The sequence below is a fragment of the Bufo bufo genome, chromosome 4, assembly GCF_905171765.1.
Source record: "Bufo bufo chromosome 4, aBufBuf1.1, whole genome shotgun sequence".
NCBI lineage: Eukaryota > Metazoa > Chordata > Amphibia > Anura > Bufonidae > Bufo > Bufo bufo.
The window spans coordinates 223,085,053-223,146,000 of record NC_053392.1 but is presented as its reverse complement, the minus strand read 5'-3'; the positions used below and the strand labels follow the sequence as shown (position 1 = coordinate 223,146,000).

The window sequence follows — 60,948 nt, the reverse complement described above, 5'->3', positions numbered from 1 at the left end:
GTGAACTACACCTGATTCCTATGTACACAGGTGCATTTCAAGATTTCATTTCTTCTGTATTTTTTGCCCAAACAGAATCTGCTCTATTGTACAAAGTCCTACCAGAACTGAACTACCTGGAGTCCTACGAGTGCAGGGGAATCATGTCATGGAAGTGTAGCAGCTACCTATGAAAATTCTGGTGTCCTTCTCCTTCCATATGGATGACAACTGATGAAACCATCTGATATTAGAACACTATCAGACATGAGGCTCACTGTGCTGTCTAATGTTCTGTTTGTGAGTAGTTTTGCTAAATGGCTGACATCTTACAAATGTGTACAAGCCACTAACCATCGTCTTTGTGCCAACTTTAAACATTAAAAAATATTACAGTAGTAAATAATTATTTGGCCCCTGGAATGGTGGTCGAGTTTATTGCACACAGCAGTTACTGACATGACAGGATTGCACATCTGCAATTGGGGAATAGAATTTGGAATATTAAAAATCGGATTGTGTTCATATTTTTAAAATGTACAGCGCTGTTCTAGGTTTCAGCAGTCCTTGATTTCATATTCATGCATCCAAGTGCTTATTAAGTCTGCGCACTTTCTCTTTCTTATTCCGGTTTCCATGCTTTTTCCAGGGCTTTCCTGAAAGCGTCTCTGCGCTGGTTGTAGTTAATGGAACAGGACCGCTGCCAGGCTTGTAGCCCATTACAGACTGCACACCTTTGGTCAGAGCTCTGACGTTTTCCTAGAAAAAAAAAAAGAAAAGAAGTTAGCTAAAATTAAAATGAGGTAATATCGTCTTATAAGCACGTATATCACCTACAAAAAACCTCACCAACCTACATCATAGAACAATAGTTGTCCAACAGTCTATACTAATGTAAACAATGAGGAAACTCACAACAAAAGGTCATCATAGAAAATGACCAAGTTAATTGAAATTGCATAGTTGCCCTTAAAGGCCATGTACACCTTCGGAGGCAATTTTTGTTTATGATTGCATTTTACTCATTTTTGTCTAAAAATTGGCCTTTATTAAAAATAGAGTCTGTCTGCCAAAAAGGGTTAACTGTTTTTCTAAGGCCTCTTGCACACGACCGTATGCCTTCCGAGACATACGGTCCGTGAGTGGGCCATATGTCCTAGAGCGGCATACGTCGTGTGCACTGGAGTACACAGCCTCATAGGTTACTATGATGCTGTGCTCATCGGGCCGCCCGCAGGACTATGGTCCTGCACTGATATGATATTATGAGTGCGGGACAATAGCCCTGCAGGCAGCCCGATGCGCACAGAATCCTAGTAACCTATGATGCTGTGCGCTCCCATGCACACACAATGTATGCCGCTCCGGGACAAATGGCCCGCTTTCGGACCGTATGTCTTGGAGGGCATACGGTCGTGTGCAAGAGTCCTAACTGTGTGACTGGTACTTTCACTTTGTGCTGGTCTAATAACCCTCATCTCTAAACTACTGAGAGGTCATAAACACTTATTTAAGTCACAGTCTTATCAGTAAGATAAGAACTGAGCCCAACTGAAGGAAAAGAGAGAAAATCCAGAGGCTGCTACTAGAGCATCTCAGCTATGTACAGAAAAAAAGGACTCCGTATTTTTAATTAAAAAAAATGTAAAAATGATTTTTAGCTCAAAATGAGTACAATGCAATAATAAAAAAATTGCGAAGAAAGAAGAAGAAGAAGAAGAAGAATAGAAAATAGCTGGGGTCTGTACAGAACAATGATAATAAAAATATGCAGGTCAATACCCATTTCCTGTCACATCTCCACACCATGTTATACCAGTTACAACAAATCTGGTGAAAGGTCATGCAAATGTCAAGGGTGTTAAATACGTTGTAAAAGCAGATGTCTCTAAATCTTAAAGAGGACCTTTCACTTGTATACAAACTAAAAACCATCTATATCAGTGGGCAGAGCGGCGCCCAGGGGTCCCCCTGCACTTACTAGTATGTCTGGGCGCTGCTCCGTTCGCCCGGTATAGGCTCCGGTGTCTGCGCTCACTGGACTGATTTTTTGTATGAGGCGTGTCCCTTGCTGCAGCGCTGGCCAATCGCAGCGCACAGCTCAGCTATGAGCTGTGCACTCAGCTCAGCGATGAGATTGGCACTATTTTGGGGTGTGTATGACTTTTTTGCTATTACACTTTTTTTTTGTGTTCATCTGAGGGGTTAGGTCATGTGATATTTTTATAGAGCAGGTTATTACGGATGCAGCGATACCTAATATGTATAACTTTTTTTAATTTATTTAAGTTTTACACAATAACAGCTTTTTTAAAACAAAAAAAAAAATTGGATTTTTCGTACTCACCGTAAAATCCTTTTCTCGTAGTAGGCATTGGGGGACACAGCACCATGGGTATATGTCCAACTACCACTAGGAGGCGACACTAGACATAAAAAGTGTTGGCTCCTCCCCGTTGGGCTATACCCTCTCCACAGACACTAGGCAGCTCAGTTTGTACCAAAAGCAGTAGGAGAGAGAAGAAAGGCAAGGAACCAACAACTCCCGTACCGGGAAAGATCAAGAGACCAGCACGGAGAAGCTGAAATAAAACAACATAGGGAGGGATCTGTGTCCCCCAATGCCTACTACAAGAAAAGGATTTTACGGTGAGTACAAAAAATCCAATTTTCTCGTGCATGGCATTGGGGGACACAGCACCATGGGACGTCCCAAAGCAGTCCCCGAGGGTGGGAAGAACAACCATGCCACCTGTGGGCATACAGGTGCGGGAGAACCATGTGACCCAACAGGAGAAAAGCACGGAATAGGCAGGAAGCCTCATAACAAGGGAGAAACTCCAAGGAGGCCACAGTGACGACTGCCAGCACCCCAGGACAAATGCCTGGGAGAAGGTCCCAAATGCAAGAAGAAGGCAAAGGAACACCCAGCTCAGCCGAAGGCTGGAGGGAAAGTAGGACAGCGTCGCGTATCGGATCTACCCAACATCCCACAGACACCCTGAGGAGAACACCTGAGGGGCCAGGGGAGCAAGGGAAATTGGAATCACTGAAGGCCAAACGAGAGAGTGAAGCTATAGCAAGGCTCACATGTGAGTGGAGCGGGTCTCCTCTCACCGCAAAGCAGGTGAAAAAACTAAACGCCCTATTGAAAGGAAAAGATCCTAAAGGCGCTAAGGGAAACCGCCAACCCCTGGAAGGGGAGGGGGTTGTAAGAAAAAAACAGGAAAAGAGAAAAGACAAGACCTGCATCCCCAACCAGGAGACGAGGAACGAGCCTCTGAAAACAAAATATCGCTGAGAAGCGCAAGACCGGAGAAACTCTGGCGAAACTAATTATCAGGGAAGAAGGGAACCAGATGCAAGCCCAGAAATCTCAGCAGGGGCACACTGGAGTGAGGGAAGCCATAGCAAGGCTCACATATGAAGGGAGCAGGACTCCCCCCACTGCAAAGCAGGTGATGAAGTTAAACGTCCTATTGGAAAGTGAAAACCCCCAAAGGCGCTAAGGGAAACCGCCAACCCTAGGAAAGGGAGGGGGTAGGAAGTAAGGGCCAGGAAAAAAGAAAAAATTAAGAGAAGACCTGCATCCCAAAATCAGGAGATGAGGAACGAGCCTCTGAAAACAAAATATCGCTGAGAAGCGCAAGACCGGAGAAACTCCGGCCAAATGAAGTATCAGGGAGATGCAGGGCAAGGAAATCTCAGCAGGGACACACTGGACTGAGGGACATGGGAGGAGAAGGGGAGTACTCCCAACAATCTAAGGAGGAAGGTTTTACAAACAGGAGGAAGTCCCTTCTGAAGGAGACCATAAGGTGGAAATGCAAACCGTAGCACTAAACCACTCAATACCAGGTACTTGAAGTGGGAGGATGGGAAGACAGACATGAACCCCATGAGGTCCAAAAGGCTTTTGGAACCCGCAAGGGGAACAATCAACCCAGGCCCCTCCCAAACAACGATAATCCTACAGGATCTGTGTGGTCAAATGAATGGGGACAGGGACTCCAGAAAGGAGTACCCGCAATGGGCTCACAAGGAACCGAACCACCAGAGGACAACAAAAACCAGAATATCCAAGAAAAAATGAAAAGAACCACCCTATGGGAAGGAATTGGCCATGGACAACTAGCCATTCAAAGAATAGTGGCTAGCAATCAGCATACATTGTCCCGGGGAGGGCAAATACAGCGGCTTGGGTTGTACCACTAAAACAACAGACGCATAAGGAAAGGTGAAGTCGCTATGAAAGAAGCGGGAGTGACTACACGAAATGAAGAAACCAGCTGCGACCGACATACAGAAGGCTCCCAGGGAGAGAGAGTACCGGATGGGCGCAGACAATAGCAAGGTCCCGATGGACTGCACTCTGTTAGATAGTTCAACTAAGCAGAGAATATAAGGGAACACCCGGACCCAGAAGGAACTACGGAACCCTGTCCTATGTCAGAGCAATCAGCAGAAAATTCACCTACAAGGCAGGTGTGTGGCGCTCAGTGGTTCTGTCCCCGACTCATCAGGGAGGACGTCCAGCGAGGATAATGTCGCTGACCCCAGGAGGATTCCATGTGGCGGAGGACATCCAGTGATGGCCGAAAACTGCTGCAGCGGCCGGTGCTCAGCAAGCTACGTATCCCAACAAGGAGAAGATCCAGTGGAGATCACTGTACTCCACCAGGAATGGTCCGCCCTGTAATAGAAAACAACGCAGAACTCCTTTATAATATGGGGAACGCGGAGTGCAGCCGAAAGTAGTATTTGATAGGGATGGCAATAGCAACCCTAGCACAAAAACCAACAACCACCAGGCCATGGTGTAGGGAGCGTGGCTGTATGTGGACCACCCACCAGATCAGAACAGATCAGTCATATACTGGGTACACCAGAAGCAGTAATAGACCGACAAGGAGGAGGTTGGGCTGGCCCACCCCTGCCAGATATGGCTACCATGTTCGTGCTGAACCAGGATGGCCGAAAAGGGAAGTAATCAACATCCGCAGCACAGATTAGAGCCCGGGGAAGGAAGCACCCAGTAATACAGAAAACTGTATGGGCCACAGATTGCACCATAGGGTCCAGCACGTGGGCACTAAAAATACACACCCAAAACCGAGGTAAAGTGGCTGCATGTTGCACACTAAGGAGGGTGGAAACAAAGCCACAGCATCCAGGAATGCGACCGCATTTGGAGGGTACAGGTCCTCAACCTGTAAGGTAGAAAAAAGGCTGTGTAGTGAAGAGATACGACCAGCGAGGTGCAATGGGTACAGCATCTGGAGATGGCAGAGGTACTAGGTCTAAGATTAGAGCGATGTGGCCACATGTGGACCAGAGAAGTGCAACGGCTGCTACGTTAGCTATGGCACCTATATTTCGCTCGGGAAAAATAGGGCCGCACGGTACCACAAGGAACGACAGGTGCACACCACAACTAGGTAAGTGCAATGGCAACTGAAGAATGCCCTCTATTTCACCTAAAAGAGGGAAACAGGGCCGCATGTCACACCATAGAGCCCGACAGGTGTAACGGCTGCAGCATCAGAGGCGGTGCAGGAACTCACCTAAGAAGGGAGTAAGATGGCTGTTTGGTGCACACTAGATGAGGTTGCAGTGGCAACGGCACTACAAAGTGGCCTCAATATCTCGTCCAGTAAGGGAGAAATAGTGCCGCAAGGTACACCATAAGGCCAGACAGGAGCAACGGCAACAGCCCCTGGAGATAGAGAAGTTAAATAAAAATGAGGGGCACGAGGAGGCAGCCTGGTGCCCACTAGAACCAAACAGAGGCAATTGCACAGCAATTAAGAGTGGCCTCTAAATCTCGCCGGGAAGGGAGAAATAGTGCCGCACGGAACACAATAGAGCCCGCCAGGGATATTGGATACAGCATCAGGAGATGGTGTAGGGACTCTACCCATGAAGGGAGCAAGGTGGCTGGAAACAGACAGGTGCAATTGCTACGGCAATTGAAGGCGGCCTGTGTATTTCGCCCGGTAGGGGGAAATACTGCCGCATGGAACATCTAACCAGTCAGCAGGAACTCTACCTACGAAAGTAACAAGGCAGCTGAAAACAGACAGATGTAATCGCCACGGCATAGAAGCCGGCCTGTATTCTCTGGTACAGGCACTACAAAAGAACCTTTAGAGGCCGAGAAGGGGAGCCAACACTATAAGTGGCGTTTGCCTGAATTATCAGCTTGCCTAGAACATAGCCCCTGGATAGGGGAACCAGGAAGGTCTGTCGTGCACAGCCTACGAGGGCGTACATACCAGAGACACCGCGTAGGTGTCCCAGTTGCTAAGCACGGTGACGGCTGCCTTACCTGTGCGATAATTACCTGTGCAGGCAGGAGACCGCCTTCCGAAAGTCCACTAGAGGGGCACCAAACCTGGGTAGGGTAGGTACCACCATGCACGTTTGACTTGACCACGCAGAGGGATTCTGCACAGTGGAAGACCGCCTGATGCTCTGTTCCGAGGGAATCGGTGCAGAGGTGTCCCCAGAGGCAACTGACAGAGAAGGCTTCGTCATCAGCCTCCGGCCTGTCCTGGGGGACCAGAGGATGCCGAGGAGGGATGGAAGCTAGTTGAGACCACCCGAGGTTGGTCCATGGGCTACTCCTTGCGTGACCCTGTATCTGAGCGTGGCTCAGGGGGGGGGAGGAGACCGCAATTTGTAGGTAGCGCTCCAGTGACTCCGCCAGGGATTGGGCGAGTCAGGCAAGGTTCCCATGGAACAACATGGAGGGAGCCCACTCAGGGGGGACCTACACACAAAAGGGTGGGAGGGGGGACAAGGCGACCACGTGGAAACATCTGAAGACAACGGACGCACGTAAAATACGTGGCGATCCGATAGGGAGGCTGGGAGAGGAGGCCCCATAGAGCAGCAGGGCTGTCCTATCCTATCTCTGCCCCAGAGAAGCTGCGACGAACGGGGGCCAGGTGGGGGGGAGAACAGAAGAAGCGACCCCCAGAGAGAGAAAAACGGAAGGCCAGGGGGCTTCTGGGGCCAGGATACAGCAGAGAGTTAAAAGTGACTGTTGGGGCCTGAACCTACAACCTGCTGTATCAGAGGTAAGGCACTTAACAGAGGCAAGGCAGTGTCCCACACAGCAATGGAGCTGTATCAAATATGGGGGAAGGGGGGAGAGGAAGGAACGCACCCAGGCCTGGGAGGGAGACCCTAAACTAAAATACTCACCTTCAGACGTCTTCAGGCGCAGCAGTAACCACCCCCTCGGCGGACTCAACACGGGAACCGTGGGACTACCGGAATTCCACTGCGGAAGCAGATTTGGGGACTGGGTGGCTGCCAGGCACCCGAGTACGCGCCCGCAGGGGGGCAACTAAAGTGGAACACGATGGAGCCACCCCTGCCGCAGGCCGAAACCTGCAGAGAAAGAAAAAATGATTAAAGAAAAATTTAAATAAAAAAGTAGCAGGATGACCTGCACAAAAAAGCAGGTCAGGTCTGCCTCCTACGGACACTAGAACAAAACTGCCTAGTGTCTGTGGAGAGGGTATAGCCCAACGGGGAGGAGCCAACACTTTTTATGTCTAGTGTCGCCTCCTAGTGGTAGTTGGACATATACCCATGGTGCTGTGTCCCCCAATGCCATGCACGAGAAAAAGATGTTTTAGTGTCTCCATATTCTGAGCCATAGTTTTTTAATCTTTTGGGCGTTTGTCTTAGGTAGGGGCTCATTTTTAGTGGGATGAGGTGACGATTAGATTAGTACTATTTTGGTGGGCATATGCCTTTTTGATCGCTTGCTGTTGTACTTTACTGATGTAAGGTGACAAAAAAAATTGTTTATTTAGCACAGTTTTTATTTTTTACGGTGTTCATCTGAGGGGTTAGATCATGTGATATGTTTTTTAGAGCCGGTCGATACGGACGCAGCGAGACCTAATATGTCAACTTTTTTTTACTTTATTTGGGGGGAAATTACGTTTTTTTTAACTTGAAACTTTTAATTTTTTAGGGGGAAAACGTTATTTTTTCAACTTTTTTTTTTCCCCTTTATTTTTTTGTCCCACTTTGGGACTTCAACTTTTGGGGGTCTAATCCCCTTTACAACGCATTCCAATGCTTCTGTATTGGAATGCATTGGCTGTATGAGTAAAACAGGGGGCTGGATCTCACAGGCTCGTCACCGGAAGGCAGCGCCGATGCCTAAGGAAGGCATCGCGCTGCCTTCCATGCCATCGGGTCCCCATTACAGCCGCACGGGGACCCGATGGTACAGCCGATCTCTGCCGCAACCACCCGTAAACGCCGCAAACCGCAGATCTGCCTTGTCCCAGGGTGCCTGCTCAACGAGCAGGCACCTTGTTCCGATCACCGCCCGCCGGTGATCGGAACTACACATGACGTACCAGTACATCATATGTCCCCAACAGGTTAACAAAAACATGGCTGCTCTTTTCCAAAAAAAAAAACAGATACAAACCCGTCCATGGGATGTGCTTGATACTGCAGCTCAGCTCCATTGAAGTGAATGGTGCTGAGCTGTAATACAACACACAACCTGTGGACAGGTGTGGTCCTATTTCTGGAGGAAGGCAGCCATCTTTTTCTAGACCTGGAGAACCCCTTTACCAGTCTATGGGCTCTTTCACATGAGCGGATGCCGTGCAGGTAATCCGCTGCATGAAAGAGTGGGGCTTGGCTCTCTTTCACGCAGCGGATTACCCACACAGCATCCGCTCGTGTGAAAGAGTCCTATAACTTGTATTTTAAGACCGTATTTCATCATTACAAAACAATGTTTTTCCTGCACACCTGGATTTAATTCATTTTGATCTTCCACTGCTCCCTGCGCTCCTCCTATTCTAAAATAATCAGCTTCACTTGTGCTTTTCAAAAACTAATATCTATGAATAACACATACAGATATAACTAGAGATTTATCAGCAAAGATGAATTTATACTATATAGCAGGCAGATTTACCATAACAGATTTCCTGTTTTGAGATCCTATTGCAATATACCGTAACCATATATTCGGTAAGTGTATTTTACAAAGGGTTTTCTGCAGATAACACTATGCCCAATAGCACTTTGATTATGAACGGATTTTCTACATTTATTTTAAATGAGTGCAGACTAATGCTGCAGCAGCAATGATCAGTCAGGGCCCGCTCTGCTCAGCCGATTGTCCAAAATAAGACACTTATAAGGGTCCTATTAGACTGCCTGATGTTTGGGCAGGAAAACTGGCAGTAGACGATAAACTTCTCAACTGGGGCTCATTTGTATCAGCTTATTACACTGTCCAATGTAAAGTATATGGGGGAGGAACGATCACTAATGCAGTTGTTTCTCCCCTGTTCATGTGTACTTATTATCAGCAGCACATCCCTGATTACAAAAGGGAGATATACTGGCGATAAATGAGCACATAAAAGATGCAAAACGAGCTGCCAAACTAGCATTTGCCTTCTGATCTGCAGCACAATTACACTAGCTGGTTATCGGGGACAAGCATTTCTATGAAATCTTGTTCCCAATAATTGGCTGGAAAATCAGGCAGTGTAATTGGCCCTTTACAGTACATGAAAGGTTTAACACTACAATAGGTTACCATCTACATTTTGTAGCATTTTCTAATTCTCTGTTGCTTCCTAAATTTAAAGGGGTTTTCGAGATTTTTATAGGTCATCAGTATCTGATCGGTGGGGGTCCAACTCCCGGGACCCCCCACCAATCAGCTGTTTGAGAAGGCACTGACGCTTCTGTAAGCGCTGCAGCTTTCTCTCTGCTTACCAAGAATAGCGCAGTACATTGTATAGCTGCTATGCTTGGTATCACGCTCAGCCTCATTCACTTCAATGGGGCTCAGCTGCTCCTAGACCACGTGACGCATAAACGTGCCATCAGTGGCCTAGGAAAAGCTGTGAGAAGGCTGCTGCCTTCTTAAACAACTGATTTGCGTGGGTCTCAGCTCCATACAGTATTAGAATGTATTGGCTCCAATGAGCCGAAGTTATTACTTTGCGAAGTCACGCGAGACTTTGCGTAATAACTTCATAAATTGATTTCTACTGTAAAAAAATAAAAAGAAACATTTCCCGAACTCGGGTTCTGTTCCAAATGGAACCTTGGAATTGACTCCAAGTTCGGGAAATGTTTTTTTACAGTAGAAATCAATTTATGAAGTTATTACGCGAAGTCCCGCAAGACTTCGCAAAGTAATAACTTCGGCTCATCGGAGCCAATACATTCTAATACTGTACGGAGCGCTTGCTACGTACACTATTGAAACAAAGTTTTATGCAAATCCACCTGAGATGGTGTATCCAAAGCCGATTCGCTCATCCCTAGTCATCAGTATAAAAATTTCGGAAAATATGGACTTGAAAACTATACCTGATGAAAAAAGGTTTTGTCCACCACATTCTCGATATGTTTGACTTTCCTGCGGCCATGACCCTTTGCCTCTGCCATGCCATCTAACACATTTGTTTCGAGGGAATTTTGAGGCTGGAAGTCTGAAGGATCTATACCAGGTGGAGGATGACAATACAGCAGTTTACCCTAAAATATACAAAGCATTTCATTTAGATATTCTGCTTTGATTCCGATAAATTCAAACTATATATGTATAAAAAAATAAAAATAAAGAAAAACCAAACCCTGTTGACGCACATTGACATAGTCCTTCAATATATACCGTGCCGACCTTGGCTGATCAGGCTGCCCATGCGCAGTCATAAAACCTCTCATATCTGTAAAAACAAAACAATATGGGGTAGAAAGAGTAGGTAGAGAGTGAGATATATAGGAAGGGACAATGAGGAATTAGTAATAATAGGCATGGATTATTATGTAGTGTGCATAACAGAACCTTGGCTGGATGAGTCCCCAAATGTGGAGGGTTATACGGTGTTTAGAAAGGATAGAAAATCCATCTTAAAAGGGGTTTAAAGTTGAGATTCAAATCGAGAATCCATAGGGTTGGGGGAGAGGAAGGGGGCAAGAAATCGAGATTTTATTTTTTGGCTAAATCGCCCAGCACTACATCTGTGGTATGTACAATATTTGAAGGTATTCTAATTCTGCATCTACATGCTGCTCATTAGTGGAGGTGAAGCGCTGTATTTACATGTGGAGATCACCTTCACTCTAGGAGGCTACTGCTATCGCCCATCCCCATACAGATTTATTGAACATTATTATGGAGGCAGACATCTTGCCTGAGCTGTTCTTAACAGCATTTAGAAAGAATTAAGAAAACTGCCCCTTGGGAAATAGACACAATGGTCAGGAGGGGACCTCCTTGACTTCTATACATGCTCTGTGACCTGTGCAGAGGTAATTGTACAAGGGAAGAATCGATAAGCTTTGACAATTACCTATCATGAGTGGAGGATCATGTCTTATCTATACACAGAAGTGATATCATTACAGGCAGGATTAGAATGACAGATAAGCAGGTAACTGTTGTAAAGTGATCTGTACAGATCTAGAAGTGGCACCTATTATTAGGCAGGATTTTATGTTTTTTTTGCTTAAATATAGATAGGGGACATGAAAAATTAAAAATAGCATCATCAAAAATTCTTTAAAAATGTGTTAAAGAGGACCTTTCATTATGATAAAAAATCTAAACTAAGTATGCTGACATGGAGAGCGGTGCCCCAGGGATCTCCCTGCACTTACTATTATTCCTGATTTTCGGCTCAACCGGGAGGAGCCTGCTCTTGTTCTGGCCAATCGCAGCGTTCAGCTCATAGCCTGAGAGTTTTTTTTTCCCCAGGCTATGAGCTGAGTGCTGCGATTGGGAGAAGGAGACGCCCAGGAGAACAAGAGCAGGCTCCTCCCGGTTGAGCCGAAAATCTGAAGATACCGGAGCCTATAACGGGAGAACGTAGCGGCGCCCAGGGATAATAGTAAGTGCAGGGAGATCCCTGGGCGCCGCTCTCCATGTCAGCATACTTAGTTTAGATTTTTTTATTGTAATGAAAGGTCCTCTTTAAACATAAAAATGTGATTTAAACAATAGGTCATTTTCTGATGACAAATTCCCTTTAAGAGATGAGTTGCAGAAGTATACAACGATGAAAAGTTTATAACTGATAACCAGCATGGATTAATGCAAAACAGGGTGTGCCTAACCCACATGCAGGGTTTCCATCAGGAGGTAAGTGTAAATTTGGATGCTGGTCATGTGGCAGATGCGATATCCAGCATTTGATACAATGACACACAAGAGTCTTGTGCTGAAGCTACAAATGCAGGGACTTGGGGACAGAGGTAAAGAATTGGTTATGGGACAGAAAACAAAGAGTGATAGTAAATGGTACATACTCAAAATCGGCTAAAGTCAGAAATGGGGTACCACAAGGATCCGTGTTAGGCCCAGTTCACTTTAAACTCTATCACTGATCTTGTGGGAGATTGAGAGTATCAGATTTTGGTGATGACATAAAACTGTGTAGGATACTTAAAACCAGCTTGATTGTAAGATATTACAGAAAGACCTAGATAAACTGGCGGCACAGGCAAGAACATGGCGGATAAATTTAAATGTTGATAAGTATATAGTAATGCACATGGACCATAGTAATCGCATGGCTGCATACAGATTAAATGGAATAAAACTGAGAACAGGAAAAGGACTTGGGTATTCTGGCTACTAGTAAGGTAAGCAGAAGTACTCAATGTCAGGCAGCAGCTACAAAAGCAAATACAATTTTAAGAAATAAAAATCTGTGATCCCAATGTAATATTGCCCTCGTAAAGCCACATTTTGAATATGGGATTCAGTTTTGGACTCTATACACTACAAAGGATATAGAACAGGGATGCCTGGCCTGCGGCCCTCCAGCTGTTGAAAAACTACAACATACAGCTATCAGCCTACAGTAGGGCATGATGGGAGTTGTAGTCTTACAACAGCTGGCGGGCCACAGGCTGAGCATCCCTGATATAGAAATGGTTCAGAGGTGGGCAACTGCATTATCAAATAGGATGGAAGGCCTGTTCAGCTTTGATAAAAAGAAGCCTGAAAAGGTGATGTAATTTATATGTATACATACCGTACGTGTGTAGTCAATACAAAGAACTGGCACACGATTAATTCTTTCCAGGGTGTTTACAGAGGATCAGGGGACATTAATTACAAGCAGAGGAAAGGCAATTTAGATATCAATATAGGAAAGAGTTCTTTACAGTTAGAGTAGTCAAACTGTGAAATGCCATACCCCAAGAGAAAGTAACGGCAAATACTATGTCAGCCGGATGCTTACCTAATAGCAAACGACCTTGAGGTTTATAATTAATCTAACAAGTAATGTCGCACAATTGGTCTATAAAAAGGGTTGAATTTGGACCAATTTCTTTTTTCAACCTGAGTAACTATGTAAATAGTATAAAGAGACAGAACAGAGTATACCAATAAACTCATGTGTTGTACAATCCAGAAAGATGGTGATTAAGTAAATAACATACATCCATATGCAGCTAACAGTTCTTCTGATGTGGGTGCACGATCCTGATCCTCATCTTCCCGAGGCCTGATGATGTTTATACCATAAATGGATTCTACCACGTACCGCGGAATTCGCTGTGCGATGTGAGTACGTTAAGGAATATATAAGGTAATTTAACCAGTTAGTACAATCGATCAAGCTCTCCTGAAAGGTCTGCTTTAGGAAATACTTGATTCCCTACAAAATAACAATTCTACAGCAACTTTTCTGCATTGTACAATTTCTCTTTTAGGACCAGTTCCAAAACTGACAATTTTTCTGCAGGACACTTATTATCAAGACTGGGGAACTGTTAGGCCTCTGTCACAAGGGCGTCCCGGATTTGCTCCGGATACGTCGCGTGTGCATTGCGGAAAAACCACGCGAGTAGGCACGCAATTTCAGTCAGTTTTGTCTGCGATTGTGTTCTGATGTTCAGTTTTTTCCACGCAAGTGCAATGCGTTTTGCACACGCGGGAGAAAAAACTGAATGTGGTACCCAGACCCGAACTTCTTCACTGAAGTTCGGGTTTGGGTTAGCCGTTTTATTCATTTTATTATTTTCCCTTATAACATGGTTATAAGGGAAAATAATAGCATTCTTAATACAGAATGCTTAGTAAAATGTTGCCTGAAGTGTTAAAAAAACAAAAAAAATATTATCTTACCTCATCCACTTGTTCGCGCAGCCGGCATTGTCTTGTTTATTTATCTTTCAGAAACTGCAAAAGGACCTTTGATGAAGTAATAGTGCTCACCACGTGGTGAGCGCGGTGACGTCAGCGCAGGTCCTGCTGAATGAAGATAGAAGATCCTTCTATCTTCATTCAGCAGGACCTGCGCTGACGTCACAGCGCAAAGGTCCTTTCGCAGGTCCTGAAAGATTAATGAAAATAATACAGTAAATTGACTTATCAATTTACTAACATCATCTCTTAGCAACCATGCGTGAAAATCGCATTGCATCCGCACTTGCTTGTGATTTTCACACATCCCCATTCATTTCTATGGGGCCTGCATTGCGTAAAAAACGCAGAATATAGAACATGCTGCGATTTTCACGCAACGCACAAGTGATGCGTGAAAATCACCGCTCATCTGCACAGCCCCATTGAAGTGAATAGGTCCGGATGTAATGAGCTGACGTCACCGCGCTCACCACGATTACGCCATCAAAGGTCCTTTTGTAGGTCCTGAAAGAAGTAGAAAGACGATAATGCCGGCTGTGCGAACAAGAAGATGAGGCGAGTTAATTTTATTTTTTTAACCCCTCAAGCCACATTTAAGTAAGCATTCTGTATTAAGAATGTTATTATTTTCCTTTATAACCATGTTATAAGGGAAAGTAATAAAATGAATAGAACACCTAACCCAAACCCGAACTTCAGTGAAGTCCGGGTTCGGGTCTGGGTACCACGTTCAGTTTTTCTCACGTGCGTGCAAAATGCATTGCACTCGCGCGTAAAAAACTGAACATCGGAACGCAATCGCAGTCAAAACTGACTGCAATTGCAAGCCTACTCACGCGGGTTTCCCGCAATGCGTGCGCGACGCATCCGGAGCAAATCCGGGGTGCCCGTGTGAAAGAGGTCTTAGAGCTTTTGCACTGGATGTGGGAGAAATGGAGATGTACAGCCAAGGTCACATCTGTGTTGTGAACTCCAGCATTCAGATCCAGCTGTTTTTGTTTTTTTTTGCGATCCCATTCATTTCTTTGTGATCACCGATACTCTGCTATCCTGGCCGTGACACGACATGCAACCAGTGCCAATAGCTGCACCCTGAACATTCAGCATTTCTTTGAAGGATATGAGAGAGATTGGTGGTACATGGTCTCTCATCTGATCAATTGGTAGGATGCCGCTGCATATCATCTCTGCTTTTGTGGAAACAAATGAAGGCATCACAAGGCCAGGGCAATCACAGAGACACAGACCAGGCTCGACGAACAGTGTCTGCAGGGAAGGAGAGAATGTACTTTAGATAGGACGATGCAATATGCATACACATGGAACCGATTGCTATACTTGGTCTATCATTCTTAGGGGAAAAAGAACGAACATTACCAATAAAACATGCAGAGAGTTAAGAGTTAACTACAAATTTACTATACAGCAACACATGATAACCTATTGTTCCCAGAATATCCAGGCTAAGTCCTTCCAAATGCCTGGCTCTAGTCTGTCCAGACAGGTCTGCAGGAGACAATGGTGCTATTCACTAACCATAGCAACCAGAGCATTGTTTGCCTTTACGCTCTAATTTGCCATTGACTAGTGTAAGCACAATGTCAGACTGAACCCCAGTGAGTTTACAGACATTAGACAGTCCTGCTGGCCCTGGGAATAGAAGAGGGTAAATGGTAGTGATGTGGAAACAAATGGAGATAGAAATAACAGTGATAATAAAATAAAAGCCTTGGTACGGAGGGCTCTCTAAATGGTTAAAGGGGAGTTCCCATCTTATAACTTGATGTCATATCACTAGGAAATGCCACCATTTTCCTAATGTGTGTGGACACCTCTGGGACTCCCACCAATCCCGAATAAAGGGAGACTGAAGGGGCCGCAGCAATCATAAAGCGATGAGATATCCTAGCGATAGGTCATCACTTTGTAAGATGGGAATACCCCTTTAAATAAATACACTCCGAAGCAGACACAAAGACAGGGTCAGTAGTACCCTATCTTACAAAACAGTTTGGGTCTTGTATCACAAAGCAGGCAAGCGAGAAGTACCATCTCAGTACCAGCAGAGAGAAGGGGAGCACTGGGGAGACAGCCCAGCCTTGAGTGGTATGGAGTAGGAAGAAATGCAGCATGGTGGAGACGGAGAGTGGGTAGTATGTACTGCTATACCGCTATGCACATTTCACTCAAAGATAATACCCACTGGGCGCCAAAGCTGAATTTTTTTGGGAGGTCAAAAATAAAAAATATGTCTGAATGCTGTATAAAGATATCCAAAAATACAATTTATAAGTGTTAAGTTGAACCTTTACTTTAAAAATTACCTGAAAGTGCTTGGTGTGGCCAGGAGTTGCGGATACAGAAACCTTCTTGTTTCCCAGAATAGTGTTGATTGTTGAACTCTTACCGACATTGGGATAACCAACCTGAAGTAGATAGAGGATGAAAAAAAAAAGATCTGTAATGCAAATTACTTTATTGTAAAGTCAATTTTCATGACCACAAAGGGGAAGATTTGTAATGTGCTGTAAAAGGTCGGTAAAACTGAGATATTACCTTAAAAATGGTGTGGTCATTGGCCACCACATATCTGCAGCACGCAGACCATCTGTTCTTACCTAGAGGGCCAATAATCGCTCACAGAAGGAACTTTATTTATGACGGGGTAATTAATTTTCTGCTTCCAGGCTTGAGATAAAGGCAATGGGGCAGATTTATCAATTCCGTTCAAACTGCAGGCAGCGCAATAGAGTCTAAATATGCACCAAATTTATCAAAGTGGCTCAGGCTGGGTGATTACTTTGGCACACAGCTAGACACTTTTGTCTAACTTTATACCACCTTCTGGTTGGCTCACTTTGGGCTCCTGCTAAATCACATCTGCTTGGCAAACAAGGTTATGACAAGCTCTAGGCCAGGGATGGCCAACCTGCGGCTCTCCAGCTGTTGCAAAACTACAACTCCCAGCATGACCAGACTACCTACAGCTATCAGCCTACAGCAGGGCATGTTGGGAGTTGTAGTTTTACAACAGCTGGGAAGCCGCAGGCTGGACGTGCCTGATCTAGGCACAAACACCTTTACTAAATGTGGGCCAATATTTTCTGAATATTTTCAGTTTAACAGACATGGAGTACGGTGTGGTTTGATGCATAGAGTTTTTGGCGGTTCTCTTGTAATTTTTCATATGAGGCCAGATGTTATACTTTAAAGTCTATACTGCACTATAAAATTAACTATATGCAAACCATTTTGGATGTTTTTGTTTTGAGTTTGAGCATTTTTTTCCCATAACTCAGCATGTTCATGGTGTTTTTTTCTGGCATTTCCCCATAGGACTTGGAAAAAAAATGCATGTTTCAAGTGTTTCAAGACGGAAAAACCTGTGTTTGAAGAAGCCTAAACGCAAAGCACATTGGTTCCAGATCCAGGCCAAGGATTGGGACAATTACTGGGGATAAACATCTGGACAAACACCCTTTCTCAAAAGCTGCCCCCATGTAAAAGGTGCCACTGATCACCTGACAAATGAGCAAACCCTCATTCACTGGTTGAGTGCATCTTTCATGGAGCAACTGACAACATTGTTTGTCGGTAGTACATCGTCCTGCCGACAAACAATTAATGTGTATGGGAATGAACAACCGCAGTCGATGCATACAGAGGGGATGACTGCTGCATTTGAATGCAGCTAAACGAGCTGGCAAGGATAAGAATCTCTTTAAGGGCCCATGCACACGAACGTTTTTTGCGTTCAGTATACTGGCCGTTTTTTTTAGTTCAGTATGCATTACTTATACTGAACCATTCATTTCAATGGGTCAGCAAAAAAACTGAAGTGTCTCCGTGTGCATTTCATTTCCGTTCAAAGATAGAACATGTCCTATTATTGCCCGCAAATCACGTTCCTTGGCTCCATTCAAGTCAATGGGTCTACCAAAAAAAAAAGGGAACACATACAAAATGTACTCTGTATGTCTTCCGTATCCGTTTTTGCGGAACCATCTATTGGAAATTTTATGCCCAGCCCAATTTCTTCTATTTAATTACTGTATATTATATATGCCATACGGAAAAATGGAACAGAACAAAACCGGAAACACTACTGAAACAAAAAAGGGTTCCGTTAAAGACACTGAAAAAGCCATATGGTCGTGTGCATGAGCCCTAAGGCAGATATCCAGTTCATTAATGATGTTAGTGAGTAACCAATGAATACCTGCAATTCATGTTCTTCAGTGTGGTTTGCTTATTAGGGCAGAGCTGTGATTTCCGTAACGTTGACTAGGATGCATTGTCTAATAATGGGAGCCAGAGAAGGTCTAAATGTCTCCCTATGTTACGACCCACAGCTCTGACTGGTCAGATTGGCTCCAATGAATTAGCACAAGCCCTACAAAAGCACAGCTACATGGATGATCCATTACAGCAAGGACAGAGTAATTAAAGTACAAGCCAAAAAAAAAGAAAAAAAAAAAAAGGGGAGAAATGGGACAGTGTAAGGAAAAAGAACCACTGCAACATGCCCCTTCTTCTGTTTTATGTATCGGATACATCACATCTTTGAATTCAGAAAGTGGGAGGATATCGGAAAAATACAACCACTAACAGCTGTACAAAGGGCAATGTAAGGGAGCATGTGTTGTATCTATACGACCACCTGGAACCAGTGGACATACGTGCACACCAGTAGATGCAAGGCAGGACAACAAAAAACATCAATACCCCCACAAGCAGCCACTCACCAGACCAACAGTGATCTGTTCCTCTCTAATCCTGTTTCCTGTATGTATTGATTTGAAAATTTCCAGGAGTTCATCTCCTTGCACTAAGTGGCTTTCATTTCTGACAACTTTTTGTTCAGTCCTTTCAGAATCATGCTCTGGTATAACTCTTTCTTCCTCGGCATCTTCAGAGCATGTCTGCCAGCCTTCATCATCCTCACAATCTTCATATTCATCGCTTGTGTCGGAGTCGCTAGCCTCATGGTCTCCGTCAGGAGCAGTTTCTGCTTCGCTGAGATCCTCATCATTTTCACTGTTTTCTTCATCTGAAGTCGCAATTTCATTCTGTGCATCCACGTCCTCTTCATCACTTTGCTATTTAGAAAAGAAAGGAGAGAAATGAGACCATGTCAACAATTCTCTTACATGCAAAGTTCAATACATTTAGAGGCATTTTAAAAGCAGAAAAAAGAGCGTACATTATAAATAAAACACCAGTTATTACTACCAGTATCAAACAATGGGAGGAAGGATTTCCTTTGCATGATGAGATTTTTACATAAAAGCTAACCCCATGGTAGTTTTTATATTAGAGACTGTGGAATGGATGCTGACCTGGGTTCCCAGGAGGTGTTTTTGTCTGATTAGTGAGTCCAAACTGTAATGTTTGGTCTTTTAATTGTAATTTTTTACTATGAGTAAATAAAGGATATATTTTGATTATATGTGTCATTTCATATTGTTGGTGTTTGGCATAATCAGACCTAGGGTTGTTTTGGGTATCGAATTTTCGATACTTTTGTCCTGGTATCAATATAATACTGGGATTTGCCTTTTATTGATACTAGGCTGTGCTACTGCACAGTAACAGGGCCATGTTCCCTCAGCAGCACAGGGAGAAGGAGTCACTCTCTCCCTTCCCTCTGTGCTGCTGCCGCCACCAATGGGAACGAAGAGGAGGGGAGGGCGCACTGCGCCACCAATGTTTTTAATACTGAGGAGGGAGGGGGGCGCACTGCGTAACCAATGATAACTAACGTTTAATACATTACAAATGCAGGCGGCGGCAGAAACACATTGCCAGCGGCACCCGACCTCTGACAGGGGGGCGCTGCGAACCGCGGCAATTAAGCCCTCAGGTGCCGCACCTGAGGGGTTAACTGCCGCTGATCGCAGCTCCCTGTCAAGAGGTCGGGTGCCGGCAATGTGTTTCTGCCGCTGGCTGTATTTGTATTAAATGTTAACTATCATTGGTGGCGCAGTGCGCCCCCTCCCCCCCAGTATTAAAATCATTGGTGGCAAATGGCCACAGAGTCCCCTTAGCTCCTCTCATTGGCAGCAGTGGCAGCTTCTGATCGGAGCCCCAGAAGTGTAATCCTGGGGCTCCGATCGGTTACCATGGCAGCCAGGACGCTACTGAAGCCCTGGCTGCCATAGTCGGCTCCCTGCTGCTGTGTGTACTATGCACAGGGCAGCAGGTAGAGTGTAAGATCTATTAGGGTGAATAGGACAAGGGATTAAAAGATCCCAGGTTCTAGCCCCTAAGGGGGGAAATAGTTAATAAGTAAAAAAAAAAAAAAAAAAAAAACACACACACACACACACACACACACACACACACACACACACACACACACCAAAATATTAAAGGGCTTCTACCACCAGAAATACCGTTATGCAGCTGACTGATATAGCGATGCGCTAATGTCAGCACTACATAACAGTATGTTTTTTACCTTTCTCCCTGCAGCCGTTCTGATAAAAAAATTCACTTTTATAATATGCTAATGAGCCTCTAGGTGCTATGTGGGCGTAAAATCAGCACCTAGAGGCTCTGTCCACTCATCCTTTATCCCGCCCAGGTCCCCTGTTCTGCCCGCCCCACTCTTCTTGATTGATGCCACGGCCCACCGCATCGTTGACGAAATCCCGCGCCTGCGCAGTTCACTTCTGTCTTCGGCGCAGTGAGGAATCAGGCACCAGGAGTGCATCATTCACTCACTGCGCCTAATACAGAAGTGAACGGTGCAGGCGCGGGATTTCGTCTGCGATGCAGGGAACAGTTACATCAATCAAGAGGAGTGGGGCGGGCAGAACAGGGGACCTGGGCGGGATAATGGGTGAGTGGACGGAGCCTTTAGGTGCTGATTTTACGCCCACATAGCACCTAGAGGCTCATTAGCATATTATAAAAGTGCTTATTTTACAAAAACGGCTGCAGGGACTAATGTTAGAAACATACTGTTATGTAGTGCTGACATTAGCGCATCGCTATATCAGTCAGCTACATAACAGTATTTCTGGTGGTAGAAGCCCTTTAAGTATAAATCACTACCTTTCCCAATTTTACATATAAAATATATAAACAATAAATAAATAAACATATTACATATCGCCACGTCTGAAAAGTCCAAACTATTAAAATATTTAACCCTTTCGCTACCAGCACCGTACGCAGTCTCTGCTATTTCAAACAGCAGAGACTGCGGCTAATTACCGCAAACGGCAATAATGCCGATCGCAGTAATTAAATGCTTTAGATGCCGTGAGATCACAGCACCTGAATGCGCAAAAAACTCATGCTTCCGGGTTTAGTACTGAAGCCCCGTGTGGCCAATCGGGACTTCAGTACATGCGCTGAATGCTCTGAATCTCTATGAAGAAATTCAGAGCATTAATGCTGCAATTCTTAGTTTGGCCACCAGATGGTAGGCCAACATAAGAAATGGGCAAAATGCAAAGAAATTGTAAATCTTTTAATCGATTATAGGTCGAAATGAAAAATTCTAAATCATTTATAAGATCATTTATGAGCCTTAAAATGATGGTAAAATTTTTTTTTTTTTAAAGTTAAATACAGTTAAATATATATAGAAAAAAGGAAAATAATGGCGGCACTGGAGACAAACAGTATGGGTGCTACGTCCAAGGATATCGCTGCTTACCCCAGATGAACAAAAACGAAGAAAGGACAGCACTCCAAGTAAAAAAGTAGTGGTCTTTAATCACCCATGCAGATGGCAACGTTTCAGCTCAAACAAGAGCCTTTTTCAAGCAATGAACACAGTGTATGCTGGGGTATATATAGTCCAACCCCCATTACATCATAATACAATCAATCAACAATAAAGTTAAGAATTAAAGTGCAGAAGTGCATATACAATATCCAAATACAGATATACATGTGTAATACCCATAGGCGAAAAAATCGCTATAGTGATTCATCAAAAATATAATACATGGTGTACATATTATAACCTACAGAGAGGTAATTAGTGATTAGGGACAGGTGTACACAAAAGTGGGAGGAACAAGAATAATAATGCTGCAAAAGAGGAAGGAAAGTGTTGACATACCCAGCGCCGTTCATCGTATCAAACATGTCGCATACCGCTAGATCCGGCGTTCAAAAAAAGGCAATGCGCAGACGCCATGCCGTGACCGGATGCTTTTTGGCGTCTGCGCATTGCCTGTTTCTGAACGCCGGATCTAGCGGTATGCAACATGTTTGATACGATGAACGGCGCTGGGTATGTCAACACTTTCCTTCCTCTTTTGCAGCATTATTATTCTTGTTCCTCCCACTTTTGTGTATACCTGTCCCTAATCACCTCTCTGTAGGTTATAATATGTACACCATGTATTATATTTTTGATGAATCACTATAGCGATTTTTTATTCGCCTATGGGTATTACACATGTATATCTGTATTTGGATATTGTATATGCACTTCTGCACTTTAATTCTTAACTTTATTGTTGATTGATTGTATTATGATGTAATGGGGGTTGGACTATATATACCCCAGCATACACTGTGTTCATTGCTTGAAAAAGGCTGTCCTTTCTATCTATATATATATATATATATATATATATATATATATATATATATATATATATATATATATATATATATATATATAAAAAAGTTTAAATCACCCCCCTTTCCGTATAAGTAAAATAAAAATACCTAAATAACAATAAACAAACACCTTGGGTGTCACTGCGACCGAAAACGCCCATAATATTAAAATAAAATAAAAATAATCCAATACGGCGTATGGCGTAACGCAAAAAAAGAGAGTCAAAATGGCCGATTTGCCATTTTTTCATTGCTTCTCTTACCCAAAAAAATGAAATAAAATGTGATCCAAAAGTCACGCACACTCCAAAATGATATCAATAAAAACTATAAATTGTCCCGCAAAAAATGAGCCCCTAAACAGCTCAGTAGACATAAGTATAAAAAAGTTATGGGGGTCAGAATATGGTGATGTAAAAAAATAAATAAATATCTCAAAGTTGACTTTTTTTTTTACACTATTTACACATAAAAAACCTATACATAAGGGGTATCGTTGTAATTATACTGACCCAGAAAATGAAGGGCATGGGTCGGTTTTGCCGTAAACAAAACGCTGTGGGAACAAAACCCATAAAACGGTGGTGGGATTGTGTTTTTTTTTCCAATTCCACCCCATTTGGATTTCTTTTCCGCTTCCCACTACATTTTATGCCATAATTAGTGGTGTCATTAAAAAGTACAACTTGTCCCGCAAAAAATAAGCCCTCATACAGCTATGTGACTAGAAATATAAAAAAGTTATGGCTCACGGAAAATAGGGAAGAAAAATGAAAACGCAAAAATGAAAAAACCTATCCTAAAGGGTTAAAAAATCTCCTATACGGTGAACACCGTAAAAGAAAAAAGAAAAACCGTGCGATTCGCCATTTTTTTTTGCCACCATGTCCACCCAAAAAATAGGATAGGACTGTTCGATTATGGGCCGGACGTTCCATAAAATGCAGAATGCATGCGACTTTTTATTTTATTTTTTGCGTGGTATCGAATTGTATAGAGTGTATTGCAATACTTTTTTATGGTATCGAAACCGAATCAAAATTTTGGTATCGAAACAACCCTAATTAGACCACGCAGTGGATTTTTGTTAGTGACCCTTAATGCGATTTGGAGTTCCAGTGGGTACGGAGCCACAAGACTTGTAATCCAGGTCTGATCCACTGATGAATGTCAAATTTGCCTAGACAGACAGTAAGAAATCCCTCCTAGCTATATAGGCAAACTTGACATTCAGGCACCTGGGAAAGCCAGGCAGCACTTTCTGTAATCTCAGTGCCCTGGTACTGTATAGGATCCCTACACAGATACAGGAGAAGCTTAGTAAGAAATTGCTGAAGTTTTGCAGCTTCCAGCCTTTTCACAGAGCTGTGATAGTCTATTGAAGTGAATGCAATGTTAAGCCCCTTCTCAAACTTCCTGTCTGTCTGTGAGCTCAAGCTAGTTTACAAGCCATCTTGTCAGTCCCCTGTCGAAGATTGAGAGGCAGAAGGAAAACAGACGCTTCACTGACTGCAGGATAAGGCTACATGCACAGGACCGTATGTGTTTTGCGGTCCGCAAATTGCCATCCGCAAATTTGCCATCCGATTTTTTTTTGCGGATCCATTGTAACAATGCCTAAAACGGAGTAGAATAGGACATGTTATTTTTTTTTTGCGGGGCTACGGAACGGACATACAGATAGCACACGGTGTGCTGTCCGCATTTTTTGCGGACCCATTGAAATTAATGGGTCTGCATCCTATCCGCAAAAATAACGGATCGGACACGGAAACAAAATACGTTTGTGTGCATGAGGCCTAACTCTAACTGCTTTCTGCAGTGGTTTGAAGATGTCCATAAAGAAAGTACAGACAGACACACTAAGGCATGATGTGTGAAAAAATATATATATTATACCTCTACTATACACCAAATACTGTCCTTAAAAGTCATAAAATGTAAAACTTTCAATAAAGATTTGAGAGGGTTGTGCACGCAGTACATATTGATGGCCTATCTTCAGGATAGGTCATCAATATCTGATCTGCGGGGGTCCGACACCTGTTTGAGGAGGCAGTGCTGTATGCAAGTGATACTACCTCTTTGGTACACTGCAAGTTTCCTCCCTTGCTGCGCCAGAATAGTGTAATTACAAGTACTTGAACGGAGCGAGTATTTGTAATTACACTGCTCTTCCGAGAAGACGGGCAGTGTAATGAAGAGGAAGCAGCGCTCTATGGAGCACCACCTCCTCTTCAAACAGGTGATGGGTGTCGGACCCCCGCAGATCAGATATTGATGACTTATCATGAGGATAGGTCATCAATATATAAAGCCTGCACAATTCCTTTCAAAGAATAGAGGAAGCACTGATTTAGAAATTGATAAAAGCTAAAAAGAAACATACCCTGGCTTCTTCTGAAAGTCTTTGTGCCTCAGCTAGAGCGGACCAGAACACGACTTTAATACCTTCTTTCTCAAAGTAGGCTGCCCATGCCTGCCGCTGGCCTTCACTCAACAAGTCCGCCTTGTTTATTAGGATTATATTTTCTTTTTGTGAATTTACTTCTTTGACATATCTTTCCTTTGAAAAAAAATGAAATTGTGTAAGCGATAACTAATTTTGCCAATACAACTGTACTGTGGTCATATCACATCAGATAGGCTACTTTCACATCTGCATTTTTAATTCAGGTTTTGAGATCCGGCAGATGATCTCAAAACCTGAATAAGGGTGGGTTCAGACTAGCGGTTATAACCATGTTTTCAGCCGGATCCAGTTGTATTAAATCAAAACTGAACAAACCTGATCAGGCAACATTGACTTAGATTTTCATCAGATTTGCTCAGTTTTGCAAACCGGACCCAAAAACGCTGCTTGCAGAGGTTTTGTGTCCAGCCCCAAAACGCAACTGAACTGATGCATCCTGATCAGTTTTGTCCCCATTGACAAAAAATAGGGACAAAACTAATTAGTTTAAGGGTACTTTCACACTAGCGTTAGAAGATCCGGAAATCCGTATGCAAACAGATATCATTTGTTTCCGATCAGTCTGACAAATGCATTCAAATACCGGATTCGTCTCTCCGGTGTCATCCGGAAAAACGGATCAGATATATATTTTTTCACATTTATAAAAGGTCTGCGCATGCACAGACTGGAAAATCAGATCCGTCAATGCGGCAATTTCATGAACACTTGGTACCGGATCTGGCATTAATACATTTCAATGGAAATTAATGCCAGATCCGGCAAGCGTTCCGGAATTCTGGCCGGAGAATATACTGCAGCATGCTGCAGTATTTTCTCTGGCCGAATACCGTAAAGGAAGACATCCTGATGCATACTGAATTGATTGCTTTCCATTCAGAATGCATTAGGACAAAACCGATGCGTTTTTTTCCGGTATTGAGCCCCTGTGACGGAACTCAATACTGGAAAACTTTAACGCTACTGTGAAAGTACCCTAATTCAGGTTTTGCGATCCTCTGTCGGATCTCAAAACCTGAATTAAAAATGCAGATGTGAAAGTAGCCATAAAGTACAACCATGGACAGACCCCTGAATGCAACTGCTTGAATCTTTGTGATAAAGCAGGAAGTGTTTACATGGCAAAGGTATGAGATGTACAACTATTATTAAATATTAAAGAGGTTATCCTAGATAATTAAAAACTCAGATAAGGCTGCTTTCACATTAGCGTTTTCAATTCCGCTATTGAGATCTGTCACAGGATCTCAATAGCGGAAGAAAATGCTTCAGTTTTGTTCCCATTCATTGCCAATGGGTACAAAACTGAACTGAACAGAATGCACCAAAATTAATTCCGTTCCATTTGGTTGCGTCCCCATCGCGGACAGAAAAAACTCTGCAAGCAGCGTTTTTCTGTCCGCGATGTTGTGTGGTGTCAGAGAAAACAGATCCGTCCTCGTTGACTTACATTGTGTGTCAGGACGGATCCGTTTTCTCTGACACAATAGAAAACGGATTCATCCCCTATTGACTTTCAATGGTGTTCAAGACGGATCCGTCATGGCTATATAAGACATAATACAGCCAGATCAGTTCATGACGGATGCATGCGGTTGTATTATTGTAACAGAAGCGTTTTTTGTAGATCCATGACGGATCTGCAAAAACCACTAGTGTGAAAGTAGCCCAAGTCTCCCAATTGCCTAAACGAAAAAAAATATATTGTGCAAAGTGTGGAAACATAGTGGGGCACACCTACATCTGGATAGGACACAGAACACTAACTGGTGGTCTTCTATAACATTTATTGCATATAAACATAAAAATGATAGCGGAAGTCAAAAAGCATCAATAAGTATACAGCTATATAAATAACTTAAAAAATGGTATTGGTATGTGAAACAGTTTGTTAAACAAAGCATTAGAAGTTGTGAAGTGAATTTTTAGAAGACAGTGAATAACCACACAGTTAAGTGTAAACAGAAGTGCAGTATTTTAATCTGCAAATTATCGATGAATTGTATGAATTGTGTGGTTATTCACGGTCTTCTGAAAGTATGATAAGCCTTGTACCGAAATCTGGGAGAATAGTAAAATGAACACGATTCAAACAAACTATTCATAAATGACATAAATATATGCTTTGAAATTTGTTACACTAAAACACATAATATATAAAAGGAAATTTGAATAAACACCAATACATTTTTTTGATTTTTGTTTTGTTTTTAAAAAAAAAAACGCATTTAAAATGCACAAAAAAAACAAAACGCACTTTAAATAGCAGAAATTGTGGAAATTTAGAATTCACTTCACAACTTCTAATGCTTTGTTTAACAAACTATATCCAACGATATACAGCACGTTGTGAATGAAAAACCGCACTTTCCCTATGAATGATTATTCCAGGAAATAGCGTATATTGTATGTATGTTTTTTATGAACAAGTGTTTTTTATTGCATTTTCTTCAAAATACAAGAGTACATTAACATACAGAAAAGAAAAGAAATAAAACAAAGAAAAGCTGTTAAACAACAGTAAGCTGTTCTAAGAGAGTTCCAGCAGTGTGAGTATAAAGTAGGGGCATCAACTACTTGGGATGATTGCATGGCTCGAAGCTAACCAAAGTTTCCAATGGGTCACGTAAGAGCTATAAGAGCAGTTCATATATGCCATCATTTTTTCGTACGCACATGAAGTGTTCAGCAGTGTTACCACTTCCTGAGTGGGGGGGATAGCAGGGGATTTCCAATACCGCGTTAACACCAATTTGGAGATTGGGATATTAGAGATTAGGATATGTCCCATTAGATATCTATCTTGTAACGGATGATCCGTTATACCCAGAAAAAGTAACGCTAGTTCAGGGGAAGGTTTTACGCTTCTTCCCAAAACAGAGGTAATGAGAGCAAAGCTGTCACTCCAAAAACTTGAAATTTTGGGGCAGGACCATAGGACATGTAAAAGAGATCCCCTGCCTCCACACCCCCTCCAGCAGAGGTGAGACGTTCCTGGATAGATGTGACTCAGTCTATCCGGGGTTAAATACCATCTTAACATGGTTTTGATAGCTGCCTCGTAATGTGAAACACATATGAAAGTTTTGGAGATAAAAGAAAGTGAGGAGGACCAGTTTGGGGCGGTGAATTTCTGGCCTAATTCTTTTTCCCAGGATAGAAACGGAGCTGATTTCACAAATTCCTGTTTAGAATTAAATGCAGCGTATATAGGACGCAGGCCAGACGTGGCGTGGGATGGTGTGTTCCAAAGGTCAATAACCTCTTTACATGCATACACCCGAAACGGGTCCTTAGAGTTCAGCAGGTAGCGTATTCTAAGATATTTATAAAATTCTCTATGTGAAATGGAATACTGTGAAGTCAAGGAGGAGAATTGTTTCAAGTGGGGGCCATCAAAGAGAGACGATATGCAGGAAAGTCCGCTGAACTGCCATTTAGTTAAATTTAGGTCGGGGACGAAGAAGTCTAGTGTCTCTAAGGGAGCGAAGTTCTTAGTCGAGAATTCCACCTTGGCGGCTCTGGAGTGAAATGTCCTCCACGCAGATACCGAGGAGGATGGGAAACTTGGTAGAGATCCCAGAGAGAGTGAGGGGTCGAGAGCTGCTATAAGCAAAACTTTTAAATTACGTATCGGAGTCGTAACCGTCTCAATATGAATCCAGTGATGTGTTAGGTCTCCACGCCACCACTCCCTCAGGGAACCCACTTGTGAGGCTAAGTAATAATCGTATACATTGGGCAAGCCCAGACCACCAGCTTTCCTGAACTTGTTCAATAATTTGCCTGCAATACGTGGTCTTTTGGGTGACCAGAGGTAAGTATTAAGTAGTTTATTAATTCGATGAAAAAACGATGTTGGGAGAGAAATGGGCACCGTTCTAAATACGTACAGAAATTTTGGGAGGGTCACCATCTGGAAGGTCGCTATGCGGCCTACCCACGAAATTTTGTGTTTGCTAAACTGAAGCAGATCCTTTCCTACTGTATCTAGCAAGGGGAGGTAATTGAGTTTATATAAGAGCTTGGTGCTTCTGGCCACTTTAGTCCCCAAGTACTGCACCCCCTCAGCCTGCCAATCTAGTTGGAATGTAGACTGCAGATCTGATAGAGGACGGGCTCTAACGTTAATAGGTAGCGCTTGAGATTTCTTCTCATTGACTTTATAGTAGGAGTAGGTGCCGTATTGCCGAATTATATCCATAACTGCGGATAGAGAGGATGTCGGGGAGCTGAGTGTCAGTATGACATCGTCAGCATATAAGGATAGTTTATGTGCTCTACCTCCAATTTCAACCCCCTTCACCTCCTCCGCATTGCGAATAGCTTGTGCTAATGGTTCAATGGAGATAATAAATATGAGAGGGGAGAGGGGGCATCCTTGGCGGGTACCATTAGTTATCCTAAATGGTGATGATAAAGCGCTATTTACATATACCCTAGCAGAGGGATTGCTATAAAGAGCCTTAACAGCTCCAAGGAATGGGCCACACAGTCCCATAGTTTGTAACACCGAGAAGGCGAAGGACCAATTAATACGGTCAAACGCCTTCTCGGCATCCAGGGTAACCAGCAGCGCCTCCACGCCCGATCTCTCTATGTAGTCCACTATGTTCAGAACCCTTCTCGTGTTTCCGTTAATTTGTCGTCCTTTAATAAACCCAGATTGGTCACAGTTTATTAAGGAGGGAAGAACCGGGGCTAATCGAGCAGCTAAGGCCTTTGCGTAAATTTTTAGGTCTGTGTTTAACAGTGAAATGGGCCTAAAATTTTGCGGGACATCAGGCGTCTTGCCCGGTTTCGGAATGGTGACTATAATTGCTGAGAGCATCTCAGACGGAAAGGATCCATTTGAAAAACCTTCCTGCAGGGCATCTTTCATATATGGAAGGAGAATATCGTGAAACGTCTTATAATAAGTATTTGAGAGGCCATCAGGTCCCGGGGCTTTATGGTTGGGAAGGGAGGTTATGATTTTCTGAAGTTCAGTAGAGGAGAACGGACAGCACAACCCTTCTAGTTGGTCAGCTGCAATCCGCGGTAAATTGAGAATGTCTAAGTATGCTTTAATTTCCGCTTGAAAACCCTCTGAGTTCTCTTGGGAAGGGTTCAAATTATAAAGGGATGAATAGTACTCCATAAAATTATCGGCTATACCCTGGGGGTCCATTATCCTCGAGTTATCTTTAGAGGATCTCAAGTGAGGGATTCTAGATTTGACTCTTTGGGCCTTTATTCTCTGGGCTAATAATCTCCCTACCTTGTTATTTTGGGAATAGTACTTAGCCTTGACTCGCTTTAAATTATTTTCATATCTGTACAAAAGACAGTCTTTAAGCTGGAGTCTTAACTCTTTTAACCGGTCTGTGTAAACAGGAGTATGTATGTTTTTTAATATGTTTTTAATCTTGATGTAACCAACTATATATAATTATCAAATGGCCAGATGAGATTAATCCACGTTTTTGGGTTCACCCTAAAATGATGCAATAATCCTAATGAGAAGATTAACCCAGGACTAGAGATGAGCGAACTTCTGTTTTAAGTTCGGCGTCTAAAGTTCGGCTTCCGGTTAGCGGAGGATCCAGAATTCCGTTGTGGTCCGTGGTAGCGGAATCAATAATGGCCATTATTGATTCCGCTACCACGGACCACAACGGAATTCGGAATCCATATCGGGATCCTCCGCTAACCGGAAGCCGAACTTTAGACGCCGAACTTAAAACAGAAGTTCGCTCATCTCTACCCAGGACTATTTAAACCACCATATACCATATGAGACTTGACCACGGAGGAAGGAGTCTGTGTTAACTCCGAAACGCGTCTGGTGTATACAAGTCTCTAAAGAAAAAAAATCGCAGCACATATTCAGCGGATCACCCACGAACTGTTGGAGCACTCCCAAATGCCATATATGTGTGTAAGAAACAGTCTCGTTGTGTCTAGATCGAATAGACACGTGGAACGCCGACCACTAAAGAGGGCCTAACATCTATAGACCCCGGCGTCTAGCAAACTGTTTAAAGTCTAATAGCTTACCACTCGCCACAGAACAAGCCGGAGGTAAGACCTTCTGTGCCGCAACACGTGGGACGCCACGTCAGGCACGAAAACCCCGGACACAATGTTTCGAAACAGTGAGTAATACAGCCCTAACCAGTAACTGTGTAGTAGCTAATTGTATGTTCTAGCTACGATTACACACAAACAACTGATATCATCATCCTTATTGTACGGCATCATCTATACCGACACTATTTTACTAACAAATCTTTGCAAATATTGCCAGTATAAAGGGGAACACCGTATATAACAAGTGCATCTAAGCTGGAAATATAGAAAAACAACTTATTGACCATATTCCACCAGTGACATTCAAGACTTGCGACAGTAGGAATATTCAACTACAGAACTATTAGATGCACCTATACATTTCTTCATTCATTACCTACAGATTGGTTATATAAAAAAATTTTTTTTACTGTTTCAAATACCAATACCATTTTTTAAATTATTTATATAGCTGTATACTTATTGATGCTTTTTAACTTCCGCTATCATTTTTAGGTTTATATGCAATAAATGTTATAGAAGACCACCAGTTAGTGTTCTGTGTCCTATCCGGATGAAGGTGTGCCCCACTATCTTTCCACACTTTGCACTTTATTTTACAAGACTGGGGTATCTTTTTTTAGTGGAAGCACACTTTTTCCTTGTGAGTCGGAGGGTGAGCCATCCCAACCCACTTTATTGACTGCAGTGGTTACGTGCTGTACACCTGCATGCCATATTCATGGGATATCACCTCTGCAGTTTGTAAGTAAGTAGCACCAGGAAGACTGGACCCGCGCCACAAAGAATGATGCTGGAGAAAGGGGTGAGTATAACATGATTTTTCATTTTAGGCAACTAGGGGGCTTGTCCCAGATCACAGTAATCCAATCAATAGGTGGTGTAAAGTTAGACGAAGTTGGACCACATTTATCTTCCAGCATTAACCACTGTGATAAATTTGGTGCATCTAGAATCTGAAATATTAGACAGGTTTGGTAAATCTGCCCCATTACGTCTGCTCAGTAAATGTTAACAACAAAATATAAAACAGAATACGTTGTTTTTAAACCTTAGTGTAATTTAGTAACAAATCTTACACTTACCAAATCCTGGCATCTGAATAAGAGTGGGTTTCTGGCATCCACAATCTGCACGACTACATCACTGTGAAAAGTAATAAAAAATATATAAGCTCCTTACATGGAAAGTGACACTTTTTGTATGTGAATTCTAATGGTTAGTCATTTCTCTAACTGTCATAGTCCAGCGTTAGAATTTCAGCACTTTATAGGTCTGTGACCCATAAGGAAGGCTAAAATGCATATGTAAGCCTTAATATTAAAAAAGGTATTGCAATTTTAACAAATAATGTTATTTTTATCTAATGAAAGTTTTTGTGTTTTATGTACAAATTCCTCATAATTTTCAAGATCCCTTCTTGTTGTCAATGAGAGGAAACCTTCATTGTTCACTTCCTGTGGGTTAAAATCTATCCTGGTCCTGTGAAACACAGGAGCAAGACCGATTACAGTCACAGCACAGTTATCAGACCTGCGTCTTGTGACAAGCTGAGCTAAGTGCTCATTCAGATGAACAATTTTTCCATCCGCGGGCGCTGTCCAAGTGCAGAACGGATAGCACCTGGACTCGACATTGACAAATTATAGTCAGTGGGTCATCTTACATGAACAATTTTCTGCATGGGCACTTGTTCTGCGCTGAGAAAATTGCAGCATGCACCACCCATCTCCTATTTTACAACATGTGAATGTGTCTGCAAGAAAAACGGACCGCGCATTGATGTCAAAACTTCCAGAACACGGAAGAGTTTTTCATATAGTTCATTTGAATAGGGCTCTTAGGCTGGGTTCACAGGTCACGGATGTTGAGGTGCATTCACCATACGGCTAAAACCACACGGCTATGTCGACTGAAGCAGTTTTCAAGTTGATTGTGGCTACAAGCAATTTCATTGGTAATGGCTGCGTGGTAAACTGCCATTTATCTGCATAACCACATGGCCATTCACGATGAAACTGACTGTAGATGCAGTCAATTCAAATATTGCATACCCAGCCAAAGTGATCCTTCATCAGGACAGATTTGTAGCCAGTAGAACAGGGATCAATAACATTTGGCACTCCCGCTGAAGCTACGACTCCCAGCATGCACACTTGCTTGGCTATTCTCAGAACTCCCATAGAGGTGAGTGGAGCCTACTGGGAGTTGCGGTTTCACCACAGCTCGAGAGACGGAGTTTGCTGACCCACTGCACTTGAACAAAGAAGAACTAAACAACTACGTGCAGAGATTGTGAAACATTGAGGTATTCATACAGAAAGTACATTGGAAAACTGTATAACTGTTCACTATACAATAAATAAGCTTTACCTGATGAAATCAGAACTCGGAAGTTATCTGAATTCATTTTTTTTTTTTTATGAAATAATGTCAAAACAGGCACATCTACATAAAAAGAAGAAACCTCTCCCAATGTAGGTAAATACTGTAGATGTGATGCCCATGATCTGCTCCTGGAGACCAAATATTGCTACAGATAATATATACTAAATCTAAGCAAAGTGCAATCAAAGTGGTCGAATTAAGAAACTTGTCCATAGCAACCAATCAGATTCCACCTTTCATTTTACAGAGCTCCTATGGAAAATGAAACGTGGACTGAACCAGTTTTCCTTTACACCAATGTAATATTTACCTCCTTTCTATGACTCTCCAGAGCTGACGCCAGAAATCTAGATTACGTTCAAATGGTGTAAGAATTAGTTTCTTTTCTTCTTCAAGTCTGATAAAAAAAAAAGACAGTTGGATTATCGTTGTCCCATTATACTATTATCCAAAATAATGCAGTGCATTTTGTAAGAACTTACGTAGCGAGCTGGCGTCTCCACTCCAAAAAGTTATCCCGCTCAGACTGCTTCAGGACTTCAGCACTGGTACCTCTATCCCAGTGTGGTCTGCAAAGAAAGAGCAAAATACGATGACGTGGATAAGGAGCTTGTATGAGCCCACAATATAAAAGAACCTGAAGAAGCATACAAGGATGGACAGCAATAAGTACGGTAGTAAGACAATCCCCACGTCTGTACCTTCTTGGGATACACAAAAACTGCTTATTTTCTTCGTGAAGTTTATGGATTCTGCTAGATTCCTCCAATGTTAGCAATCCAGTCCTGGCTTCAGCGGGAACAAACTTAATATTGAGTTTTTCTGCAAAAAGAAATGAAGACCAAAGTCTTATAAACAGTTGAAAATAAACTCAAAAGGATCAGTTTCCACAATCTGTTTTTCCTTTACAGTAAGCAGGGCGCATTTTAAGAATAACACGCAGTAGGTCGCTAAAGATGAAGAAAAACATTGCACAAAGGTTTAAAAAAAAAAACAAAAAACGTATTCAGTAGCACCTCTGAGCACATACCACAGGTTCATCTTCTATCCTCTGCTCTCATTTTGATAAGGAGTGCTACAGAACACAACAGTCACACATCAGCCCCATTCCCTATTGCCATCTGCTACAAAACTATGCTCCGGGGTGAAAGAAATGCAACAATCATACTAGAAAAGTGTTCCAGTGTGTGACATCTGCTAAAATTGGGTCGCAATTTTTCGTTTTACTTGTGAAAACATTTAAAAAATTCAAAATGTGTGTGTACTTGTTAAGCTATGCTAAAAGGGTTATCCAAAACTGGGGGGGGGGGGGGAGTGTCAATGCGTCTTATAAAGCAAATGCTAGTGAGCGCTTCCATTATGAAAGCGCTCACTAGTATGCAGGAGGCGTGGGGAGCGGTGACAATAGCCTGTACTCACCGCTCCCTGGTCTTCCTCCGGGCGCCGAGCTGCACGTGTCCTGACTGAGTACAGCTCGGCGCCTGGAGGAAGACCAGGGAGCGGTGACTGCAGGAGAGACAACCAGACAAGCAGAGTGGTGGCGGAGCAGGAGAGGCAAGTTCATTTATTTATTTTATCTCTGATTGGGGTCTAATCTGAGGTCTGATCTGATCATAGGAAGCAAGACCCCCAACTTTATCATGTATCTTCTATTTTATTTCCTAACGCATGCATACTGTAACTGCTGGCAGGGTGGAGATTGCAGGAGATGAAGAAAACAAAGAGGATGGTAGGACTTGTCATATTCAGAGCTCGCTGAAACTACAGGTCTATCCCAATATCCAGAAGGCAACAACGCTTGTGGGTCCAGATATCCCCTTTAACAATAATATATTGAAACAAAGGGGTTCATTTTGTGCATCTTGACTAAGGATGAGCGAATTTCAAATTTTTTAATTTGTTTTCGGTTTGTGTTGTGGTATAATGTGAAGTGCGTTATGGATTCTGTTACCACGGACCATAACGCAATTCCATGATGGAATGCATAACGGAATGCCTTTAGAGGCATTCCGTTATTCATTCCGTCATAATAGAAGTCTATGGGCTGCATAACGGGTCCGTCCGGTTTATGTTATGCAGGAGAGGACTCCAGCATAACGTAAACCGGACGGATCCGTTATGCAGCCCATAGACTTCTATTATGACGGAATGAATAACGGAATGCTTCTAAGGGCATTCCGTCATGGAATTGCGTTATGGTCCGTGGTAACGGAATCCATAACGCACTTCACATTATACCACAACACGAACCGAAAACGAATTTCAAAATATGAAATTCGCTCATCCCTAATCTTGACCTTTCAAGACAGAGATGGGAATAACCTGTATAAGTGTCGGCTGGGAAACATCCAAGTAAGCTGCACTCCACTATTTCCATAACTCACACAGTGATTGAGAGCCAGGCAAATGGAGTAGCAAGAAACTCGAGCGCTGCGGAAACAGCATAACTCGCTGTGCTACTTTATTTGCGTAGCTCCCACTCACTATGAATTTTGGGCACAGCAAAGCACAGTCAACCCGGGTGTTTCCGTAACTCCACCTGCCCCAGCTGGAGCTTACTCTGGGTATTCTCTACCACTGTCAGGTCATAATAGGCCAGGATGGGAATACACCTTTAAACTTAAAGGGGCTCTGCAGTTTTAATTCTAGTACGCTGTACATATGAAATACCAAAGGTTTAAAATATGTAACAGTATAAAGAACGAATACAGTAATCGTGAGCTTGCTGAGTAAATTAAAGGGGTTCTGCAGTTTGTTTAAACTGACGATCTAACCTCTGGATAGATCATCAGCATCTGAACGGCGGGGGTCCCGGGTGTTGGACCCAGTGACGTCACGATTAGTATCCAATAGCCTGGGCGGGGCTAAGCTCCATTCAAGTGAACAGAGCTTAGCCGCGCCCAGGCCAGTGATACTAGTCGTGACGTCAAGTCGTGAAGTCGCTGCCTTCGCAAACAGCTGATCGGCGGGGGTCCCGGGTATCGGACCCCCGCCGATCAGATGCTGATGATCTATCCAGAGGACAGATCATCAGTTTAAACAAACTGCAGAACCCCTTTAATTTACTCAGCAAGCTCACGATTACTGTACTCGTTCTTCATACTGTCACATATTTAAAACATTTTGTATTTCATATGTACAGCGTACTAGAATTAAAGCTGCTCTAAAATCTATAAATTATGTTTTACGATTTTATATAGTACCTGGTTTTTGCTACATTTGCTGTAAAGTAGTTCTACTGCTATTACAGTTGCCCTGTGCATGCACATCACATTTAGCTATAGTTATATCCACTAAAAAGTGGCATTTATCCTCCTTACCTGCAACAAACTCTGTTCCTGCCAACTCTGCTGTGGCAAGAAAGTCATCGATAGAGCTTTGTTCTGTCACAGACTGGAGATTCAGTCTGCCCCAATCATACCCATCATTTAGTTCACTAGTGTGGAGCTGCAAGACAAAAATGAAACCAGAAGTTTAAAAGGTTTTGCTGTGCTGCCATATTACTTTCTTGGCTTGTAAAAAACACCATGAAATTCATATGTATTTTTGCAGGCATTTTTCAGGGGTGGCATTTTTTTAGTCGCACAACATTGTCATTTTTTTCTTATAGACTATGGAAAATAAAGTCTACAGCCAGGGCATGCTATGCTCTAAAAAAAAAAAAAAAAAAACACAATAAAAAAAAATGCCAAGGGAGCAAAAAACACAAGAAAACGGTCTTAAAATGCCCCTATAAAAAACCGCAATGTTTCCGGAATGTTTTTTTTAGTTCCTATTGGCCAGAACGTAACATATGGCTGCAGGGTTTTGAAAAAGGAAAAAAAAAAAAAAGACAATGTAAAACCACCCTGAGGCCAGTTCACACAAGCACGTTCAGTGCAGGAAATACGCTGCGCATAGGAGCAGGATTTTCCAGAACGAACACCGCTTCTCTGACACAAACTCGCAGCATCAGAATGATTTTATTTCTACTGAACTTTACTCCCATAATGCCGTGACTACAGTTCAGTAAGTAGGCCCGTGGGGAATGGGAATTCACAGCATCATAAATCATTATAATGCTGCGAGTTCACATCTCAGGAGTAGTGTTTATTCCAAGAAATCTTGCTCCCACATGGAACATGCTGTGACACTAGCCTAAAAGAAGAATGAATGTTTCCTAAGGTAGAACACTGGCTCCTGTGAATGTTAAAGGGGTTCTGCACTTTGTTTTAACTGATGATCTATCCTCTGGATAGATCATCAGCTTCTGATCGGCGGGGATCCAACACCCGGGACCCCCGCCGATCAGCTGTTTGAGAAGGCAGCGGCGCTCCAGTAGCGCCGTGGCCTTCTCACTGTTTACCACCGGCCGAGTGACGTCACGACTTATAGCAACTAGCGTGGGCGGGGCTAAGCTCCATTCAAGTGAACAGAGCTTAGCCGCGCCCACGCTAGTTGATACTAGTCGTGACGTCAGTGGGCCGGCGGTAAACAGTGAGAAGGCCGCGGCGCTACTGGAGCGCCGCTACCTTCTCAAACAGCTGATCGGCGGGGGTCCCAGGTGTCGGGACCCCCGCCGATCAGAAGCTGATGATCTATCCAGAGGATAGATCATCAGTTAAAACAAAGTGCAGAACCCCTTTAAGGTAAGCTTGGCTTTGACATTTGGGCTGCATTCATATGTTTAGCCAGTGCTACCACTAAAAAATACCCCCAAAAATTATTGAAAAAAAAAAAACAAAAAACATCCAGGCAAAACAGTTAGTCCTCTTTCACACATCAATGAATCGCAGACATGTGCTGTACATGTTCTCCACGAAATGTCCACGTACCCATTCACTTGAATGCGTGTATCCACTCATCAGTGGATTTGACAGCACAGAAGAATGTATTTTCTGGCAGCAATTATGGATCCCTCACGCACATCATAGTCTACATGTCCATGAAAACCATGGACGCAACATGGATACAATGTGTTTGGTCCGTGGTTTACACAGATCGTTGCTATAATATGCACTGGAAATGAATTTTCCGCCTAGCAGTAGTTTTATGTTTAGTGCAGTGCCTAAGATGGCGGCACATAACTCAGATTCAAAAACAGCAAATTGAGAACTTCTGTGTCATACACTGGTCTCTCTTCTTTAAAGAGGACCTGTCACCCCTCCTGACGTCCCTGTTTTATTATCTCCATGCATTCCCCATGTAATAACAATTCTGGAACATCTCTTCTTATGGCTCTATGTTGTGCCGTTCCTTTATTATTTCTATTAGAAGTTATGAATGAATAGCCAGCAGTCTGCAGTAAGGGTACAGAGGGGAGGTAACCAGTTGGGGGGGGGGGGGGGGGGGGGGTGTACCTGCACAGTCTGACTCTATCCAATCAGTGCTGCCATTTTCAGACTGTGCAGGTACACCCCCCCCAACTGGTTACCTCCCCTCTGTACCCTTACTGCAGACTGCTGGCTATTCATTCATAACTTCTAATAGAAATAATAAAGGAACGGCACAACATAGAGCCATAAGAAGAGATGTTCCAGAATTGTTATTACATGGAGAATGCATGGAGCTATTAAAACAGACATGAGAAGTTATATACGTACCATTCAGTTTTATCGCAAAGCCTACATCTGTGAACCTGGCGAACGATTACTCATTGACATTGCCCACATGAACTGTAACTAAGCAGCAGTGTGTAGACTGTTACAGGGGAGAATCTGACAAAACGGCTCTGGAACCTCAGCCGGAGAAGAAACATCTGCTCATCCGAATAGTCTGATCTATGGACAGGGCCCTGTACATTACAGTTTTATTTCTGGATCTACCAACAGTCTAAAGTTTATGAAGACAGAGAACTGATGAAAATTGCAGCCTTTCCTCTCATTTCATCCCTGATGTTTTTTCCCAGGAAGGATGTATATGGCACCAGCAATGTCTGGACCGTCACCTATCTCCCTCTCCATGTGAAATCATATTGATCAGGGGTGATATATTCCGTCTGAATGATCAGGGTGGTGCCAGGAGATGAGATCCACTACATACCTGACAGAGATGACATACAGATGTGTTTGAAGATACTGTATAACCAATCTGAAAAAGCTGCCCCCCTAGTAACCGGGAGAAGTACAGGGGAGGGCTGTGGGAGCAACACAGATACAGTGGACCAATGATTTTAAAAAGGGGTTAGTTTGGTAAGGCTACATTCACACGACAGTAAAAAACAGACGTTTGATGGATGTTTTTAATTTTTTTACGTCTGTTATACGTAAGATTTAAAGGGAACCCGTCATCAACTTCATGCTGACCTCACTGAGGGCAGTATAAAATAGTGACAGAAGTGCTGATCTCAGCGGTGTGTCACTCATGAGCTAAAAGTAAGTGGTTGCTGAGAACCAGCATCATAATCATTACAGCACAGGCCTTGAAAAGAGTCATGGCCACCTGAGAAGAGTCATGGCCACCTGAGAAGAGTCATGGCCACCTGAGAAGAGTCCGGGTTAGGCCTCTTTCACACTACAGTATTTTGCGTTCAGTATACTGGACGTTTTTTGAGTTCAGTATACGGAACAGATACTGAACCATTCATTTCAATGGTTCAGCAAAAAATACTGAAGTGTCTCCGTGTGCATTCCGTTTTAGTATTTCAGTATTTCCGTGCCGTGGAAAGATAGAACATGTCCTATGTTTGTCCGCAAATCACGGTCCGTGGCTCCATTAAAGTCAATGGGTCCGCAAAAAAACGGAATGCATACGGAAGGCATCCGTATGTCATCCGTTTTTTGCGGATCCGTCATTAACAAATGCTAGGCCCAGCCCACTGTGGCCATGTGTTTCTTGTTGCCAAACTTTGGCTGAGCACAAATACAGGTGGCTTCCGTTTTTGATCCGTGAAAAACGTACCGTATACGGGAACCATACGGAAACCATACTGAAAGGTTTTTGCGGACATACTGAACGGAAACGGAGACACAACGGAACCCAAAAACGGGACAACGGATCCGTGAAAAACGGAACGCAAAACACTGAAATGGACATACTGTAGTGTGAAAGAGGCCTTATTCATAATCTCCTGATCTCCCGTCCATCTGCTGATGGTTTATTCACGCAGCAGTTTTTTTGATAAAAAATAAAACATGTTCTATTTTGTCCGTTTTCACAGACCCCATACACTTGAAGGGGACCGTTTTTACTCAGAAAGGATTCAGTGGACCGTTTTGTTGACTGCTGTGTGAACGCAGCCTAACAGTGCAGTATACGGGTTCTTGGTGCTCTGCGGTGAGGACACACATATAGCTATACTGTCACGATTTGGGCATCTCACTAAAAGCTATAATTAGGCGCTCGGCGGCAAATACCCATTACGTTTGGTAACAGTGTGCGTCCAGAATTTAGGGAACTATCCTGTTTCCTTCCATCAGAAAGGGTGTCAGTGTCCTCCCTGCACCCAGTGTGACAAGCTGTTGTCAGGGCACAGGACGAGAGGTGGGTGCTGCTCCTGGCGTGCCCACAGGTGGCAGTGGAAGGACAGGCGATGGCACTCACCCAGGAGTCTTTACCTCGCAGCCCCCTCTGGCTCTGGGCTCGTTCTTTAATCAGGGCTCTCCCCAGTCCACTCGATGCCTTCTTTTTCCCCATTACCTCCACAGGCGCTCGACACAGGAAACTACGGAAGGAGAATGTGTTCACACAGGAAGCAGAGGTGGTGCCGCGTCTAAACCTCTCCCCCAGCGGCGCACAAAGGTTCCGCTTACCTCAGTAGATATGGCGCCCGGGGCGCTCGGTAGTACAGTGTTTACTGGGCGCCTACAGAACCGATAATCATATGTCTGAATGAAAAAGCCCAGTGTACTATGCCTTTGCCTTTCTATCCCTTTTCTTTCCAATGTATACGTTAAACGTAGGGAAAAAATGTAGGCGCTCCCAGCCTAATTATCACCATGAGGTCCGTACAGTTATGAGCCGAATCCGTTCTTTCCGTTCTCCTGCTCCTATAACGGAAAGGCTTAACGCTTGTGTGAGCACACGATTTTCTTTCCCGTGTACGTTCCGTTTTTTTTGCGATCCATATACGGAACCATTAATTTCAACGGGTCCGCAAAAAAAAACCTGTATGCCTTCCGTTTCCCTTTTTCTGTTCCGTTCAAAGATAGAACATGTCCTATTATTGTCCGCGAAACGGACGAGGATAGTACTGTTCTGTCAGGGGTCAGCTGTTCCGTTCCGCAAAAAAACGGAATGCACACGGACGTCATCCGTATTTTATGCAGACCGCAAAATACTGAAAAAGCCATACGGTCGTGTGCAAGAGGCCTTACAGGTCATGTAAAAGTGTGGAAAAAAAGACAGAAATGAACGTCAAGCTGGTCAGACAGAAACATGGACTTGTTCGCACCTGCGTTGGAAGCTCCGTTCAGTGTTTCCGTTGCAGATTCTGTCAAAAAGACCAGCAAATAAACCCAGTATCCTGAACGGACTCCATTGTAGTCAATAAGGTCAGTTCAGCTCCTTTAGGGCTCATGCACATGAACATATTTTTATTTAGTTCCATTTTTATACAGGTCCGTATGTGGAACCATTCACTTCAACGGGGCTTGAAAAAACGGAAATGACTCAGTTTCCATTCTGTGTCTGCATGTCCGTTCCGCCCAAAAATTGAAAATGACCTATTCTTGTCTGTTTTGTGGACAAGGACAGGCATTGTTACAATGGATCCGCAAAAAATGCAATACGGATGTCATTCTTTTTTTTTGTGGACCACAAAATACATACGGTCGTGTGCATGAGATCTTAGCCGACTGTGTGCACCCCGCATTCACTTGAATGGGTCCGCGCCAGAACGGCGCCACGGAGTGCATCCGTAGGGTTTCACTCTGTGCCTCTACACCATAAAAAATAGTGCACACGTTTTGCGGTGCGGACGGTTCATGGGTCTGAATCCATCTGCAGAATCCGCACGGATGTTGCCCGTGCATTGTGGTCCCCAATGCACGGAACGGCCGTGCGCAGGAGCCCTTAGTCTCAGTTCTGTTATTTTTGGAAATCCAGAACGGTGGTGTGAAAGAGCTGTTGGAACATACCACCGATGGAGGCCTCGCTGAGAGCAACTTGTGGGGAAGAACCTGTGCAAGACTGGGCCATCCCCCCCCCCCCTTTCCTGACCAGCTTTTTAGTAGATGTGTCTCTGAGAGACATAACTTTTTTCAGTTCAGTTATGTGAATAATTTTTGCGCCTCAGTTGCGGGAAAATGTGCGGGTGCGTTACGGGAACAGCCGCGATTTTTCCGCGCGAGTGCAAAACATTGTAATGCGTTTTGCACCCGCGTGAGAAAAATCACGCATGTTTGGTACCCAAAACCGAACTTCTTCACAGAAGTTCGGGCTTGGGATCGGTGTTCTGTAGTTTGTATTATTTTCCCTTATAACATAGTTATAAGGGAAAATAATAGCATTCTGAATACAGAATGCATAGTAAAATAGCGCTGAAGGGGTTAAAAAAAATAAAAATTTAACTCACCTTAATCCACTTGCTCGCGTAGGCCGGCATCTCTTCTGTCTCCTTTGTTGAACAGGACCTGTGGTGATCATGTTATAAGGGAAAATAATAATGATCGGGTCTCCATCCCGATCGTCTCCTAGCAACCGTGCGTGAAAATCGCACCGCATCTGCACTTGCTTGCGGATGCTTGCGATTTTCACGCAACCCCATTCACTTTTATGGGGCCTGCGTTGCGTGAAAAACGCAGAATATAGAGCATGCTGCGATTTTCACGCAATGCACAAGTGATGCGTGAAAATCAGCGCTCATGTGAACAGCCCCATAGAACTTAATGGGTCGGTATTCAGTGCGGGTCAATGCGTTCAACTCACGCATCACATCCGCGCGGAAAACTCGCTTGTGTGAAAGGGGCCTAAGGGCTGTTTCACACGAGCGAGTCCATTGCGGGAATCACGCTCCGTGTGATCCTCTGCTCTGGACTTGCAGGAGCGCACGGCATTATCATGATTTATAATGCTATGTGTCTCTGCATGGCCTTTTTTCCACAGAATCAAAGTGACATAAAGCTGTCAGTATGATTCTGTAGCGATAAGGTCAAGCAGAGGATCACCATGATTCACCATGGTAAAAGATCATGTGACGTACCATGTGATGACCAGAGTGACGCATCGCGAGCAAGTGGATTAAGGTGAGTTAAATGATTTTTTATTTTTTTTAACCCCCTCCAGCCCTGTTTTACTTAGCATTCTGTATTCAGAATGCTATTATTTTCCCTTATAACCATGTTATAAGGGAAAATAATACTATTTACAGAACACCGATCCCAAGCCCGAACTTCTGTGAAGAAGTTCAGGTTTGGGTACCAAACATGCGCGATCTTTCTCACGCGAGTGCAAAACGCATTACAAGGTTTTGCACTCGCGCGGAAAAATCGCGGGTGTTCCCGCAACGCACCCGGACATTTTTCCGCAACGCCCGTGTGAAAGAGGCCTTACATTTTCACACGCATGATAAACGCATCAAAAACTGATTGGACTCATGTGGAAAAAATTGAAACACTGAATGCAAGTGCAGACAAGTCTGACTGAACTTGCGTGAAAAACCATCAGTTTTTTCCTGAACAGATCCTGACACAATCTGTGTTGTTTGTGTCAAAAACACCTAAGGGTATGGCGACACTGGTCATGGCCAGGATCGCAGAGTAGCTGTGATCCCATGGAAATTATTATGCCTCTTTCACACGGGAGTCATGTTTAAGGGCCGGATAAGATGCGGGTGCGTCGCGGGAAAATGCGCAATTTTTTTTTTTCGCGCGAGTGCGAAACATTTTAATGCGTTTTGCACGCGCGTGAGAAAAATCGGCATGTTTGGTACCCAAACCCGAACCAGAACTTCTTCACAGAAGTTCAGGTTTGGGGATCGGTGTTCTGTAGATTGTATTATTTTCCCTTATAACATGGTTATAAGGAAAAATAATAGCATTCTGAATACAGAATACATAGTAAAATAGCGCTGGAGGGGTTAAAAAAAAAATATATTTAACTTGCCTTATTCCACTTGTTCGTGCAACCCGGCTTCTCTTCTGTCTTCTTTCTTCAGGACCTAGGTAAAGGACCTGTGGTGACGTCACTGCGCTCATCACATGGTCCATCACATGATCCATCACCTTGGTGGGTTTAGGTGTAGAAAATGGTCTAAATGTAAGCCAGCTAGGAAGCAGTCTTACACTTAGAAGTGGCGCTGGATGTCTGAAGTTATGGAGAGACTTGCGCCTCTTTATAACTTCAGTGATCCACTGCCGGCGATGGGACTTTATTAAGACCGGCGTCTAAAATGTCTTAATAAATGACCCCCTATATGTATTTGGTATCGGTGTAGTTGTACTGACCCAGAGAGTAAAGATCATGTTATTTATGCAAAAAAAATTCAGGCCTCAAAATTTATAAAGATATTGCTGTTTTTTTTCTCATCGCCCCCAAAAAGAGGACCAGGTTATCTCTCCGTGTTTTTGTTTTTTTTCTCCCTGCCTTCCCAGAGCCATAGCTTTTTTTATTTTTCCATTCACCCCAAAAATCCAAATGAGGTGGAACTGGAAAAAAAACACAACTCTGCGACAGTTTTGTGGGTTTTGTTTTTATGATGTCTCGGTCAATACGATTACAACAATACCACATTTGTATAGTTTTTTTTTTGTGTTTTAATGGGAAAAATTTTTGGTAAAAATGTTTTTTTTAAATCTTTTTATGTTTTTGTATGGAGGTGAAGTGACGAAAAAATTGCGAATTAGCCATTTTGATATTTTTTTTCCGTTAAGCTGTTTGCCTTATGGGATATATATTTTTATATTTTAATAGTACAAGCGTTTTCAGACGCGACGATGCCTATGATGTTTTTTTTAATTGCTTATTTAATTTTACTGTAATTTTGGAGATCCAGTGCAAATGCCGGGTGTCATCCAGACAAAAAAACGTATGCAACGGTGTTTGTCCAGCCAAAACCCAGCATTTATGCCGGAAATCTAACGGATCACTGCTGGACCTCATTGCAGGCAATGGGGATCTGGCGGTGAAGTAGAGAATTTGGCAGGCTGCTCTGTGCCGGAACAGCCAGACGGAGATGTGAACATACTGTAACCTAATACAGTCCTAAAATCAGATACCCGGGGCCATTTTTACTGGAGATATTGCAGCATAGTCATGTCAGACTCCCATATTATCAATAAAGTCTAAAGCCTCATTCACACATCAATGTTCCATGGACGTGTGCTGTACGTGTTCTCCGCGGACAGCACGCATCCCCATTCATTTTAATGTGTGTATTCACACATCAGTGTTTTAGCACTGTCCGTTGATTCGTGTTTTTAGCACGGATGCATGCTCTATTTTGTCCATGTTCACGGATCCATCACACCCATTATAGTCTATGGGTCTGTGAAAACCACGGATGCCATCCGTGTTTAACGGATCATTAAGAAGAGATTCTTTGAAAATTATTTTTCAGCTGATCAGTGTCAGTGAAACACGGATGCAAAACGGACAGCAAAAAACGGAAACACGGATCCTTCACAGACAGCTTCACGGATACATCACTAACCACCTGCTCACGGATTTGAGCACGGACGTGTGAATGAGGCTTAATAGATTTTGATTCAAAGAAATAGACCCTAGTGACAATTTAATGTCTCCAAAGGCCAGTGGGGGGGGGGGGGATACATTGTGAGCTTTACTACTGTGAAACGGGCACACAGAGGGCATTACTACTGTGAGGTGGGCACAGAGAGGGCATTACTACTGTGAGGAGGGCACAGAGAGGGCATTAATACAGTGAAGATGGCACAAAGAGGGCATTTCTGCTGTGATGGGGAAACAGAGGGCATTACTACTGTGATGAGGCATAATTGTTATGGGGGCACAGAGAGTAGACAATGTGAAAAAAAAACTGTGAAACTCACTGGTCAGCGCTGCCAGCAATATGGATGGAGTAGTAGTGTTCTTTAAATGTTCTTCTTTAAAAAAAATAAAAAATATACACTGCTCAAAAAAATAAAGGGAACACTTAAACAACACAATGTATCTCCAAGTCAATCACACTTCTGTGAAATCAAACTGTCCACTTAGGAAGCAACACTGAGTGACAATCAATTTCACATGCTGTTGTGCAAATGGGATAGACAACAGGTGGAAATTATAGGCAATTAGCAAGACACCCCCAATAAAGCAGTGGTTCTGCAGGTGGTGACCACAGACCACTTCTCAGTTCCTATGCTTCCTGGCTGATGTTTTGGTCACTTTTGAATGCTGCCGGTGCTTTCACTCTAGTGGTAGCATGAGACGGAGTCTACAACCCACACAAGTGGCTCAGGTAGTGCAGCTTATCCAGGATGGCACATCAATGCGAGCTGTGGCAAGAAGGTTTGCTGTGTCTGTCAGCGTAGTGTCCAGAGCATGGAGGCGCTACCAGGAGACAGGCCAGTACATCAGGAGACGTGGAGGAGGCCGTAGGAGGGCAACAACCCAGCAGCAGGACCGCTACCTCCGCCTTTGTGCAAGGAGGAACAGGAGGAGCACTGCCAGAGCCCTGCAAAATGACCTCCAGCAGGCCACAAATGTGCATGTGTCTGCTCAAACGGTCAGAAACAGACTCCATGAGGGCCCGACGTCCACAGGTGGGGGTTGTGCTTACAGCCCAACACCGTGCAGGATGTTTGGCATTTGCCAGAAAACACCAAGATTGGCAAATTCGCCACTGGCGCCCTGTGCTCTTCACAGATAAAAGCAGGTTCACACTGAGCACATGTGACAGAGTCTTGAGACGCCGTGGAGAACGTTCTGCTGCCTGCAACATCCTCCAGCATGACCGGTTTGGCATTGGGTCAGTAATGGTGTGGGGTGGCATTTCTTTGGAGGGCCGCACAGCCCTCCATGTGCTCGCCAGAGGTAGCCTGACTGCCATTAGGTACCGAGATGAGATCCTCAGACCCCTTGTGAGACCATATGCTGGTGCGGTTGGCCCTGGGTTCCTCCTAATGCAAGACAATGCTAGACCCAGGGGCGTAACTAGAGGTGACTGGGCCCCACAGCAAATTTTTGTATAGCCCCCCCCCCGTGTAAACCCTGCTCCTTTGGCACGATCTAGACCAGACCAGGCTGCCACGCCATCCTTTTCCTATTATATATATTATATACACACACACACACTCTATCTGTCATCTAGTGTCATTCTATCATACTGTTGTGGGGGCCGTGTCAAAGTCTTAGGCCCCTTTGACACGGGCGACTTTTCCGCACGGGTGCAATGCGTGATGTGAACGCATTGCACCCACACTGAATCCGGACACATTCACTTCAATGGGGCTGTGTACATGATCAGTGATTTTCACGCATCAGTTGTGCGTAAAAATCGCAGCAAGCTCTATATTCTGCGTTTTTCACGTAGCGCAGGCCCCACAGAAGTGAATGGGGCTGCTTGAAAATCTCATTGCATCCGCTAGCATTGCGGATGCAATGCGATTTTCACGGATGGTTGCTAGGAGATGATAGGGACCCGAACTTTATTATTTTCCCTTATAACATGGTTATAAGGGAAAATAATAGCATTCTTAATACAGAATGCATAGTAACATTTGGCTTGAGGGGTTAAAAAATAATAAAATATTTAATTATTCACCTCATCCACTTGATCGCGCAGCCCGGCTCGTCTTCTTTCAGGACCTGGCAGGAAAAGTACCTTTGGTGACGTCACCGCGCTCACAACGTCTATCTATCTTCATTCAGCAGGACCACGCTCACCACCAGGTTGCTAGGAGATGTTTGTAAACTTAGTTTTTTATCACGTGCATGAAAAACGCATCAAAACGCATTGCACCTGCGCAGAAAAAACTGAACGCAATCGTAGACAAAACTGACTTAACTTGCTTGAAAAAAGGTGCGAGTTTCACTGAATGCACCCTGAACGCATCTGGAGCCAACCCGTATCGTTCGTGTGAAAGGGGCCAGCCATTCCCGTATTGCGGACTGCATATGCGGATCAGCAATAAATGGGCACCCTTCCGTGTGCATTCCGGATCACGGATGTGGACCCATTCACTTCAATGGGTCCGCAAATCCGGAGATGCGGAAGGGTGCGAAACGGAATCACGGAACGGAACACTACATAAGCACTACGCAGTGCTTCCGTGGGGTTCCATTCCGCACTTCTGTTCCACCAAAAGGAACATGTCCTTTTTGCAGAATTGTGCTTTCCTGGGTAATATACCCGGAGAGGTGAACATGACATCACACTACACTGTATGTACAGCACAGTATGACCCCTGCTGTAGGAGAGGCGCCCATTCTATGTATTGCTGCAGGGCTGACACCGAATGTAGTCTATCCCCATGGTCTGAGCCCCTGGTAATCAGTGGAGTAGCTAGAAATGACTGGGCCCCACAGCAAATTTTTAGACGGGCAGGCAGGCGTCATACAGTGGCATTTGATTCTTTAACATACATGTGTTTTTACTGGACTATGACGTACACGATACAAAAATGCAGTACTCCACGTTCTTGTATCCTGCACAATACGGTAAAAAAAAATGGATACTTTTTTTTTTTTTTGCAATGAAACTCTATGGTGAACGGATGTCACTGTCATGGCATCAGTATGAGGCATCCGAATACGTTTTTTTGTATATATTAAACGGATGGGAAAAACGTGATGTGAACCCAGCCTTAAAGGGAACCTGTCACCATGATTTTGCGCATAGAGCTGGGGACATGGGCTGCTAGATGGCCACTAGCACATGTGCAGTACCCAGGTCCCATAGCTCTCCGCGCTTTTATTGTGTTAAAAAACCGTTTTGAGTGATATGCAAATGACCTGATATGAGTCCTGTGTCCGGAGATGAGTCAAGCGGAAAGGAGCCCAGCACCGCCCCGCGTCCTCCGAATCTCCTCCTTGCCGGCTGATGTCACAGTGCTGGAGCGCCGAAATCTTGCGATGCGCGAGCTAGCGCATGCGTAGTTCGTTCCCTGTGCTGATGCCAGCACAGGGAATGAACATGATGCCGACACTGTGCATGCGCTAGCTCGCGCATCGCGAGATTTCGGCGCTCCAGCTCTGTGACGTCAGCTGGCAAGGAGGAGATTCGGAGGACGCGGGGCGGTGCTGGGCTCCTTGACGCTTGACTCATCTCCGGCTACAGGACTCATATCAGCTAATTTGCATATCACTGAAAACGTTTTTTTAACACAATAAAAGCGCAGAGAGCTGTGGGGACTGGGTATTGCGGATGTGCTAGGTTCCCTTTAAATGTGGGACAAAAATGTGATGTGAACTAGCTGTGCATTGTACAGTTGTTGAAAAAAACGTACTCGCCTGCTCCCCGCCGCTCCGTGATCTCCCAGTCCCCATTCTGGCCTCATACTGGTGTCCCCAAGCTGCACATGGGCGCCCAGAGGAGTGTGGCATCAGATGGATAGGGGGCCTAGAGGGCAGGGCATCAGATAAGTAGGGGGCCCAGGACTGGGGGGGGCTTCTGAAAGGACAGCAGATGAATGCAGCTGGGGGGGGGGGCTACATGAGATGCAGGACAGCTAGGGTTGGCAGGGATAAGCCTGGAATGTATGGGCTCCTGATAGTGACAGGCACAGCATCTTCTTTCTGCAGCACTTCCTGTCTCCCCTCTCCCTCCTGTTACTGCCGACTACAGAGCAGTCTCTGTAGCAGAAGCTGGGCTGTACTAATAGGAGAGGGAGGGGAGACAGGATCTCCCTGTAGCACACTGTACTGAGCCCTGGCTGCACTATTAAGCAGCCAGGCTCCTCTATTAATGGTCCGTGCTGATGGGCGGGGCTTAGCTCCCTGCTCTGCTCCGAGGACATTCTAAAGAAGCAGTGAAGTGAGTGTAGAGGGGGGCGTGGCCAGTCTAACTGTTTACTACTGCTCCGGGCCCCTTGTCAGCCCGGGCCCCGAAGCAGCTGCTTCCCCTGCTTCCCTGGTAGTTACGCCACTGGCTAGACCTCATGTGGCTGGAGTGTGTCAGCAGTTCCTGCAAGACGAAGGAATTGATGCTATGGACTGGCCCGCCTGTTCCCCAGACCTGAATCCAATTGAGCACATCTGGGGCATCATGTCTTGCTCTATCCACCAACGTCACGTTGCACCACAGACTGTCCAGGAGTTGGCAGATGCTTTAGTCCAGGTCTGGGAGGAGATCCCTCAGGAGACCGTCCGCCACCTCATCAGGAGCATGCACAGGCGTTGTAGGGAGGTCATACAGGCCCGTGGAGGCCACACACTACTGAGCCTAATTTTGACTTGTTTTAAGGACATTACATCAAAGTTGGATCAGCCTGTAGTGTGTTTTTCCACTTTAATTTTGAGTGTGACTCCAAATCCAGACCTCCATGGGTTAAAAAATTTGATTTCCATTTTTTTTTTTGTGTGATTTTGTTGTGAGCACATTCAACTATGTAAAGAACAAAGTATTTCAGAAGAATATTTAATTAATTCAGATCTAGGATGTGTTATTTTTGTGTTCCCTTTATTTTTTTGAGCAGTGTAATAAATGGTCAACTCGTTTCTGTGACGGAGGGTCCCCTTTATCAGGACAATAACAGAGTGACATACATAAGGCAATTTAAAAGCACTTTTGGCGGGCTGGCCAGGGGGCAGGAAAAGGAGGGGGAGCAACAGAGGCGTGTTCTGCATAATTAACTAAGTCCATAATACATGGTATATAGTCCATAGTATAAGGTTCCTTTGTAGTAATCTATACATCATGCTTGTTTTATTAGTCTACAGTCTTAGGCTACTTTCACACTAGCGGCAAGGAACTCCAGCAGGCTGTTCCGGCGGGTGAACAGCCAAACATGCCTAGAGGGGGCCGGAATAAAAGTACGACATGTCGTAGATTTATTCCGGCCTCCTCTCGGCATGTTTGCCGTGCTGCCACAGAAACTCTGGCCTGTCCCCATTATAGTCAATGGGGCCGGAGCGGTAGTCCGGGGCCACGCATGTACTAGCGGCAGCACATATCTGACAGGCTGTTCACCCGCTGAAACAGCCTGACGGATTTCCTTGCCGCTAGTGTGAAAGTAGCCTTAAAAAAAGCACTTGCAGGGAGCAGCTGTAGCGATCGCGTCCAGCGCTTGTTCTACAGGAGGCTCCGCGATCCCTTACAATTATGCGCTCTATGTTTGTTACAATGTTAATGGTCATTGTATCTAAAAGATATATATATATATATACACCTAGCTGTTACTTGATTAGGGAAAGGTAAAAGTGATGGAATATCCTTAGTTCCTCAGTGTAGGTAGTCAGACGGTTCACTGTGTAGCAGGGTGGAGCAGTCTCAGGCGGTGCCAAGTCTCGATCCCACTAAAAATGAAAACGGCCCTTTGGATGGCTATTCGCACCATTTCTTAACCTCTTAAGGACATAGGGCGTACAGGTACACCCTTGTGTCCTGGTACTTAAGGACACAGGGCGTACATGTACGCCCTGTGTATTTTCGATCACTGCCGTGTGGCTGGCAGTGATCGGAACCCGGTGCCTGCTCAAATCTTTAAGAAAGCACCTAGGCTAAATGCGCGGGCGGGTCTCGTGACCCCCCCATGTCGGCGATCACGGCAAACCGCAGGTCAATTCAGACCTGCGGTTTGCTGCGATTTCTGCAGTTTCTGATCCCTGCGGTCCCTGACCGCGGGGATCAGAAACTTTAGTATTCCTAAAATATTTCTGTATCTCCCCCCCCCCCTGCACCCCTGAGTGATTTTAGCCTGGTGGGAGGTGCAGGGGGAGGGTTGCGGGCGGTGCGGGAGGCGGGCGGTGCGGCAGGCGGGATCGCGATCCCCCGCCCGCCTCCCCTTGAATAATCGTTAGTGGGTATACCAGGGTGCCAAGACATTGCTGACACCCTGGTATAAACGGCTGACATCTGCGATGCGATGTCAGCCGTTTAACCCTTTCCATACCGCGGTCCGTACGGACCGCTGTATGGAAAAGGTTAACAGCTCAGGGAGCTCCCTCCCTCTCCGATCCAGTGGCGGATCCAGGGGGGGGGCAACGGGGCAATTGCCCCCCCCCCGAGCTGGCGGCGGCGGAGCACAGGGAGATGAGCGCTTCCATTGTGGAAGCGTTCATCTCCAGTCATCTGTATCGCCGTCCTCAGGACAGCGATACAGTCTCAGATGCCTGTGCTGCGGCAGGGGAGGGAGAGGCGTGTCCCTTTCCCTTCCTCTGATAGGCTGCAGGCACTAGGCCGGCAGCCTATCAGAGGCCGGCGCAGGTGGCGCGATGACGTCATCGCGCCACCTGACCCATACAGCGCAGGACACAGGCCAGAAGAGGCCTGCATCGCATCGCTGACATGGAGGTAAGTATGTGTTTTTTTTATTTTTTATATATATATATATACAGTACAATGCTGTTATTACTGGCGGGGGGGGGGCCTGTTATTACTGGCGGGGGGGCCTGTTATTACTGGGGCGGGGGGGCCTGTTATTACTGGGGGGGGGGCTGTTATTACTGGCAGGGGGGCTGTTATTACTGGCGGGGGGGGCCTGTTATTACTGGCGGGGGGGCCTGTTATTACTGGGGCGGGGTGGCCTGTTATTACTGGGGGGGGCCTGTTATTACTGGCGGGGGGGCTGTTATTACTGGCGGGGGGGGCTGTTATTACTGGCGGGGGCTGTTATTACTGGCGGGGGGGGGGCTGTTATTACTGGCGGGGGGGCTGTTATTACTGGCGGGGGGGGGTCTGTTATTACTGGCGGGGGGGTCTGTTATTACTGGCGGGGGGGGCTGTTATTACTGGCAGGGGGGCTGTTATTACTGGCGGGGGGGCTGTTATTACTGGCGGGGGGGGCTGTTATTACTGGAGGGGGGCTGTTATTGCTGTCACAGGGGGGCTGTTATTGCTGGCACATGGGGGGCTGTTATTGCTGGCACATGGGGGGCTGTTATTGCTGGCACATGGGGGGCTGTTATTGCTGGCACATGGGGTGCTGTTAATACTGGCACATGGGGGGCTGTTAATACTGGCACATGGAGGGCTGCTATTAATACTGGCACATGGGGGGCTGCTATTAATACTGGCACATGGGGGGCTGCTATTAATACTGGCACATGATTGGGGGCACTATAGGGGCATCTACTGAGGCCACAAAGAAGGGGTATTTTATATGGGCGCTCTGTACAGTACAATTTTATACTGGGACACATTATGGTGGGTACTATGGGGAAGGGGGGAGAGGAGTACTATGGGGTCATCTTTGGGGGGCACTAAGAAGGGGTATTTTATACTTGCAAATTATGGGGGACACTGAGGGCATCTACTGGAGCATTTTATACTGGTACATTATGGGGGACACTAGGAGGAAGGAGGGTGTGGAGCACTATGGGGGCATTTACTGGGGGCACTATATAGGGGTATTTTATACTGGGACATTATGGGGACATTAGCTCAACTGGGGGCATTACAAGGGGGTATTTTTTGCACTGTCACATTATAAGGAGAATTGTTACTACTGGGGGGGCATTATGGTGGGCTTTATTACTCCCCCATGGTATGACCCCCTAGTAGCAGCACCAGCCTCTCCCTGCTCTGCTATCCCTCTGCCCCTTCTCCAAATCCTTATTATGAAATCTTTCTCATTAGGATAAAACACAACATCAGCTCCGCCGAGCCCCCGGCCAAAGTGTTGAAGTGGTGTCCGAGATCCCCAAGGGCCAAGCCAAGTAATTGTAAGTTTTCATGTGAAATATGTTTGTTATACACATATAGCCTACACTGTGCCCCACAATATACAGTATACCGCTACACTGTGCCACACAGTATACAGTATACCCCTACACTGTGTAGTCTGAGTCTATAAGCACCATTGTTTTGTGGCGGCGGACAGAAAAAAATCTGAAAGTGCCCCTCCCGAGACCAGGCTCTGGATCCGCCACTGCTCCGATCGGGGGGCTGCTGTGCCTTTGCAGCCCCCCGATGGAGAGGGAGAGAGCCCCCAGACAGCCTCCCGACAGCCCCGTCCTTACCCTTCCCCGTCTGTGAAGTTCTGACCACTACTGAGCAGGCGGGGAAGGTTCCCATGGCAACAGGACGCCTTCTCAGGCATCCTGCTGTCCATGGTGCTGAACAGATCTGTGCTAAAGGCATAGATCTGTTCAGACAAAGTGTAAAATACAGTACAAAACACTATATAGTGTACTGTACTGTATTATACAGACATCAGACCCACTGGATCTTCAAGAACCAAGTAGTCTGGGTCAAAAAAATGTAAAAAAAAGTGAAAAAAGTTAAGATAAAAAAAACACATTTATCACTGAATAAAAATAAAAAAAATAAAATACACTACACATATTAGGTATTGCCGCGTCCGTAACGACCTGATCTATAAAACGGTCATGTTACTTTACCCGAACGGTAAACGCCATAAAAATAAAAAATAAAAAACTATGATGAAATTGAAATTTTGCCCACCTTACTTCCCAAAAAAGGTAATAAAAGTGATCAAAAAAGTCGCATGTACGCCAAAATTGTAACAATCAAACCGTCATCTCATCCCGCAAAAATCATACCCTACCCAAGATAATCGTCCAAAAACTGAAAAAACTATGGCTCTTAGACTATGGAAACACTAAAACATGTTTTTTTTTTGTTTCAAAAATGAAATCATTGTGTAAAACTTACATAAATAAAAAAAAAGTATACATATTAGGTATCGCCGCGTCCGTATCCACTGGCTCTATAAAAATATCACATGACCTAACCCCTCAGGTGACCACCGTAAAAAAATAAAAATAAAAACGGTGTAAAAAAAGCAATTTTTTGTCATCTTACATCACAAAAAGTGTAATAGCAAGCGATAAAAAAGTCATATGCACCCCAAAATAGTGCCAATCAAACCGTCATCTCATCCCGCAAAAAATGAGACCCTACTTAAGATAATTGCCCAAAAACTGAAAAAACTATGGCTCTTAGACTATGGAGACACTAAAACATTTTCTTTGTTTTAAAAATGGAATCATTGTGTAAAACTTACATAAATAAAAAAAAGTATACATATTAGGTATCGCCGCGTCTGTGACAACCTGCTCTATAAAATTACCACATGATCTAACCTGTCAGATAAATGTTGTAAATAACAAAAAAAACAGTGCCAAAAAAGCTATTTCTTGTTGTCTTGCCTCACAAAAAGTGTAATATAGAGCAACCAAAAATCATATGTACCCTAAACTAGTACCAACAAAACTGCCACCCTAACCCGTAGTTTCTAAAATGGGGTCACTTTTTTGGAGTTTCTACTCTAGGGGTGCATCAGGGGGGCTTCAAATGGGACATGGGACTCTAGGAGTCATCAGCTCAGGGGGGTCGCGATGGGCAGTCCCTGTGCCCCGACTTTTGCGAACCTCTACCTGGGCTGGTGGGAGAGAGAGGTGGTGTTTTGTGAAGAGATGGAGCACTTTACTTCTGTCATCCCCCTCTGGATCAGATATATCGATGATGTGCTGATCCTGTGGGGGGGTGGCAGAGATTTGTTCCAGGAATTTGTTGCAGCCCTGAACATTAATATACTGGGGCTATTTTTTACGTCGGAGATTGACTCCACTGTCATTTCCTTCTTAGATCTCACCATTTCACTTGGTGCTGATGGGCACATCAGCACCAATGTTTTTAGGAAGCCTACGGCTACCAATAATCTGTTGAAATGGGAGAGTGGGCACCCGTTGGCCCTCAAAAGAGGGATCCCAAAAGGCCAATACTTGAGGGTGAGGAGGAATTGTTCTGATTTGGGAGATTTTAAGGTGGCTGCGAGGGATCTTCAACACAGGTTCCAATGTCGCGGGTATCCTCAGAGATATCTGAAACAGGCATACCAACACTCATTGAGTACAAACAGGGACCTTCTGCTATCCCCTAAAAAGAGAGATACGAGTGATAGTACGGTCAGGATCATCGGCACATATGACAGTGCCCATGAGGCTGTACGTCAAGTACTCGTTGAACACTGGGATATACTCAAATCGGATCCCGACATTGGTAGTATGATTCCATCTAGACCCTCAGTCACCTACCGGCGTAGCAACAATCTACGGGATATGTTGACACACAGTTTATATGTAGGTCCCAAATCGCAGTCTTGGTTGCGGAGTTCGCTCACAGGGACATTTCCCTGTGGATCGTGCAAATTCTGTAGATTTATAGATAAGACCAAGAGTTTTGCCAGCAGCACCTTAGAGAGAACCTTTTTTATCAGGTCATTTTACAACTGTAAGTCGGCTGGGGTTATTTACCTTATGACATGTGTTTGCGGTATTAAATATGTTGGCAAAACCATCAGAGAGCTCAGGCGTCGCATTGGGAAACATGTCTTGGATATTACGAATTTAAAAGACACCCCGATTGCACGCCATGTATCAGAATTTCATAATGGCAATGCATCATCGGTTAAATTTCAGGTGATTGATTCTGTGAAGGTGTCATCCAGAGGCGGTGATTGCGACCGCATTTTGCTACAGAAAGAGGCAAGATGGATTTTTTTCTTGAAAACCATCAAACCATCCGGCCTCAATGATGCCATTTCATATGTCCCCTTTATATGAATGGACATCAGAAGTGTGTATTTTCATGGTTGTTATCAGAGGGATACTTTGTATATTTACATGAGCCTCTGTCTACATATGTAACTGTGTGTCGGCACTCCTTAGGAGGATCTTCGTCTGTGGTTTCACTCCACTGTATACTCATTATTAGGTTTGTAATCTGTGGTGACAATACATACCGAACCGCTATGAATTTCCCTGCTTATCATGCGGCGCATCGCGCTTCCCGAGACTAACATAATCCCTCCCGCTGCTTTGCTAATGGTGTTTCCTGTACCGAGCCTCCTGGCCGGATTGGCTGGCAGGCGGGGGGTGTGTCTAGCAGGGCGGGGTTTTACCCTGTAAATCTCGGCGTTCTAGGAGCCGCTTCGCGGCCATTACAACGCCGGCTAGTCTGCACACTAGCACACTGCGCCTCAATCTAGAGGTTGTCAGCCGAGGCAGGACAATATATTACGAGGGGTAACATCATACCTCATACTAGAGGAAGTTTGGTGCTAGTGAAATCACTCTGCTGCTGCCTACTGTTCTTAGCTTCTGGCAATATACCTATGTCAGAGACTCTGGCCACATCACTGGTGGTGGACGCCCACAGCCTCGGTTAAATATACAACCTAGAGGTTTTGGGCTGCACTGTCTGTGGTGTCTATGTTCACGGCCTCTGCCAGACACTCACGTCAGAGGTTTTGGGCTATATCATTGACAGTATATGCTTACAGCCTCGGTTAAATATACAACTGAGAGGTGGTGGCATGTACTGTCTGTGGTGCATTTGCTCCTGATGAAATGCATATTTAATGCATAGAAACGCGTAGAGCTTAGACCATCTAGGACAGGGGAGGGCTATCATAGCTCCAGATACATTCAGTGGAGCTAACTGTGTTTGCCCGCACCTTATCCTGCACCTGTACTATATTAGTGCAGTGAATGTCTGCGCGCTGACATTCACTGTTAGGAGAGATACCTGGTGTTTCGGTACCAGGCATCTACCTTGTTAGTACCAGGTACCCAGGCTCAACATCTCGCACCTGTGGTATCTTAGCCCCCTTAGTGTTGGTGGGTTTTATTGTGGGATTCACCGTTCGCCACACGGTGGCTTTTGTGCCGCCTGTGCGGCTGTTCTAGGTGAGGCCCCACAAATGAGTGTAGATTTACATTGCTGCTCTTTGCAGTGATCCAGTATTTACCCCTTTATTCTAACAAAATAAGTTAATAAAATGTATTATTTTGTTTTAGCGTCCTATTCTCACTTATATTTGTTCAATTGTGCATTAGGACGCATACCCAATACACCTTTTTCAGATTTTGTGAATGTAAAGTCATCACAATCTTTGGGGGTATTACTATGTATTACAGAAGTAGAGAAACTGAAACTTTGAAATTTGCTAATTTTTCCAAATTTTTGGTAAATTAGGTATTTTTTTAATGCAAATTTTTTTTTTTTACCAGTGTCATGAAGTACAATATGTTACGAAAAAACAATCTCAGAATAGCCTGGATAAGTCAAAGCGTTTTAAAGTTATCAGCACTTAAAGTGACACTGGTCATATTTGCAAAAAATGGCCTGGTCCTTAAGGTGAAATAAGGCTATGTCCCTATGGGGTTAAGGCAGAGAGTAACGAAGACAAATAGCCAAAAGGAAAATGTAAAAAATATAATAAATATAGATAAAACCAGATACAATATAAGAAATATAAAATAATAATAAATATTTATATATACATACTAGAAAAAGGAACAGCACCTCCAGAGACAATCACAGGTGCAAGCTACAATGGCAACAATGTAAAAAAGTAGCAGCACACCACTAAATGCACTAAGGGTGGATAAACAGGAGAATGTGTGAACAGGGTCAAATACATGACTACCATACTTACTATCAAGGGGAGTAGAAGCTCTTAGCGCATATAATTGATCAAAAATATGTCGGGCCCATCTACCAGACATCAAGGTGGCTTCTCATCAGATGGGACCCACTCTAACACGGAGTGTCCAGCTCCATTGTTACTCTGATTAGAAGCACCAGCCAGGTGGGCGGGGAGTGCTAAGTTCCAAAAGAGGATGCCTACTCCTGTACTAAATATACATACTAGAAAAAGGAACAGCACCTCCAGAGACAATCACAGGTGCAAGCTACAATGGCAACAATGTATAAAAGTAGCAGCACACCACTAAATGCACTAAGGGTGGATAAACAGGAGAATGTGTGAACAGGGTCAAATACATTTTATATATATATATACATACAGTCAGGTCCATAAATATTGGGACATCGACACAATTCTAACATTTTTGGCTCTATACACCACCACAATAGATTTGAAATGCAACGAACAAAATGTGCTTTAACTGCAGACTGTCAGCTTTAATTTGAAGGTATTTACATCCAAATCAGGTGAACGGTGTAGGAATTACAACAGTTTGCATCTGTGCCTCCCACTTGTTAAGGGACCAAAGGTAATGGGACAGAATAATAATCATAAATCAAACTTTTACTTTTTAATACTTGGTTGCAAATCCTTTGCAGTCAATTACAGCCTGGAGTCTGGAACGCATAGACATCACCAGACGCTGGGTTTCATCCCTGGTGATGCTCTGCCAGGCCTCTACTGCAACTGTCTTCAGTTCCTGCTTGTTCTTGGGGCATTTTCCCTTCAGTTTTGTCTTCAGCAAGTGAAATGCATGCTCCATCGGATTCAGGTTAGGTGATTCACTTGGCCATTGCATAACATTCCACTTCTTTCCCTTAAAAAACTCTTTGGTTACTTTTGCAGTATGCTTTGGGTCATTGTCCATCTGCACTGTGAAGCGCTGTCAAGTTCTGAAGCATTTGGCTGAATATGAGCAGATAATATTACCCAAAACACTTCAGAATTCATCCTGCTGCTTTTGTCAGCAGTCACATCATCAATAAATACAGGAGAACCAGTTCCATTGGCAGCCATACATGCCCACGCCATGACACTACCACCACCATGCTTCACTGATGAGGTGGTATGCTTAGGATTATGAGCAGTTCCTTTCCTTCTCCATACTCTTCTCTTCTCATCACTCTGGTACAATTTGATCTTGGTCTCATCTGTCCATAGGATGTTGTTCCAGAACTTTGAAGGCTTTTTTAGATATCGTTTGGCAAACTCTAATCTGGCCTTCCTGTTTTTGAGGCTCACCAATGGTTTACATCTTGTGGTGAACCCTCTGTATTCACTCTGGTGAAGTCTTCTCTTGATTGTTGACTTTGACACACATACACCTACAGTACAGACCAAAAGTTTGGAAACACCTTCTCATTCAAAGAGTTTTCTTTATTTTCATGACTATGAAGGCATCAAAACTATGAATTAACACATGTGGAATTCTATACATAACAAACAAGTGTGAAACAACTGAAAATATGTCATATTCTAGGTTCTTCAAAGTAGCCACCTTTTGCTTTGATTACTGCTTTGCACACTCTTGGCATTCTTTTGATGAGCTTCAAGAGGTAGTTACCTGAAATGGTCTTCCAACAGTCTTGAAGGAGTTCCCAGAGATGCTTAGCACTTGTTGGCCCTTTTGCCTTCACTCTGCGGTCCACCTCACCCCAAACCATCTCGATTGGGTTCAGGTCCGGTAACTGTGGAGGCCAGGTCATCTGGCGCAGCACCCCATCACTCCCCTTCATGGTCAAATAGCCCTTACTTTCAAAGTTTTCCCAATTTTTTGGCTG

General features: G+C 44.2%; 1 protein-coding gene across 1 annotated transcript; it reads right to left on the bottom strand.

Moving 5' to 3' along the window:
* Positions 1-383: 383 nt before the first annotated feature.
* Positions 384-41,348, bottom strand: LSG1 (large 60S subunit nuclear export GTPase 1). Its single transcript, XM_040428329.1, has 14 exons — positions 41,196-41,348; positions 36,995-37,121; positions 34,376-34,496; positions 34,157-34,243; positions 33,985-34,071; positions 32,372-32,432; positions 25,131-25,307; positions 18,898-19,251; positions 16,477-16,578; positions 15,275-15,418; positions 13,444-13,567; positions 10,639-10,718; positions 10,360-10,527; positions 384-738 (listed from the first exon to the last, which is right to left on the bottom strand). The coding sequence occupies exons 1-14, from the start codon at positions 41,286-41,288 to the stop codon at positions 559-561; spliced, it is 1,905 nt and encodes a 634-aa protein (XP_040284263.1). The 5' UTR covers positions 41,289-41,348; the 3' UTR covers positions 384-558.
* Between the last annotated feature and the right edge of the window lie 19,600 nt (positions 41,349-60,948).

What these genes read in the sequence shown, in the direction of transcription:
- LSG1 (XM_040428329.1), bottom strand. Translation starts at nt 41,288, where the DNA reads ATGGGGAAAAAGAAGGCATCGAGTGGACTGGGGAGAGCCCTGATTAAA. An exon ending in TGGAGACGCCAGCTCGCTAC is followed by an intron (nt 34,072 to 34,156) that starts GTAAGTTCTTAC and finishes TTTTTTTATCAG; the next exon opens with ACTTGAAGAAGAAAAGAAAC. An exon ending in TGGAGAGTCATAGAAAGGAG is followed by an intron (nt 32,433 to 33,984) that starts GTAAATATTACA and finishes TACTTTTCACAG; the next exon opens with TGATGTAGTCGTGCAGATTG.